The following is a 72,089-nucleotide window of genomic DNA, read 5'->3' as shown; positions in this document are numbered from 1 at the left end:
AATATATCACATCCTCCTGCCTCCGGGTATAATATTTTATTCATATAAGAGCTGTGTGGACCTTGATTTATGTGAACTTTCATTAACAGGCAAAATTCAATCACAAGGTTTTCTCTTTTCCCCTCTAGGCTTTCTGAAGTTCAGCACCCAAATGGTGATGGGCTCCTCCTCTCCCTAGTAACAGCACCACCACCACCCCCAAAAAGAAAAATTAGTAAAGGAAACCCAGCAAGTGAGAAAGGCATTCAGACATCACTCCCAGTCCCATGGAATATGTTTAGCTTTCCCTGGGGAGCCCACTGCAGCCTCTTCCCAGGTGGCCTTTGTCCCCTGGGCCCCTGCAGGTCAGAGCAAGTCACAGAGAAACCAGCAACCAGAGAGCTCAAGCATTTCCATCACAATTTCATGTACCTCCAAATTTGTAATTTATTTTCTCCATAAATTGTGAATACCACCCAGTTAGTCTCAAATATTGAACAAGCTCTAGTTGGCTCCCCAACGAAATGAGATTACAGACTTGTCCTTATTTTATTCTCAGATTGTTTAATTTCACTAGTTCAGAGCTTTCATACATTGTTTCCTATGGTTTTATTTACTCAGTTGAGGGACAGCAGCAGAATTGCAGGAAAGGTATAAAACCATACAGGGCTCCATAAACTGTCATTATTTTTAACTTTTATAAATGATTAAAATATAAATCAAGTGTATGAGTATGTCTGCCAAGAAAAGAACAGGTTTTGATACGTTTCCTGGCAGATGATGGATTCAAAGCCCAGGGCCTTACCCTGCCTATTCTCAGTCCTGTTCTTTTGGCTGATACTGGAAGACGCTTAGGAAGCCCTGGCTCACCCCAAAGGCAGCTCTGGGTTGGCGACAGCAGACAGGGGGGAAGGGGGGTGACAAGGGCAAAGCTTGCTCCCCCTGAAGCTGAGCTGTTCTCTTGCCACTCTCTGTCCCCAAACCCAGAAGGGTCAACTTTCCCTTATGCAACCTCAGAAATTCTCGTGGTCTTGACGTAGGAGGTGGGTCTAGACACGGAGTACCTGAGGTCGCTTCAACAGTAACAAAGGCATCTCTTGAGTGTGAGGAGTTATGATGGCCCTTGGCCCAGAGCAGTGATTTGAGAAAATCACCCATGGCAGCAATTAGGCAATAAGTCCTCATGGACTGCCAAGACTGCACTGAACATCGAGAGAGGATTTATACGCAATCCAGTTTAGAGCAACAGCAACAACATCAACAACTTAATGTTTCCCAGTTCTCCACAGGAGAAATTCAATCCAGGTCTGCAGAGAGCTGAAAGAACCATGCCCGGTTTGCCCACATGGTCTTGCACACATGGTCTGCATTCACGGACCGGGCGCCGGTCAGACGCGGGGGTCACCCTGGCTCTGTCACACCACGCATTGCCATGCAATTGAAGAGGAGGCATTTATCTCACACAGCATTAGTTTCCTCATCTGTAAAATGGAATACCTGCCTCTTAGGCTTTATGAGAATTCAATGAAAAAAGAATCTGCTAGAACATAATCAGCATAATAGTTGTTATTGTAATTGTCATTATCCTTCAGGTTGCTGTGATCTGGGGGAGCCCATAACCCAGTAGCAGACCTCTAAGGCAACCAAGTAGCCCAGTTACCCTCATAGATGCTCCACGGAGGAGTTCTTTGGTTTGGAGCTCAGAGGAGAGACCAGCAAGAGAGAATGCAAAGCCGCGACTTCCCCTGAGCCCTCTGAGACCGGCAAGGACCAGAAGCTTGGAGAAGGTTCAGCAAGGAGCAGACGGTGACAGCCATACAAAAATGAACCTTAGCAAGGAAGGAACAGTCTTTGTACCCCTACATCTATGACCAGAGGGACACAGATATTTGATGGGTGTTTCTTAACAGGATGCCGGTTTTCCAATGCAGATGTCCACGTTCACAAGAAGTGATGGAGAGGTTATGGCCAGCGGTCATGGAGCAAGAGGCGGGTGGGGACAGATGACAGGGCGCGTGTCCTCAGTCTGCCTCCACCCCCTCTGCTGCCAGACACCTACGGAACCACCTCCCCGAGGAGAGATGGGATCTGGGAGGAAGCAATTTTCCCAAATTCCTGGCCGTCACTTATTTCACATGGTTTATTTCGCTGGCAATGTGCTGGCTGTTTTAGAATACCTCCAGTCCCCACAGAGACCCTGAAGTGTAGGTATTATTGAACCGATTATATGCATGAAAAAATTGAAATTCAGAGAGAGTGGCTTGCCCAGCTCAGAAGGCAGGTAGGGAAAGGAGAGAGAGCAGAGGTAGTGAAACGTGTAGTGTTTTATTTGCCCTAAATTCATTCCTTTCCACAGGACTCTGAGTGTGAGGTGGGCAGGGGAGCTGCCAGTCAAGAAGTGTCAGCTGCTCACCACGAGGGTCTTCATGGGATCCAGGCCGAGAACCAGGTTGCCCTGCAGGGGACCCACGTGACTGGTGTAAGGGTGAGCATGTGACCTGGGTAGAGCCAGAGTCACATTTTGGAAAATAGGTAAGAAGTTGGGAAAAATCTCTTTTTGAAATTACTAATTCTAAAGAAGACAGAAGCCTGAGAATACCTAGAGCTCACTGTGTCACTCTGTGTCACCAAGTGGAGGAACGCAGTGGAGGAAGGGGACACGAGAGTGGCTTCCTGGTGACGTCACTGGGGTCTGGGCCCAGCAGTGCCTGGCCCTCTGGGTCAGTGGTCTTCCAAGTGAGGTCCCCATAACACCAGCATCAGCGCCTTGGGACCTTGTTGGGTCTGGGTGGCAAATTCTCGGCCACCCAGACCCACTGCGCTACAAACTCTGAACGTGAGCTCGGCAGCGCTTCTCTCAAGCCCTCCAAGAGTCTGATATACACTCAACCAGAAAGTCACTGTTTTAGATCAATCCCGGGAATTTTTAGTTTTATAAGCCAATATATTCCCCCCCCCTTTTTCTTGCCTAAGCTTTGATTCTGGTAAAAGAAAAAATGCCAACATAATTTTACATTTTTTCATAAAAAAATTAACAAAAGATTATTTTTTAAATCACAACCAAACTTAATATTTTGCAATTAAAAGCTCCTCAATACAGAAATTCCTCTGAAGCTTTTAGTTTTGTTGCGTGTTGGTTTTATTTTTTGTTTAGTTTTGTTGTGTGTTTAGTTTTGTTGTGTGTCGGTTTATATGAGAGGAAAGACAACCCCTGGATGCACGCAAAGAAGAGGCGGCTGGAAGCTAATTGGAGGAAGATTGCTGTCGGGCTGGCATGGAAGGGATGGCTGGACTTGTGGACACGTGTGTTGCCTGCATTCACACGTGAGAGCTAACTAGTTGGCTAGAAGAGTTTTGGCCACGGAGGAGCCAGCGGGGCCACAAGTGTGGACCAGGCCATCAGATCTGGGATAGGGTTAGCAATATGCAACTCTAGCAAAGAAGAGGAAGAGGTTGAAAATTAGATCTTTAAAGAAGGGTTTGCGAGATTGAAAATGAAATGCATCCTTACATTTGCTAAGTGAGTTGCGAAGAAGGTGCAGAAAGATGGTGCAGGGGACCAGAGGGTGAAGAGGGCTGTGACTGGGCCACGGCACCCACCTGCACACAGCCATCCTGCAGAGGCCCTGGGACCTGCCAGGCAGGGGCGAAGGGGCTTCCTCAGCACAGCCTGGAGTAGGGGCCACAGGGAAGCTGGGGGTGAACAGCAGATGCTACAGGTGATTGTCCTGGGGCGGTTGCATTCTTCTAGGAGAGGAAGTCTGCTGTGTGCTTACAAATGGGGTGCAGGAGAGAGGACAAAGGGATGGGAAATTCGGAGATACAGGGTCACCAGGGATTCCAGATCCCTGACAAAGCCTCTTGAGTATGGGGGATCACGTGACTAGGGGTACAGGTGGGCTGGAACCCCTAACCTCTGGGAAATGCCTGGGTTCTCTGCTCTCCCTACCCACGGGCCTGTGCTAGATGTCTCCAGATTCATCCGTCTTATCTCTCCAACAAATACTCAACAAGCACCTGCTCCGGGCAGGCCACACGGTGTGCACAGGCAGAGGACCTGGGAGTTAGCCTCAGTCATCATCAGGCAGCCCACATGTGCATTTAACAGGAGTCAGAAGGTTGTATCTGCTCTGAGATTCAATATCAGACCAGCCCCTCCCAGGAGCACCTCCCCCCGGGCTGCAGGGCCCACCCCCTGCCCAGACAGGAGAGGCTGCCAGGGTGGTTTAGGGACAAAGACACAGACTCCCACTGGAGAAGCTCCTTGTGAGGGGAAGGGGCGGACACCTGGCCACCATGACAGCACTGGGCTGGGCAGATGAGGCACAACTTCCACTGTGGGGCAGGGAGTGTCCCCAGAGGAAGCGGCAGAACAGTAGGGGACTGCGGTGGCCCCAAAAGTCACCAGATGCGCTGAGAGAAGCAGGGAGGCAAAAGGAGAAAAGGCTGTCCGTCCGCCTGGAGCAAGGGAGGACGACCTGGTCTGCGGGACTTGGGGCCAAGCCACTGTCTGTACTCGCTTCTAAAGGTCCCCTGGGGACATGCAGACAATTCTGTCCCCTGCAGGGGGAAGGAACCCAGTGCCACAAGCCTGGGTTGAAACGACACTCCAGAAAGAGCCAGCTGGGTCGGGGTGTCTCCAACAGGCAAGGACAGAGGAACAGATTCCAGACTAGAAACTACCGTGAGCTGGAAACGTGTGCAGATGCTGCATCACTGTGCAGACTGTCTTTTCTTCCTGGGAGAAGCTGTAATTCTCAAAGGTGTGTGCCCAGAGAACCTCATCCTCTCTGGAGGATGCCTGAGGGTCGGTGTCTCACTGGATAAGGAGGGTGGAAAGGAGAGCACCTTTCCTAGTCTCCTGACTTCTCCCAGACGGGGCCTCTCTCTCGGAGGGCATCTGAGGAGCTGGGCTCCGCGGGCGTGTGTGCGTTCACAGGCTGGCGCGTCCTTTAGCTGTGTTCTTTGCTCAGAGTGAAGCTGGTTCAGTTCAATCTAGGGAGACTCATCAGCTGCTGCTTCACTTTTTTGACCTTGGAGAATCCATGGTCTCAGCCAGACGCTGCTCCTTGGCACGTTGAGTATCTGATACACTCTGCTCTGCTCGGGTCAGGATTTCGGACCTCAACCCAGGAAATGAGCTACGGTCTTCCTCCAGGCAAGAACAGAACGCTGTCCTGACCCACAGTAGAAGGCCTATGACACAAATTCCAAAGGTAGCTGGCAGCAGACACAAAGAAATCAGGGAGAAGGAGAGAGGAAATCAAACCGTGCTTCCTCTCCTGAACAAAAAAGGGAGAGCTCTTTGCAAATTAAAAACAACAGCCTGCCAGCCAGAGGCAGTGTTTTTAAGCAGAGAAAGAGAAATACCACTGTGTGGGGAGGGGCTTGCTGGGGGCACCTCGGAAGCTGCTCACACAAAAGCACCTCTGTGCCTGCAGCAGGAACTCCTAGAAGTTTCCCAAGGTTTCATAACCTGAATGCCCCCGTTGTGATGTGGTTTGGAAATTAACCTTGCTTCTCTCCCCACTGCTGTTTTACATATTAATTAAAGTGTTTTCCTCCGATGGGGAATGCCTGCAGGCGGGCTTGGCTCTCTCCAGCGCCTCATTTCCTGCTGCTTCCCGCCCGCCCCAGCCAGCCTTGTACAGAGTTCAGTGATTAAAACTTCCCCAAGTCTGCGGCAGTCTCCTCTCCTTCTGTAACTGCTGCCTTATACAGAACACACACTTTACTGTGGCCTTTAAAAAGTAATCACTTTCCCCCGTAAAGAGAGGTTGTGCAGAGCTGATGTAGGGGGCCTGTCATGTAGAGGAAATCGTCCAGAGGCCGTCCGGGCCTTCTGCCTCGTCTCTGCTTTTAAACCACTCACCAGCTTCTCTCTATCCTTCTTTTTCCCAACAGTGCTTGGAAAAGATGTACAAACACTCACATACTACGAGTAAGTTCACTTGTTTACTTAATTCCTATATTTTTAGGGAATCACAGGCCTCATAGTTTGAAGGCCCCGAAAGGTCTGGCTCCCAAATGTGTCCAACAGCTTGTTTCACTTTCAGACTGTGTACCTCCATTTGAAACTTTCCATCTCACTTAAAGATGGAAGATTCATAGGGATGTTGAAGATATAAAAGTTATACAGGATTAATTCTCCAGTCAGCTGCCTACAGGCAAAGTGTCTCTGACTCAGATACAAGTTACTCCCTGAGACTGTGGATCCTGAAGTTCAATACACCCCCTTCAATTTCGAATTATGATTTGGCCTGTACCCATGGCCTCCTTCGATTATGTTAAATAAACATTTTTGTGTGATTACAAGGAACACTTTGTCCATTATAAAATCAAGTATTAAGTGATTTAAGCTATAAAATGCAAAATGTAGGGACAATTGGTAATCTGTAATGAAGACAAATCAAGTCCAAAGAGCAAATTATTCTAAAATTTATACTGAGTTTTACATGGGGAAGCAGATACCGGGATAGGTCGATCCAGCTGATTTGTTGAAAATAAAATAAAGCTACTCTATTTTCCTAGTTAGCATTTATTTGTAAGATCCCAAAGGTGTTAATAACGGCCTGGATTCGCCATTGCGCTGGTGCTGTGGGAAGGTGACCTCCATGCCTCCTGTCTGTAGCATCATAGGAAACTGTCACCACTGGCTCATGTTCTGGGGAGACGTCCCTAGTGTGTCTCTCTCACACACAGCGCGGTCCTCTAGGAAGCAGAACATCAGAATTACTAGTTTAATCAATAAGGAACCTTACTGGCTCCAGTGACCCTAAGCCCGGAGGTGGGGCCTGCTCCAAACCTGTGGGGTATGGGTTCTGTCCCCTCCCTGCATCCGGGAACAGCTCTCCTCACGCTGGTCCTCTCAGAACCCTAGGCTGACCACCAACAGCCATCAGTGCCCGAGAGCTTACTCCTGTCCACTGAGCTGCTTCCAGAGACTTCTCAACAGGGCTTCTCGCAGTCACCTGCGAGCCCTCCCTGCACCTCCCCCCTGGGAAGTCACTGCAGCCCCGAATAGCAAGGAGGGCCGGGCAGGGTGTCTCGGAGCTACAGGAGCTGTGGCCTCCCAGCATGGGTGTTAGTGTTCTCTGCGAGATGTCTGACCAGTTGAGCTCACCAAGTTCTCTAACAGAGGAGCAAAGTCACAAATCCCTGTCTCCAGAACAGCTCAAGGAGAGAAGTTTGATTGTCCCTCAGGAAGGGTATCCTGGGGTTCCCACACTGAGGAAGAAGGGGACTCCATCCATCTGACATCTCTTCCAACTTCAAGGTCCCCTCGTGTTGTCATCTTGGACAACAAGGGACTCAGCAGGTACATTGGGATTCCCTGCACGCTGGGCCTGTTCCCAGCAGGTACACCTATGGAGCAAGCCTGAAGTTCCCAAGCAGGTGAGCGTTCTGGTAAGAGAGTGAGACAATGAGTGAAGGAAATGAGAAGAATGGGCACTACTTTAACGAGTGACAGCTAAACAGCACAAGAGAGCATGAAATGCCGGGGGCACATTGGGAGTTTTCATTTTCAGTAAGCAGCCACAGAGTTGTTACTGAGCAGCCACCACACAGGTGATCACCCGCCCGAATGGCTCTGAAACCAGGCTCTGGGCTAAGATGGTTCAGGTCACCTGGGAGGTGAGTCCAGGAAGCTCGGTGGGGCAGCAGGGAGGTGAAACAAGGAAGGGACACTGTACCCAGGAGGTGTCCTTGAGCGCGTTACCCTAGGACACCCTCCAGGGGGGTACAGGAGCAGCTGAGGCTGGGACAGGAGGCGCCAGCCTGGGTACACATTGGTGCCCACAGTGTAGTCTGTGTCCACAGCGACCTTGTGGCTAGCAGATATTGGTGATCCTGGGCGGCTGTGGCAGCAGTTAGGGTGTGCAGGTGGTGAGCAAGGTCCAAGCGAGCTGGGGCTAGACCACAGAGGTTTCCAGGACACAGTTGTGATATTGAGACGCATTCAACCTATTTTTTGAATGGGATCACAGTGGCTTCCTGATACAGGATAAACTGCCAGGGGTCAGGGAGACAGGATGGCCAGACGGGAAGGAGGCCACTGCCAACGTCCAAGCCGGGTGACGGCATGTGCACAGGAGTTGTGAGGGGCCAGGTAGTGGGCGTGCAGAGCCATGGGACTCCCCGGGGGACTCCCACTCTGTTGCTGAGGCAACTGCCAGTCACTTCTTGAATTGCCATAAAGTACAGGTGGGATGGAGGGTGGGAACAGTAGGGGTGTTCCTGTCGGATGGGGGGCGGGGCTCAGTCTGGGCGAGGTTAGACTTTCGGGGCTTACACACCAGGCAGGTGGGGAGTGAAAGGAGGTGTCACGGGGAAGTCAGCTCCGAGGCAGCCTTTCAAGGTAGGGCAGGACGTGGTGGTTCAGTGGACAGACGGCAGCTGCATCTGAGGCAGGGTCCTGCGAGATGTGTGGTCAGGGAGGGAACAGGCAAAACAGAGGGAGAGAGTGGGAAGGAAAAGAAACAGAGATGGGGCTGTGCTCATCTCTAAACCCAGCACAGTCGTGCTTGGAAGGCGCCCTCTTTGCTGCCATTAGGCCAAGACTATGTTACCAAAACATGTGCATGGGGGGACGGGAGGATACTGTGATCTGAAATGAATCTTTCTGTCTGCTTGCTTGTGTGTTCACCTTTATGACACCAAAACAAGGTTCTGAACCTTAAATCTAAGAAGACACAGCTTCCACAGCCCCAGAGCGAGGAAATCCTTCGGTTTTGCTGTTGATGAAAGTGGTTAAGACCCTGAGCCTCAGGGCAGGAAAGCTGGATTCTGTTGCTCCTGAATCAAGCTTATTTTATTTCTTATGATATCTCCACACATTTTTAAAAAATGAACGTGCATATTATAGGTTTTAATATGATTTTTAGTGAATGAAGAGTTTAGGTAGAGAGTTTCTCATAATGCTAATGTCAATCAGTTAGCTCTTCTAAAGAAACACCTTTAATGAAATCCAAAAGGCAAAAAAGAAGAAAATATATACACTTGTGATACGTATGCCTGACTCACCCACACCCGCATCCTTCAAGCATAGACCTGACAAAACGCCCGCAGTGGGCTGTACCCGGGCCCCCCCAACTACCCGCAGAAATCATCATCAAAGCTCCGTTATTTCTTTCCAGAAATGACTTTGCAGACCAACTTACAATTCCACAAATGATTTCAAAGTCCTGAACACACACTTTGTTTGAGTGATCCAATAGTATTGGGGCCAAAATGCTCATCAGGGAGAGGTCAGCACTGCCCCGGGCGTCCACCTGCCAACTGCTGCGGTTTCTACTTTTCTGGAGTGTTTTTCACATTTTTAAAAACATTGACCCCGAGTTATATGACCATGTTCACCACTTTATACTTATAATCATAACTTACTACTTTTAGTTGATTTTCTAAATTCTGATTCACGAGAGGGAAGGTTCGCAGGAAGCTGGACACTCACTCATTCACCCTCAAAGAACAGCCGAGAAGATGAAACGAACCCCCAATTCAGAGACAGACCTGCGAGCAAACAAGGAAGTGCTCCGGTCCAGCCGCTTGTTGAAGGGGGTTGGGGCATCTCCATGGAAGAGGGAGGTGGAGAGAGACCTTCAAGGATGGGAAGCTTTTTACCAGGCAGAGTTTGGAGGAAAGAGAGAGAGTTAAGGGTGGCTCTTGGGAGAGGTCTTGATGCTTCCCCGCCCAGCCTGCACATCACACCGGCAGAGGCGAAGTTGCAGCATCGGGCAGAGGGGAGGCTGCGGAGGTGAGACTGCAGAGTCTGGAACCGGATATGCAAAGTGTGGATGGATTTTGTTTGGTGAAAATGGGGAACTATCACCGTTCCATGAGTCGGGACGTGAGATTATCCAAGCCGAGCCCTGGATAATTAATCTGGCAATGCCACAGAGGTGTGCTGAGTAGGAGATAAGCCGGAAGCAGGAAGGGGAGCCCAGCCGTGTCTGGGCCCAGGCAACACACAGAAAGTAAGAAGTGACGTGTTATCAGCGGGAACGTCAGGGAGGACGGATTCTGGGATAGCTGGGACAGGAACTGATTGGATGTGGGGAGGGCCCCCGGGGCTGTCAGAGAGAAGTGGTTCTCTCTCACTGTAACCCCAGTGACTCAGAGAAAATGTTCCAGAGGTGAAATTGGATATCTATGAAGCCACTGACCCACCCTGGATATGTTGGATGTAAGATGCTATTAGGAAAACCAAGTTGAGCCAGCCCAAGGCAGCATCCTGGCTTCTGGGGTTTGCAGGTCACTGCGTGGGGTGAGGACAGACACCACACAACAACATCACACAGACAGAAACGAGGCTTCAAAAGGTCATAGGTGGCAAACTGGGGCCCACGACACTGAGAGGGCAGAGGAGGGAAGAAGGGGTGTCCGGGCAGGAACTGAGGAAAGAGGAAAGTCCAGCTGCCAGCCTCCAGAAAGGAGTGGCCACAGTGCTGCACACAGGTCCGAGATGGCCAATCCTAGGGACGGGGTGAGGGTGGGGGCATTCTGCTGCCCCGGGTCCCAGGCAATGCACCTGCTTAGTCAGTGTCTCCTTGGATTCTGCACAAGAGTAGTTGAGAGGGTGGGATGAGATGTGAGGGTGTGGTGCAAGCTCTCGCCCACGATTAGCACCCAGACCTGAAACTTCAGCCTCTCCGGTAGGAGTGGGCGTTTGCCGGACCTGCTGTTTCCACACCAGAAGTTCTCTACGCAGCCCTTTCCTGGCTGGTGATGGCAGAGCCAGATTGCAAAGGGGGAGAAGGGAGTGACAGGGCAGGAGAGAGATGAACATTTTATTCCTTCCCTTCTCTGTCTGAGAAAAGTCATTTTCCTTCGCAGTTGGAGCTGACTTTTTCTCTCACACTTTCCTTGACTCTTCAAAAAAGAATGTGGCCTCCAACCTGGAGCCTCCCTGGGCCTTTGTCCTCTGTGTCCAGGCCCAGGGACAGACAGTTTCCCTGCTTCCTTTCTTACACGCTTCTTTTCACCAATCCCACTCCATTGGCCTGGGAGTGACCAAGTCAGGAGTGACCCACGTTAGAATCAAATGCTCAGGGAGCATCAGGCCGTCCCTGAGAGTGAAGCAGGATGGGGTGGGGGCACCTTGAGAAGGGAGGTAGTGAAGGAGGAGGCCTCCACTTCAGGACTCCCCTCCTGAGTATGAGGAGTTTTGTGGGTAAGGAGCCCAATGTCCAGTGCTCAGGCCAGAGGCAGGGACCAAAATGGCCCGTGTTCTGAGGGACCTGGTGTCAGCACAAGAGAAAGAAATGATGACACGGCAGTTAGAAATTGGGAACTTGACTGGTGGTGTCACCTGCACCCCCATATCAGGAATAGCCCAATGACGGGGTCATTGAAGGACAGGAATTTAAATGAATCTGGCCCCTTGACTCACTGCCTCCAGGTAAGTCAAAGGACCAGTGCACCTTCGAACCCCAACAGCAGATGCACCTTCTCCTTGGCTCAGATGTTGGAAGGTCAGCCGGTGACATCTCATTCTGCCGGACTTCCTGACACAGCTGGGATGGCAGACTGACTGGTGTCTGCCCTGTGTGGTCTCTTGTCGTCCAGCAGATTTGCCTGACTGGGCTTGCTCCTTGGGGACAAGGATTAGAACAGGCATCTGCCTTCCCTCCACGTTCTCCTGGCCCAGGCAACTGTGCCGCCAGCCAGAGTCAGGAGAGCTAAGAACAAGACTCTACTGCTTGGTGACAATAGTCAGAAAGGTAAGGTGGACACAGAGCAGGGCACAGAGTGGCATATCTGGGGCCATCGCTGCCATCACTCTGCCAGGGGACCCTGAGGAAGGGAAGGTGACTCCAAGGGGGTGCTGTGGTCAGGCGGGGCCCTCTGGAACTGGAGGCCCTGAGGTGGGTCTCTTTCGACTCCAGCAAGGTCTGGAGTGTGGCCCAGAGACACGTCTGTTGATGCTGTCACCTGTCCTGCACAATGTCCTTTAGTGAACTGGGTGAAGGGTTTTCAGGGCTTTTTGTATGACTTAGTCAAATGCTTGTCACTTATTATAAAATTAATAGAATAACTTTGTATTAATTTATAACAATTTATTTTAAAAAGAAATTTAAGAAGGACTGTGCCTGACGCAAGCTTGGTGATCGGTACGGATATTTGCAGAATGAAGGCAATCCAGTTGTGTACAAGATGATTCATGGATAAGAAGAAGGAGGCCCGCAGCGGCTGAGGGTAGCTCCATGCCCCAGGAGGAGGATCTTTTCCTGAATCCTCATCTTCCTAGCTCCCTTTCTCTTTTGTTAATTCCTTTTCTGTCAGTGACAAAGGGAAGAAGCAATGACTGAAGACAGTGACATGAAGTTGCATGAAGATTCTTCTTTACCCGCCTCCCCCGGAAGATACCACGGAGGCTGAGCTACGTGGCGTGATCACCTCGTAAGGTGAGGAATCCACTCCGGGCCAGCTACTCAACACCATGACTCGGGAACGTCATTCAGTTATTTTATCATAACCTTGATTTACTGCAGCCCAGGGTCTTCTCATGTCTAGGCATTCCACGTTTGCTCCAGCCCTCTCTTTAGCTGCCAGCACTAGAGAATGGCGTCAGGAGCAGAGGCCCCTCCGGTCTCCATGCTCCTCTGCTCTCAGCATTTCCCTGTGTCGGGAAGCCAAAGGGGCCTCTGCCCCTGATCTGTGTCTCCACACCAGGGAGGTGGGGTGTCCACAGCAGACAGGAGAGATGGGAGGAGGGAGCCCCCATCAGGCTCCAGATGAGCTGAGCTAGGGGAAGTGACCCCTGGACCAATGCCTGGGGCAGGGACACTACAGCTGCAGGCAGAAGGGATGGACGGGAGGGGGATTGTGCTGGAACCCAGTGCACAGGAGATCAGCCACAGAGGGGAGGAAGGCAGCACCGACTGTGACAGTCCACGTATCGGCTGTATTTAAAGTCTCGGGTCTGTGCTGACTCAGACATACGTGTGCAACTCAGATGACGAATTACCTAACAGCAGGTTAGTCCTCTCCCATTTTCAATTGCTCCTGTAGCTTCAAAACGTTTATGGGTGTGTCCGTGGTATTGACGTTACAGGACCGTATAGGTATGGGATCACAAGGGTCAGCCAGGGGACCCTGGAAGGAGGGGGGCTTTCTGCTCTGAGCGCGCTGAACGCCTCTCAGGAGAGCATACACGTGGAGCCTACATCTCCTGTCACTTGTGGAAAGGGTGAAAGGGAGGGGATGGGCGAGGCAGGAAGCCACTTGAGAGCCCAGGCCAGGAACGATGGAGGCCTGCACTCCAAGGGGATGGGGAGAAGGGCTGGGATTAAGGCCAGGACACACTTTGGGGTGAAGACCTAGGTGTAGTGAAGGACTGGGGGTGCTGTGACGTAGAGAGGAGCCCGAGGTGGCCCCCGGCCAGAGCACTTGGCTGGGTGGGGGCTACTTCCCGGAGAGGAGAGGGCTGGGTGAGGTGGGTCAGCATACTGGGGACACGGTCTTTGTTGATCGTGTCAATTTGGAGGCATGTGTTGGGCAAGCAGGTGGGGACACTGAGCAGACCCGAGAGCTGTCGGCTTGGGATGCCCGTTGGGGCCACATGAGATCATGCTCCCGGATGGTGTGCCCGGCATGGAGGGCATTGTGAGGGGCTACAGAGGATTCGTCCATAGTAGCCGGAGGGGGACCTGGGAGGAGGGCCAGGGCAGGAAGATGACCTTCTGGCTGGTGTGCTGAGCACCAAGTGTCTGCGGCAGGCAGGGCTGTGGGTGGTGTCGGTGGCAGCTGTTCAGATGAGGTGGAGACTTGTGAAGTCAGAGCTGAGGGCACAGATTTGGGGTTGAAGTAAGCAGGGGGATGAGGGCATCCTGGGAAGGAAGGCAAGGGACACATCTTAGAGACAGAGGGGTAGAAACGGGCAGATGAAAGACTCGGTGTCACATAAGCCCCAACCGAGAGGTAACAGGTGTCTCCCATCTGGCTTTGCTTCACTGCCCTTTCTCACCATGCACAGAATCCCGTCTGCCAGGCAGAACAGAAGTAAGTAAAGGGGTTAGATTCAGGGTCTCTTCCTAAGGCACCATCTGGTAATTAGCAGAGAGACAGGACAGTCATGGAGGGGCCACCATGTGTCGGACAGGGTCAGAGGATCACAATTTTTACACAACTTCTGGTCCTGTCTCTCCAGACCGCAGAAAGCACATCTTGCAGGGATTTCTGCCTGAGACATGTGATGGAGGAAGCGGGAGTGGGGGGCACGCCCCGTGAGGCTCCTCCTCCCTTTAGGGGTGATTTTAGGGACTCTTCCAACCCATGGGTCTGGGTCAAGCCCTCTCACAGAGGTCCCACAGGGCCAAGGCCCTCAGCACTTCCTCGGAGGAGGACAGACACCCAGAAAGCTGGGATCCTGGCTCACTGCTGCATCCGTGAGTCCACCTTCCTACCCTACCTGAAGTTGTGTTTTTTTGTTCTTTGTTTTTTTTGTTTTTTGAGACAGAATCTCACTATGTCACCCTCCGTAGAGTGCTGTGGCATCACAGTTCACAGCAGCCTCAAACTCCTGGGCTTAATCGATTCTCTTGTGTCAGCCTTCTAAGTAGCTGGGACGACAGGCACCTGCCACAACTCCTGGCTATTTTTTTGTTGTAGTTGCCATTGTTGTTTGTCAGGCCCCAACTGGGTTCAAACCCACCAGCCCTGGTGTATGCAGCAGGTGCCCTAGCTGCTGAGCTGTAGGCGCCGAGCCCCTGCCCCAGGTTCTTGAGTCCGTGATGTCCAGCTGGATGGGGCCAGGTGTGGGGAAGGATGAGGAAGGGCAGGGCACCGCCTCGGGAGCCTGTCCTCCTCCCCACATGCATCTTTCAGCCTGACCACCCCGAGGTGTGGTGGGAAGCATGGTCTCCAGCCTGCCCCGCCCCCATGCGCCCTCCCAGATCCTGCTGGAAGTGCTGGCTCTCGGGCTGCACTGACCTCCAGAGTCAGCACCTGCACTTTGGCAAAAGCTGAAAGAAATCTGTGGGCAAGTTACCATGGGAAAAACATTTGAAATGTCGCTTCACCTAAGGTTTTTCAAAGAAGCCAAACAAGCAACAACCCTCCCTCTCCATAAAGGCCTCACTGGAGTTGTTTCAGGTATTTGCCAAAGCAAAACGGCTGGGGGCTGAGGTTCCCATCGGCGACTGATGTGGCCTTGAGCTGTGCCACTGTGCCTTTCAGCGCTCACTGACACCACGGAAATCTGAGTCCTGATTCTGACACCTGCTGATGAGGGAGGACCTGAAAGTCGGCAATGAAGATAGTTTCCTTGGTGCCACGCGGGACATCTGTCCCTGGTGCCTGAAACCCTGCTGTCCTGTGCCATGTTCCAGAGGCGGGAAGGGAAGGCCCTGGCCCTTCTTGGTGGGCCACAGTTTTCCCTTTTATTTGTGTGGCCTCCGTTCAGCCACTGCCTTTTACTACTCACAAGTGGATTTTCACTTCACAATAAAAATTAGAAGTTAATAATATTCTATAAAAGACACAGTAGCTATTTCAACATGTATTTTAAATTTACTTACATTTTCACCCTGGAGCAGTTCAATATTAAAAGTGTCACCTGAGTATCTGACCTCCAGTGCTAAGGAAACATAATTAAAAGGGTTTTGTTGTCCCTTCCCTAAGATAGTAGTTTATCAGGCAGTTTCAAGAAACACTAAAAACTCCAGAATGGAAAGGGACAAGTATGAAACCCCCTTTCTGGTGTGAAGTTATTCTGGAACAACCAAAGGAAAGCGCAGCCAGCCTTTGCAAGATGCTAACCCTCCGTGCAGCTACGGTCTGTCTCAGGCATGTGGAGCCCTGCACCAGTTCTTTTGCTCTGCCGATGGCTGCCCCAAGGTGCAGGTATTTACTCCCTGGGTTGAGGACACCATCAGCCACACCTGGCTGCTTCCAGGAAATCAGGAGAAAACCGGTAGTGGGAGGGGAGCAGCTGAGTGCAGGACGCACAGGAAGCCTGAGTGGGAAGCGAGGGTGTCTCGTGGGGAGCACCCTGGCTGGACCATGCACCCGGTGTCCACACTGTGCACAAAGGCCTTGCTGCAAGGGCACTGCCTCGCCAGAACTCCTCACACTTCCCTGTGTGTGGAGTCTTGACAAGTAACCTAACTTTAGTAACTCACTGAGAGAAGTGATTAGAGAAGGGAGAGCCCATCTCCCCGGAGGCCCAGGCCTCACAAACAGACAGGTTTCTGGGGACATCTGAGCAGCCAAGGGCTGGCTGTGGCCTTGTGGCTGGATGCCGAGAGTTCAGCTGGAGCAGACAGAAGCAGAAAGTGACTCCTGCCGGTCAAGAGCTCAGCATCCACAAGGAGGTCCACAAGGTGGACCGGACAGAAGGAAGGAGTGTGTGGTGCCTTTGCTTAGAGAGCAATTAACACCATACCAGCCGCCCGCCAGGGAGGGGCCTGCTGACATCTCCAGCCAGGACACTCTCCAAAGCTCTCCAGCCGCTGATAAAGCTTCTGAGGCTGCCAGGGAGGCATCAGGGCCGAGGATGGGCATCGGCCTCAGCCATGGCCTGGAGGCTGCAGACCACCCCAGCGGCGGCATCCAGAGTACAGGGACAGACCAAGGGCAGAGAGGAAGGGCCCAAGAGTTTGAGGTTTGGTGATGAACCGTCCCCAGCTCTGCTGCTTCTGGGCATGGCGGTAGAGGAGAAGCAAAGCCAGGTGGTACGATCCCACCACCCGGGCTCACAGGCTGCACTGGGCAGGGACTTGCAAGCCCATGGTGGCACTGAAGTTAACGGATCCTGTAGGGAGTCTCTGCCGTTGGCCAGAGGCTCCCCCATCTTCCCAGAGGGGTGAGAGATGAGCGGACATACCTGCACCAAGAAGCGCGGTTTGCAGAGAGGAGCCCGGTGATGGTCTTCCATGCTTTTGGAGTTAGCCCATGTGTGCTGCTTTGCAGGGAGAAGCTGGTCATGCCCCGCACTACACAGCTACAAGCCACAAGGCCCTGAGGACCTGCAGGCTTCTGCGCACTCCCTGGCATCCAAGTGGAAGGACAGCTAGAGAGGGGTACACTTGTTAGCAGCCTTATCTTTGGTTATTATGGTAGGAATTGACAGTGTCTCTCCTGAGCCGGTCGCTAAGGGTTCATTACCACACGCAGAGGGGCCTGTCTTGGTTGATTTCTACTTTGGCCAGCAGGAACATTTTGGGCAGAGGTGACCCATAGGGATAATCAAGTCACAGTAATACAGCCAGCAATATTTACATCAGTAAATAAAATGCACAGCCTGGTAATATTTTATTACTTGTGTCCATAAAACTAAATATCTTCGACGTAGGGTGATGGGCACATCAGTCTCAATCTTGGCAGCAGGGAGCCCGACCCAACCAGTCATGGATTTCATCAGGGGTGTCCTGAGTGATCCCACAGCCCTGAGCTGGCTCGCCTGCCGTCTTCAGCACGGAGACCTACTGGGTCCCTGCAGGCTGCACCACACTCGTGCTTCAGAGGACAGCACCGTGCCCACGTGTAACAACAGCGCTCACTGTGCCCGGAACTTCCACTCCTACAAACTGTCCTTGACCATGTGGGGACAGTCACTCAGACCTCCAGCTGTGGTTTCAGCAGCAGCTCTGGGACACCAAGGAAACCAAGCACTCTGTCGCAACAGCAGAGCTGAGACGGTGTCCCCCTCAGGAACCTGGAAGTGAGAGCTCCTGCTGGGTCTTTGCCGTGCATGTGGGCATCACACACACATTCTGCTGGAAGCCACACTGCACACGTGTGCAGCCTACCTGCATCCTTTCTGATCCGGGAACATTTGAACCCCAAAGAAAACACCTGCAAGTCAAAGGGAAGCTTCTGTTTACTCCGCTCCATCCTTCTTCCCCCCTCACCCCTTCTCTGGATTAGGAGATAAAGCAAAGCTCTTAATGATCACACTTAAAGGCAAAACTTTGATAGATTATACATGGTTCTCACTTAAACAAGGGTATTCTAAACAGAGAACTGTGGAGAGTAGAATCGCAGGGCAGGAACTGAGTTGTCACCTCTTTCCTGTTTTCCACTTGCCCAGCAGGCTTCTTCTGCCCAAGGCGGCACACTCGAGACTGTCAGTGATGCCGTCCCATTCTGCGCCACACAGCGGAGATCAAGTGTTGCCTGCTCAGAGAGGCTTCCCTGACTGCTCTCTCCACCCATCCCTGTACTAGCTCTCTGCATATCAACTCCCTGCTTTGTGTCACCTCGTATTTAATATTTGTTTACTTATCCCTAGAAGAAAGCTCTGTAAGTGCGGGTACTCAGATTTCTTCACCACTCTTATCTCCAGTGCCCAGAAGAGAAATAGACAAGGATAATGCAATAACCATGTGTTGAAGAAATGAATAATGGAGAAAGGAAATGTTGTCAGTGAAGCCTTTTACATACGCAGCCTAGAAGATATAAGTGGAAGGCTCAGCCACCAGAGGTAAATATTTGTGCACTTTCCCCATTCTGTTCCACTGGAAAAACAAATGTGATGGCTGGAGCTGCTGGAGCCACATTGGGCTATGAGGTGATCTTGAAGACAAAAAGATATGCAGTGAAGAGGCCAAAGCTGAACTATGGTGAGAACTTGGATCCTGGGAAACTTGATGGAAACACCATGCCAGCTTTGGGATGCCCACATCTGTCTGGTTTTACATGAGAGAATAAACCATTACATATGTTTTTAAGCCATTGTTGTTTTGGCCTTTCCATTATATGTAGTTAGAAGTATCCCATACATGTAAGTTATCACAGGATAATTAGAATTCAACATTGGTTACTTAAGATAATTCAGAGAATGTACTATAATTTCATGAGTCATGTTATGCCTTCATAAAGCCAAAAAATAAGCCAAATATTGAAGAAATCATGCAAGTATACAGTATAATCATTCAAAGCAACCAATTCCCTCTGGCTGAGAGCTGTATAGTAGTATGCAAGACAAATGCATTAGTTCAAAATATTTAATAAATATTTGTTGAGTACCTACTACGTGACATGTATTGTATTAGGTTTACCTTCACAAATGGGAAAGAGAATTAAAGTAAGTGCTTTGACTTCTGACTCATTGCTTATTAGCTGTGACCTTTAGCAAGTTGTTCAGCTGCAGTTTTCTTACTAATACTTGGCTCAGGGAGGTTCATCCTGTGAATGAGGATGTAGACTAATGTCTCAGCAGTCGTTAGCAGTTACAGGGCTAGTTTTGTCAGCGTCTGTGTCTACAGCGTGACCTTCTCATCATGGCATCCTCACATTAGCTCTGCTAAGGTGACTTGAAAATAGGTCACACTGTAGTCAGTAGAACCATTCAGCAACTATTTCCAGTTTCCCTTTCTGGATACATGTTATAGTTGTTTCCCTAAAGATCACACCATGGGATCAGATCTGGCCAATGAGAACTCAGCAGACTCACTTCTCACTGCAGCTCTAAGAGGCAGCAGACGGTTTTCCCTGTTTCGTCTTTAAGCAACATGCTTGAAGGCTGTGTCAGCAGGCCGCATGGAGCAGGCTGTGCTCACCATCCACCTCCCCTTCAAAGTTAGGTCTTTCTTTCAGATCCTTACACATCACTTGAATCAAGCCCTTTAACTACAAAGTGAACTAAGTACAAGAACCACTCTAATTATTCTTTTTCATGACTAAATCGAATGCTAAATAGTTTCCTTGTCCTCAGAGAGGCCAAGACGAGGCACAGGGCAGATCTGGGGTTCTCGGCTGTCCCTGTACCACAGTGGGAGCAGCCTCTGGAGACCTGCGGTGGCCCCTGGTGGGAGGCCTGGGCAGCTCCCCGGCCACCTGCCACTCCCAACATGTCAGCAAAGATGGCGACAGAGTCCTGTCTTTTCAGGCGTTCAAGGAAGGAAATCTGAAGTTCTCAAAGTCAGTATTTAATAACCCGCATTATTATCAAATTGGTTTATGGGGGTTGAACATATTCTCTCACTGTATTCTAACCCTTTGTGTGGTTACCTCTTCTTCCGAGGTCAACTGCTGAACCTTTTCCTTACCGCAGCCTCTAATTTAATCAATGCTAAACCCATCACACTGGAGCTTTCTTTTTTTCACCCTAAAGAGTACCTGCTCTTTAATGTACCTTCAAAGGTCCAATTTCCAGTCCCTTGTGTCTTCACCTCTTATATAAGAGCTTCAGTTTTGTGCAGAATTCAATAAGAAATGGTACGTGAGGACCACAGTGGTAGAATTATATTGAGTCTTGAAGATAATAATCGTAAATACCATCCAACAACACCATCCTAGCTTTGATGCGTTTGCATTCTACTTGTACCCCATTATAAATCCCCCTTCTCAGAATCACTGTAGATGTGAAAGTATGTCAGAGGTGTGATTGGAAAGGGCTGTGAGCATCCTGCAATTTGGTGCTGCTGTAGCAGACACTGTCAGCTGCTACTAGAATGACACTGCCCTTTCTTATTCCTCGTTGCCAACACCCAATTCTTGTCAAACTATCTCCCCATGGGGTGCTGACTCCTCTCCAGCTGCAGAGGGTGCGTCTCTCTTAGTGCAAATCAACCAGTCTCCTTTTCTAGTGATCAATGTAGGAATGAGAGTGGGGCCCAACTCAGGATAATGGGAAGTGTGGCAGGGTCAGCCGGGGACCTTTTAAATCACTCTCAAAAAGTACCCAAGGAGGAGACGCTGTCTTCACTGGATTTTGTTCGGAGGGGATATGCTGTTTGGCTATGCAACAACCATATTATAAACACCAGGGGCCACGTCTGTAAAATAAAGACAAAGATCGTGAGGATGGCTAAGCAGGACAGAAAGATCCAGGGTCCCGGAAGAAATCACTTAGCTGCCTAGTGAACCAACCTGAACTCTGTTTTGTGAAATAATAAATCCCTTTGCTATTTAGCAGTTGTCAAAGTGTGGTCCGTGATCAGTATCAACATCACCTGGAAATTATGAAAAATGCCAACGTCTTGGGCTCCACCTCAGAACTGCTGAAAAGGAGTGTAGGAGTGAGGCCAAGAAAGCTGTCTGAACAAGCATTCCCCCTTCACCCATGTTTCTGATAAGCCCCAATGTCTGAGAACTAGTGGTTGAGCTTGCTATAGCTTGCTATAGTTGGAATGTTTGTGTCTCTCCACTTCCTATGCTAAAACTCTAATCCCCAAAGTGAGGGGGGGCATTTGGGAGGTGATTAGGTCATGAGGGTGGGGCTCTCATGAATGAGATTAGTGCCCTTGTAAGAGGGACCTCAGAGAACTGGCTCACACCTTCCAGCATACGAGGACACATGGAGAAGGTGCATCTGTGAACCAGAAAGCAGGCCTTCTGCAGACACCAGATATACCCAAATCTTGATCTTGGATTTCTCAGCCCCTGGAACTGTGAGGACAAAAGCTCTGTTTCTCATAAGCCACCCTGATACGGCATTTTGTTACAGCAGCCAGAACTAAGTCAGAGCCATTGAATTGCACTTTCCATTACCTGCAACTAACCACCTGCTGACTAGTGTTGTCTTCATCATGGTTTGTGTGTCTTCTCTAGAAAAATCTATCCCTCAGTATGAGGTTGTTATATGTGGCTGTCATCTGAGAACTGGTTATGTCATAGGTAGGAAGGTCAAAAGAGACAGGAGAATGTCCTATGTTCCCTAATGAGTGTCTGAGGCCACCCAGGTAGTCTGTGAAAAGTTGGGGTATGTTTCTTAAAGTGTAAGTAATTTTGATTAAAAAAAAAAAAAACCTTGTTGAGTTTTTAACAGAAATGAGGGGATTTTGAAATAAAGAAAAAGCAAACTTAGGGGGTAAAGACTCAGTTAAGCTCATCTGAATCAAATGCCCAAGATAGGCTGGGAGTTCCCACAGGCGGTGGAAAGGCCACCAGTCACCTCGGAGCACACAGGTGGATTCCTGAAAGCAGGGCCGGCGTGGAATGAAGAAGGTGCTCATGCAAAGCAGACGGGAAACCTCCAGCCTGCTACCCAGGGTCCTCTGGAGCTGTGGGAGGAAGAGACAAGCAGAGAGACCCAGGTGGAAGAGTCAGAATCTCAAAGGAGCCCCAGAAGGGGGCTAGCTGTCCCCTGCACAAGGCTGGTTATGTGACAGATGGATCATTGCCAGGACTACTCGGATGTAAAATTTCAAGGAATGCTACTGGGCCAAGGACGGGGAAGAGACACTACATATTCTTAAAGGAGAATCACCATCCCCTCTGTCCTTGAGCTGCTGGCATCAAGAGTTACCTTCATGAATGAGTAATGGTGCTTCACTCATGCACTGATGCACCCAGTCGGTTCCCAGTTAAACACACTGATACAGGAGGGACGGGTCTCATCTGTTAAGCTGCATGTAAGGTGGGCTTGAGGTGGGAGTAGCTCCTGCCTGCAGGTCAGCTTGAGGACCGGAATCCACATTGCCACAGCACCACGAGCTAAGGTGCACCTTCCGAGCTGTTGGAACCGTGAATGGGTCAGAATCAAACTCTGCAAAGTCAGTGCAGTGAGATCTGTGTATTTCATCTCACTCTGTCATGCAATGCTTTACCCTCTTTTGAAATTCTCTAAATTGGTTCTGAGTGAACACTTTCAGGATGTACAGACCCTTGAAACCTCTCCACCTCCGCGAACTTTATCTACAAGGGCTCTCTTGGGTAAAGCATTGCCCCTTTCAGTGATAGAAGAGCAAGCAGACTCGGGGCATCCCACCGCGCAGACCCGGCCTCCGACTCCTCCTCACTGACAGGCTCCATGAACAACTCAACAAACAGGTGGAGGCGGCCACGGCTTGCGTGTCACTGTCATAAGGCCCCAGACACTGTAGTGTGAGCCAGTCTTGTTGAGTTAAAAGTCATCATTTCAAAATCACTTTTGAAATGCTCTGATTTTATTTGTTCAAGTGATGACACACGTTAGTACATGACTATAATTTTAGGGCAAAGTGATGCATGGAAAAATACTGCAAACAACAGTCCTTGATAAACGTGAACAGGCATCAGTTTCATATTTTCTGCTTCCTAAACGGCATCTCCAGGATCTCACGACTTAGCTTCTCTGTACCCCTGATGCGCAACTTGGGATCCTCTCTGTGTGCACATCGGGAGCTCAGGGGGGAGCGCAGGCAGGTTCCGACTGCGCCTCAGGGTCTGATCCCTGGGTCTGCTGGCACCGACAGCATGCCCCTGGAAGTCTCATCACCTCTTTGCACCTCAGTCTTCTCATCTATAAAATGAGGATGGCAGTTCCAATTTCCAAAGGTTGTTCACGAGCTATGAAGAAATTAACATTGATAAAGCATTTGGGAGCTCCCAGCACATCGTAAGGACTCCACGTTTTGTGAAGTAAATAAAGTATTTCCTTTTGGTTTTCATAATACATTTATGTTTCACCAGTTTTCTGACGGAGAGGGGGGTATTTTCTGGTTTCTAGAAGTTTTAAAATGAAAAGGAACCAAAGTATTTTTTGGAGCCTAGTATTTACTCCTTTACTCCACAAAGTACATTGGCTTTATGTTAAATACAGAATCTATACAGAAAAAATTCTTCAAAGCTTTCTTCATTTCATAAATAATGTACTTTATTTTATTGCATATGGCTATCAAGGAGGGCGTCCATGACGGGTATAGACTACAAAGCACTACTCTAGTCCAGCTTATTCTCATCCCAGCAGCATGACATCAACCCCTATTTACAGCGTGTGCAGTGGAAGACAGCAAGATAAGTTACGTCTCTTGTCATATCACAATAGCAAGAAATATATTTAACATCTTGATATCCAGAAACAATGCGTACCCAAAAAGAAAACACTGTTTAATAACTGTTAAAGTTTATATAGCAAAAAATATTTTAAATTTAAGGTAAGTCAGGCAAAATGTACAAAGACCCAATATACATTGTGAAGTTTTAGCAAACATAACATTTATACATTTTGGTTCCATTCTGTAAACTAAATTAAAAATGTAAATATTGCATATGCCTTTTTCTTTTTTTCTGAAATGTACAGGATAGAAGAAAATTTCGCGTCTTACCGACTTTGTGTTTTGCTCGTTTTAAGTTGCAGTGTGGACATGAACCATGGGTGTAGTGTCACAACCGCTCTCAGTACCGAGGGCTCCCTGGGGACGCGTCAGCGCTGCACTCAGCAGGGCCCACACTCAGTCATGATGTACGGGGAGGTGGGGCGGGGGGTGCCACCCATCCGTTCCCATTCCCAAAACTCAGTAAAAACTTCAGGATGCTTTATACATCTCAATAAAGCCTACCATTCGCTGAAACTAACCTTGCAACTGACATCATGGGGCCTGTGCACTGCTGTGATGTGTGGTTTCAGGGAAGTAAGACCTTACACATGTTCGGGGGATCGCTTTACATTCAACTTTGTCTTGCAATACAATCCTCTGTTCTGAAGTTCAGCACGGAAGCAGGAAGACGTTTGCATTGCCATTAAATATAATTTTAAGACATTGAATTTTTTGGTCTTCCTCTAAAAAAAGCCTCATTAATGCATTATTCTATAATGATATATATATCTATATATTTATATATATTTTTCTCAAAAAAAAAAAAAACCCAACAACTCACATCTCAATGAATTAGCTAACCTCTCCACTGACTATCAGAGAAGACAGGCACTGGGGTGCCCCCACGGAGGGAGAGGCCAAAGCCCTCTGATGGCACGTCCAGGGAGCCGCAAGACGGCAGAGTGCTCTGCTGGCCGAGATCAGCAGGTAAGGTGACGTCTGTGATAACTGCCACAACACTGACATTTTCAGAACACTGAAAACATAAAACAAGAAGAGTGGTCTTGTCAGGGACTCTTTCTGACAAGCAACATAACATGTACTGCAAAGATTGGCTTTTCTTCTTTTTTTTCCATTAATAACATGAGGGCCTAAACACCTCTTTTTATCATTTTATTTCTTTTATTTTTCTTTGTTTTTTATTTTTTTGTTTTTGTCTTTTTTTGTTTGTTTGTTTTTTTAATTTTTGTTCAGGGCAGACTTGTTGGCCAACGTAATAGCTTTGTGTTAAAGATGATACATTTAAAAAAATTAAATCTGCCAAACCTGGACCATAGCATGCCTACGTGAATTTTTGGTTAAAGAAATGCAAGCCCAAGATTAAGGACAGCAGAGACATTTGAGCTTGTAAATAGGATAAAAGGCTTTTGCGTATGTGAAGTGCCTACATTAACATCCACAGAGGAGATCAAACAAGTCTGTCAAAGGTAAAAAGAGATATTCACCCCTTCCCAAACCCCTTCCCTCCCCCCACCCCCACTACCCAATACAGTTGATGATTCTCAAAAGTAGGTCGCTTCAGTTACATTTAATAATAATTATTATTAATCCATCTTCAAAGTCCAATCCCAAATTTCACTTCCATTGAGAAACGTCAGTCCTGCACTGGGCCGGCTCTGTGTGTAAGTAAACGTTGCAGGTACCTGGGCTAGAATCCGACAAGTAGCCGTCCACTCTAGCTCTACTTTTTTGGAAGCAGAGCTATTATAGGTTCATGGTCAGTTCGATAAGGCCGATGACTGCACGTCAGCCATGGAGCAGGAGCGCAGCGGTCCTGCCGAGCCCCCGCCACGCCCATCCGGCTTTACCTTGAACTGAGGTAGCACTGTGGTAATTTTGAGTGTAAGCCAGTAAATACCAGATTTTACCACTTTCACGGGGATTGGTGGAATCTCCAAGCATGCCGAGGGGCACATTTGTTTTGCCAAAACCAAAGTGAGAAGAGATTAAGACACTGCCCACAATGTAAGGAGGCCAAGAAAACGTCCAAATGTCTTGGGCATAACTTCTTCAGCTAATTTCGTTAGAAAAACATAACAGAACAGAACAAACACAAACAGCACAAATGATGAGCCCGGCACGGAAGGAGCAGGGGAGGCAGGTGGCCTGCCCGGCGGCTCCATGTCTGACAACGGCCCATGGAGGTCTCACAACACAGGAATCGCTCAGATCCAAAAGCAACCATGAGCAGCTTCAGTGAAAAAAGACACCGAGCCTCTTCCTTTAATGACATCTCCGATGTGCGACGTCATGGTTGTGCAGCGCGACCCATCTTCACTCTGCAAGAGAAAGGAGGGCCGTCAGCAGAGCGCTCGAGAGCAGCAATCAGGGGCCCCGCGCCCACGGCTGTGCCGTTCCCAGATGCAGACACATGTTCTTTCTGTTTTCTAGAACAAGCTCCACCCTGGTGTTTTTTGGAAGCAGAGCTATTATAGGTTCATGGTCAGTTGTCCAGAGCGAGGTTCACACTTTGGGGTTAGGAAAAGTACCAGCACGCACCTCGGAGGACCATTCTGTTGCATGAAAGTGAGGCTGAACTCACACGGAGGGTGATGTCAGCCTCCAAATCGGGCACCTGTACCACCTGGGAGCCACACCTCTCATTGGTGGGTCCCGGCACGGCCCCTGCCTGGGTGCCAAAAAGATGACAAATATTCTCTGTCAGTCACGTTCATTCCATGACACGATTTATACAATGAGTGAGGGAGCTGCCCAGTCCACAGCTCTGCCCTCAAAACACCTTCCCTTGACCGTCTGTCCTGTTTTTAAAAGCACTTAGGTAGTAAGAGCTCCTGCAGGGCTGCACCCGATGTCACACCACACTGAACATCATCACTACCCATCTGCCCAGGTCCTCACCCTGCAGCTCTGAGCTGTGCTCAGAGGGGACAGGGAGGCCGGTCCTCAACTGGATTTAATGCTTCCTCCCCTCCCAGCCCAAGGATCCTACAGCTCAAGATGCTTCGACCTTTTCTCAGTTTTTAACCTTCTAAGCAGCTATTTACTTGCTATGTTCTTTCCTCAAGAGATAGGGCAAGTCGGAAGATTCTGACATTTCATAGCATGTTGCTATTTTTTTTTTCTTTTAAGCTTCTTGACTTTTTAAGCAAAATGGCATGTTAATTTCTGTCTCTAACCACCGTGATCACTCACCGCCGTGGTCACACATGAGCACTGGGTGCTCACAGCCTGTCTTTAAAAAATTTCTCCCTTTGTGGTTATTGCCAACTGCATTTCTGGACACTCTTCTAAAATCTTGCAGAATTCTGATCCCTGACTCCTCCCTGGCTTCCTCTTCGTGATCCTAATTTTTTTCTCTCCGTCTCAGGTTTAGAGGACTGATCCCAGCAAGTCAGAAGCCTCCAGCATGTCCCAGAGCTGAGTGCCCCACTGTACGAGTGAGGCACTGCATCCTACAGACAGAAAATCAAAAATGCTGATGGGCACTTGTCAGGTACAGGGAAAATAGGTCTCTTCAAGCCTCGCTTAAAAGTCCTTACAAGGTGACATTCTGAGGTGTGCTACCTTGCTTTGTTATTTTTTAAACAGCTTTATGTTGCTTAAAAAATTAACAGGTAAACAATGTTTTGCCAATAACCCTTAACAGAAATAAGGGTCCCAATGTCCTACTAAGGAAGGAGCTGCCCTCCACCTATTTCATTCATTAACATTGTGATGTTTGGTCCCAAGAAAAATCTAATTTTTTGTATCCCTTAAAAAGGGGGATTTGCTACAATCCACCAAAGACTTGTGTTTCACCCCAAAATGAGCTTGTATGTTGTCAGTTAGGCCCTGATTATAAGATGATCCCCACAAGGACCTCAGAGCAGGTGACCAAGCCCCTCTGAATCCACTTACAGAAAGATTTCTTTTTTTTTTTCTTTTTTTTTATAGAGACAGAGTCTCACTTTATGGCCCTCGGTAGAGTGCCGTGGCCTCACACAGCTCACAGCAACCTCCAACTCCTGGGCTTAAGCGATTCTCTTGCCTCAGCCTCCGGAGTAGCTGGGACTACATAAAGATTTCTTTTTTTTTTTTTTTTTTTTTTTTTTTTGGCCGGGGCTGGGTTTGAACCCGCCACCTCCAGCATATGGGACCGGCACCCTACTCCTTGAGCCACAGGTGCCGCCCTACATAAAGATTTCTTATCAAGCTTATTTTTACACTGACAATTAACTAAATTGTCTTATGTTAAACCTAAGTCCATTATCTTAAAAACAGCTAAGCCAGAAAGTTCTTCAATTCCTTAAACTTAGACACTTGTCCTAGAAATGGTGGGTCAATTCTGGCTGAAAAAAAACTTTCCCTTTTCATTTACAAATTCATGGGGCCACTGACCTGTTCATTGTTTCTAAGGATGCCTATTGCTGTGAAACTCAACTCTTCTCATTAGATCTCTGTGAGCTCTAATTAAATCAAACATGTAATTTTTTTGTACAATATAGTTATCAAAACCTTAATTTCGAAGCATGAACGTTATGTAAAAATAGAAGTTATAAACAGCAAGGAAATAATTCATCCATGCATTTATTCATGCAATGACCTTTCTTCAATTTTCTTTTTTAAATTCTACTCTGGTGTGGGGCCTCACTGATGACTTGGGGGAAGATACCCAACCAAAGAGGGGGGGAAAGTGTTTATTACAGGAAAATTAACCTGTTCATGGCACATCCAAAGGATGCAAGAAGGCCTAGGTAAGGAGGCCCAGACAGAAGAAAACCACCAGCTCAGAGGCTGTGGTGCCTCAAACACATTTACATGTACACATGTGCACCACAGCAAACACTGGTATGTGGGCATCAGCTGTGTAGTGTTTCAAACACTTTTGTACATACACATGTGCACCAGAGCAAACACACACAGATGTAACTTATCTCCTGCTAGGTCAAAAAAAAAAAAAAAACCCTGCTTTCTACAGAAACCTCCTAGACCACAGGATTTTGGCTCACACTACTCAGCAGCCTGCCACCCATGCACCTGCTGCATGGCCACTGGCTGACTTAAGAGACCCTCTCCTAAGCGGCTGCAGCCAATTTGGGGTGACAGGTGGGGATGCCTGGCAGTACCCTCACAAAGACAAATAGGATGTTCAGCCACCTTAGCTGAGGTACAAAAGAAAGGAAGCTAGAAAAAGACTGAACCCCTCGAATTGGAGCCAGATGGCTCTGCTTGCCTGGCTGCAGCAAAGAATTTGGAGAAAATGGAGACGTAGGGAAGACAAGTACTCCCGGCTAAGAGTGCACATAGGAAGAAAGGGGTCTGCTTTAACAGCTGGACTGTAACTATTTCATTTCTAATAAAAAGAAGGCCTAAAACAGAAGCTGAGCTGTACGCCTTGGATGACGTCTAAGACGCCTTTTCTCAACATGAGCCAGAGGTGAGTGGTGCTGCTGGTAAGGGCCCCAGCTACCCTGGGAAGGAGGCGATGGATGGACCGTGGGAAAGACAAAAGGGCCCACAGGTGCAGGCACTCGCAAGGGCGCTATGCAATGCACACACAGATTCCAACGCCAAATACTAGGAACAGGTGCCCAGGCGGACAGCAGCCACAGACAACCATGCCCCCCCCACCCCCACCTAGACCCCTTCAGCACCACCCCCTGCCCCAGGAAGAAGGCAGAGGGGCAGGGGAGGGAAAACGCATGTGCAAATTTGAACCTGGGATGAGAGAGCATGTTTAGCCTTCTTATTTACTTTTAAAGTAAGTTAAGCTATCCCTCCCCTAAAAATTAGTCTGCTTTGTCCAGACTAGGAAAAAGAAAATATTTGCAAGACTATTAATTAGATATTCTCAACCTTTTATGCCCTCTAAAGACGACATTCCAGCAAAAATTTGTTATCCATGTTAATCTTATGAGAAGCAAAAAACAAATTATTAATTTTATGGCTGCTCTACTCTGAATATTCATTAAGAAGAGAGAGAGAGTCTTTGAATTCATCAGGTACAACCACAAAACAAAAATGAAGACACTAAGAACCACACCCTTCTCCCCAACACACTTCTCCCCTGCCTGCAGAGAGGCCGCACGTCCAGCACGGAGCCTGCTGATGCCCACTGACTGCCAGACAGCTACCCACCGTACCACTCTGCCCCGCAGATGGCACTTTGCAAAGAAATCCACTCACAGAAGCATCCATCTAGAGCTGCTTCAGTAAAACATAAAAAAGAAAACAAAAAACCCCAAAACCAACCAAAAACCTTTTGCAAAGAGTTGAAAGTTGTCCCATATGACATGTCATTCAGCCTACCCATTTCTCATCTCTCTGCTGTGACTTGTGACAGATGACAGTCATATGTGGAATATAGTCCTGTGTGCCAGTAATCCTAACTCCCTGCAGACTAGCTGGGACCCTGACCCTTTCCTCTCCCACTTAAAAGAGCAATCAGGATGCTGATGAGCAGGACAGCTGTCAGCCCTGGCCCCACCTCCAATCTGCTCTGCTCAGCCCAGAAAGGGGCAGGGGGAGGGGTGGTGGAGGCGAAGGGTGGGGGAAAATAAAACTAAGTTAACTCTGTTAATAAAACAGGCAGGAAAGCTTCCTTGTAATGTAGAGAAGGTCAAACCCAGACCCTTCACACCACCAGGGAGCTGGGGTCCGTGATTACAATTCCATTAAAGAAGATAAAGTGACTACTGACCCTGGAATGTGTTAGAAATGAGGGAGGTACACCAAATAAAACCAGGCAGCAGCGCTTCACTCATCCTGCCTCACCCGACCTTCCCTCTGTGATTTCTCAAGAGAATTTGGGTTTGGTGTGGTTTGACCCAAGGTCCTATTTCAGTGTTCAGAGTCCAGCAGCTCCACCTGGGTCAAGGCAGCTCTGCCCACACACGCCCTGCCCCCCAGAGAGGGCCCCCGGACCCCACTCAGAGCATGGCTGAAGGCCACTGGGCCTCACAGCCCTTCAGTGAGCAACAGGGCATCACCCAGAGGGCACATTCATCCAGTAGGTAAAAATGCTTTGTCATTTTCAGCCATAACTCAATTAAGAATGTTAGGAATATTGATTTGCATGACAACATGAAACCGTAAGTTTCATAATTCCACTAGTAAATACCATTAAGAAAGAAGGGAACCCTCTGGTGAGTTCACAAATATCTCTCAGCCACATCTCAGCAGCACCCACTTTAAACCTTTTACGTTACACATAGAATTACAAGGGAAAATAAACTTTTCAGTTGCAGGACAAATTCCTAGAAGAATAAAGCTGATAACTTAGTATCTCTTTACTTGACTAAAAGCAAAACACTCTAAGACTGTGGGAAAAAAATAAGGTTGGGTGTGATAACAAGCCAGAGATTCTAAGAAAAAGTTGCTTGAACTTTTAAGTTGAAAAAAAAAAAAGTCACTTATTAGGAAAATACTATTAGGAATAACTTCCCTATGACAAAGACGGCTTTCCAACCCTACTTGAGAAAGACTTGGAACTTTCTTTTATATGAGCTCATCACTTGTACTCATCAAGATCATTTCATTTTGAATACTTGTTATTAAAGAAATTTCCTCACATCAAGTTGTAACTTGATGTTAATGACACAATAGGGTACGGCATGAGACAATCTGCTAGTCTCCCAGGCTGGGTGAGTGAAAGGCATCTTACCGCCTTTAACTCCTGTTTAATCCTTCACACAAGAGCTCATCTTAATCACCCAGAGACCCGCAGTCGGGCCTCCCAGACTTTTAAGCACCGCACGCCAACATCCTCTACACGTTCCAAGTTCTACAGGCAGGAACCTGAGCTAATTCTATAGCGTGTGGCCTCAGCAGGTGTCACAGCATAGCTTCTAGGGCAAGAATTTCCTACCAAACGCAGGTCACTATGCAAGTTTTGAGCCAGACTGAGGTTTGGGCCGTTATTTCCCCTGTAAGAAACAGCAGAGAGCTTCCTTTCTGATTCACCTCTGCAGGTCTCAGCCTGCTTGGCTTACGGGTGTTGCTGGGAGGGCTCCATTTGTTTCTGTCCACGAATTTTAAATTTTTTGATTTTCATGTATCTTAAAACTTCTGTAATGATCCCGTACCTGAGGCGGCAGCACAGGCAAGAGACAGTATCTGTTCTCCAGCACCCACACCCGGGAGACAAGATTGTCCTCTGAATTGCCAGCAGGCCATTTCTCTTAAATTATGAAATGTTCCATCTTTTCTAGTTAAAAACCCGATGAGGCTGCATACGTGACTTCCTGAACACCTCCTTGCTGGCCAGTGGAAGAGCAAAGGCCTCTAATTCTCCTGGAAAACCTTCCTCTCTGCTCCCTTGGCCACAATGAGGTGGTAGCAATGGGCAGTGGGGAGCCCACACCTGTCTGTCGTTTGGGCCCAGAGTGCAAATGCTCACACTGTACCCCAGGGCCTTAAGTACCATGCTGGCTTTTAATGCTCGTTCACAAATGATCCTAGACAGTGTCTCTAGGCCTCCGGGATCTGTCCCTCTTGCCAAATGACTTACCCCCTGCACTATGACGGCTAGGTCCTAAAAAAGGACTGTTGAATTAAGTCGTACTAAATAAAAACCCCATGTGCTTTATGCCATTTCTCAGAAACAAAAAAGCTAAGTCAAATTTTCTAAAGGAAAAGAAAGCATTAGGACTGTGTACCCAGAAGCAAAGAAACCCTGTACCAGCTCACAGGAGGGTGTTCTAAAGCTGAGCTTCTTGAAAGACTGCAAATCTGGCCTCCTGCCTGTCTCTGCCAGTAAAGTTTTATTAGGACCCAGCCTTGCACACTCATTTCCACAGGGCCACTTTTGCTCCACTGGCAGCGTGACCTGGCTGTGACACAGCCTACAGGGCCACAAGGCCCAAACTGTTTACACCTGACTCTACACAATGCCGAGCCAGTCGTCCTGGAGACCACTAACACAGCAGTCTTCACTGAGGAAGATGATGGACAGACAGGTGGGAAAACTGCTCAGAATAACTGCTCAGTATGTTACCCCCAAAAACTAACCAACACCCCTTTGAAAATTATCTGCAAGCTTACGTACTTTAGAAATGCAATCCTATCTACTAAGACCCATGCCGTCCAGTTACAGACCCTACTGAAAACGAGGACTCAAGTCAAGAAATCGTTAATGAAGCCGGAACAATGTTCACATGAACTTCTCTCAGCCATGGCTCTTCCGCTCGGCTTTTCGTGTACTGAACACGATGTACTGAACAGATCTAATTCTCACTAATTACAATCCACATCAGTGTTCTCAACTTTAACAGAGGTGAAGATCAGTTACACACATTAGATCTGCAATTCATAGAGGCTCCCAATCTCTTCTCTGCCTGGAATCATTTGAGAATGTGCGTGTTAAGTCTCATGCGTCCGCCCTCGTAAGAACACTCTGGCTAAGTGATATTACTCGCATTAAAACTGCAAATACGGGGCGGTGCCTATGGCTCAAGGAGTAGGGTGCCGGTCCCATATGCCAGAGGTGGCGGGTTCAAACCCAGCACCGGCCCAAAAAAAAAAAAAAAACCCACAATAAAACTGCAAATACCCAATGAACAATATAATTCTTTTCTCAGATAAAACATAATTGTGTACATAGGATCTTTTCATTGATGTAAAAAATCTATTTTATGTACACTATAGAAATGTTTATATTGTTTATATCTGAAGTTATAAAACCTAATTATTATACTACTCCTATCAAATGAAGGGAACATGGAGTAACTATTCAAAATACATCCATCTCCAAAGAACCTGTTGTTACATGTGTATCATTGCAACTGAACCTTTTTTTTCCCCGCTTGAAATAACTAAGTAACTATAGGTAAATTCTCCCCCAGTCTATAATAACTATATAATTTGGGAATTCAGCTTTGTCTGTTTAGGGGAAGAATGTATCTATGTAAAAAGCCTTTAACTATGAAAGGCCCACTTGTAAAGTCAAGGTGGAGGATGAAACCCACTGAGGAACCAGGGCCCAGGTTGTCTCTCCACAGGTTGGAGTTTCCGTTCCCCATAATTAACCATCTCAACCACAGGCTGCTGTTCCCCGTGAGCTTAGGGAAGGCGCCACTCTCTGCCTCAAAGCCACAGGCCACTCCCACAGCTCAAGGTGACGTAGAAGGCGCAGTGGCCGCACCAGGGTCAGGGTTCTGGTGATGGTGTCCCAGAGCCGCCCCTGGCCAGCCCTGCTGGTTCTTAAGCACATGCAGACATTGTCTCTCCTGTCCTCCACTCCCCAGCGTGATCACAGTGAAACTACCAAACGAGCCTGTAGGTACAGAATGTATAATTAACACCAAGTATATATGTGCAGTTATTTTCATTCACAAGGAGGCACATGCCGCTGGGATGACTCATGTTTCGTGGCTGGCCTGCCCTTGCTTCCTTTGTGCGTCTTCCAATAATGGAGACGTGTAAGCACTTGCTGTGTTTTGAACTACAGACTTCTTAAGAGCAGGCAGCCCCGAGCTCCAGGGAGGGACGACTCCTCCCACCTCCCCGCCCTGGCTCGCTCAGCGTGTCCATGGATGACATCACGGACAACTGCAACTCGAGGCACCAGATAAACAACTGATGAATACACAGAAGCAACAGCCAGCAGCTCTCAGAAGAAAATGAATAAACTGGTTTTAATTGGCTAGCAGCAGAACAGAAGTAGGATTGTTTATCTGGGGGTAACTCTAGGCCACTGAAAGCTAATAGTTCTCACACGCTGCACAGGGCGCCTTCTCCATGCCCCGTGGATGGGACGAAACGCCCAGAAAGGGGCTGCCCAGCAGGAAATGCACAGACCTTTCTGCATGTCATAGGAGCCCAGCGACCACAAGTGAGTCACCCACCAACAAGTGGTGCTCTGGTGAGTCCAGGCCAGGGGAGACAGCATTCCTTTCTCTCTGGTTTATATGAAAAGGTACACTGAAATGTAGGTTGGCATTTAAATTCCTCTGCACAGAACACAGAGGTTCACACCTAGATGAAGCGCTATTTACAGAGAAAAGTGAACGGCCACCCCACCAAGTATATAAAGTTCATTTACTGAAAAATAAAATAAAATAGCTACATGGGGACCAGAAATCCACCTCTGTGTGTCCCCCTGCCCCCACCTTGGCTCTGCCTGCCAAAGTCAGGTGACCAGTGGGCCTTCCCACAGTACACAAGTCAGATCAGGTTACCACACATGCCCTTTCAGCCCAAATGCCAAAGTGTCTATAATGTTACTCACTGAACTGGAGTCCAAGCAGAGTAAACTTTCTGAAGAACAAGTTCTTTAGCCTTGGCAGAACTTAAATGGCAAGGATCTTGAAGACATTTTCAAATGCTTAAAGGCTGACCAGAGTTTCACACAAGGGCTACCCAGACCACAGGACGCCTGGGTCGGGACTTGGCCTTGGGACATTGCAAAGACTCTTTGGGAGACTGAGATGAGCAGCCAGGCTGGAAAGCATGGACCCCATCCCCAGCTGTGGGGTCCAATGGGGTATAATGACTTGTCCAGGACCCCCAGGTAGGTCCAGAGCAAGAACAAGCCCCGTGCTCCTGCCTCTCAGGCCAAGGACAGAGGCCAAAAACCCTGCAGGGCTGAGTGTCCACCGGGAACAGGGGGAGACACCTTCACAGTCACATCTCCCACCTGGCCTCCTCACCAAGCGAGAAGAAAGCCCTGGGAAGAAACAAGTACCCACGACTTGAAAGATACAATTTCCCAAGCTGCTGACCACCGACTTGAGAAGGTGATGACAAGTTGTCAATAACTGATAAAGAGAACATTTCCACATTAAAAGCAAGTGGTTCTGTGAGAGAGGATTTAAAGCTTTTAAAGCTGTGAGTGTTTTAGGACTTTTAAGAATGGATCTAAGAGAGATGTACCTTTCTAACCACCTCGGTAGTAATCAAAGTGACAAAACACAGGATCCAGCAGACGGACACTTAATATACAGTAATTACATCCTATATATCACATGCTTAATAAATCCTCTTCCAGGAGAGTATCATGCAATGAGCCTCCATCCCAGGAAATCAACCTGACCATTTAAAAGTTGTCAATTGTATAATTTTGTCATCCTCAGCACCTATGAATTCATTATAAAATAACCGTGATTTCCCAATTTTCCTTAGAGAACAGCAGGCCATTTTACAACTTCTACAAAGAAGGAATAACTACCAAGGCAGTTAAAACAAACAGTTAAAGAATGAAATCCTCACTCCTGTCCTACCAAAATGGATAAGCTTCTTTAAGACTTTTCATATACTCCATTATTTTTTTATGTTTTTAAGAAAGACTAAATCAAACTGGGCCTCAATTCTAAAGACAGACCAAAACACTCCAGTTTTCAAATTATGCAAGCTACAAAGAACTGCACACTTGGCTGCCATCCATTCATTAAATGTGCATTTTTCTCCCTACCAGCCTAAGAAGACACCAGGGTCCTCTGATGCTGGGGCCCTGGCAGCTCAGGTTTTGACACCTTGGGTTCAAAATTCCCTCCATTAGCACTTCCCTGTTAAGCCACATCTCTATGCACCATATGGAATAAATGATCTGTAAATTTGCTACTTTCTACCATTTTAGTTTCCAGATTAGCTGAAGAATCAAATGGATTTCTTTTATAAGCCTGCACCTCACAGTGCCTACAGGGAAGCAAACTGCATGGGCGCCCAGCCTCCAGGGGGAGATCAGAATAGGCAGGTTCAGCTTATGCTTGGTCAGGGGGAGGGAGAGTTCTTTTTTTATAATGAAGGCATGAAGCTTTGTGCTGCCTGGAAGATACAGTATCAGGTGGTGACAGGAGCTCTTCCTCTCACTGTAGACTGGGGAAAGTTCCTCCAGCAGCGAGGGCCAGGCCAGGGGCTGGGCAGCACAATGCTTAGTGTCTCTGGATCTCAAGGATTTTTTTTTGTCAAAATAAATACATACATACATATATAAGGATAACAATGAGAACCTACCCTATAAGGACAGACTCTTTTTAAATGTTTTATAAATGATAACGTACTATACAAATACAAGTTATTAGAATAAAGCATGTCATTCCACAACATCTGTGCTTTTATTTTGTGGTTTGTCTCTTAAACACGTCCCCGTGGTGTCTCTGGCTGCAATGACATCTTAGTGTCCTCGCTCCAGTAGAAAACTTTTAGTTCTTTTCAAATTCTATACACTCTTTTGAGGAAGAACTTCAAGAACTGACATATGCCTTACCAAGCAGAAAATATCACCCAAGGAAACCACAAACATTAGGACAGAATTAGATGGCTCTGGTATAAAAGTTTGTTAAGTGTTCCCAAGAGACTGTATTTCTCTTGCAGACTGTTCAATGTGAATTAAAGTTCCCAAGACAGCTGGCCAGTCATGACCTCTTTCCTCCTCCTGTGTTCACCTTAACCTGTCTCTGTCAGCCGAGCTCCTCAGGCTGGAACACCCCAGGCAGTCCCTGCCCCAGGGCCTTTGCACAGCTGTTCATCCCATTGCTTATTTGGATTCTCCCCCAAATATCTAGGAGACTCCCTCCCTACCACTCTCAGGCTGCCTGACAAAGCCAACTCTCCCTGTCTCATCTTCCAGGAGGGCATCTATCCTCACCTGCCATGTTTTTGTCCTTTAGATGTCCTGAAGGCACAAAAAAACAGAAGGGCACACAATTCAGTTTACTGCCTGTATTTCAATAGCAGAAAGCTAATGACAACTTCCACCTTCTCTTTTTAGCTTGAAAAACCAAACCTATGTCCCTCTAGACTGTCTCTTAATATTGTTCAGAAGGAAGAAATATTTCTAAAGGATTCCAACAGGAATAATTGTCTTTGTAAAAAAAAAAAAAAAAAGTTGAAATTCAACAATTGGCTAAATTTGAAAATTAAAGGGAGATGTCATCCTTTCTTCCACCACTTCTTCTGCCCCTTGACCTTCTACCTTTTCCAAGCAGCCTGTAAGTGAAGTTCCTGTCGTTTTTGTTTTATTTATTTATTTATTTATTTTTGGAAGGAACAGTAAAAGGTAGCAAAGGTAATTACGACAGGAAACTCACCTGCAAGACTCCCACCTCAGCCTGATGGGCTGGTGACACAGAGCTACCCAGCCGAGTGGCGTGTCCCTCCTCCAGCTGCCCTGGCCACCGCAGCAGCCAGCAAGGGGCCCAGGAGCAGAGCTGTTCTCAGCGTGGGAGGCTGCGCTGTGAGCACCAGGAGGGGCTGGTGGCAGGGGAGCCTCCTCTGCTCGGGAAGGGAAGGGGACTTTCCTGGATAGGTCATGGATGTCTGCAAAAAGGATGGGACAAACGGTTTTACAAAAGGCTTCTGATAAGCCTACATGTAGCATACCCATTACAGGTATGTCAGGGGACGTCACTGCCTTCTCTGGAAGCTCCTAGGATAATGACAGTTCTAAAGCAATTCAAAGCATAAAATTTAAAAAGAAGTTTGATTACATGAAGTATTAGTGAATAATTCACCAAAAAATATTGAACAGCAGGTAGATGTTTATGTTTTTACAGAACGGAACGATTGCACACAGGTAGCAGGATCGAACACCCTCTGGACGGCGACTTTCTTATAGGTGTTTCAGGAAGGCAGAGGGAGAAGTCGGGAAAGGAGGACTTCAAAGAAATGATTCCTATCCCCCTCATTAAATAGGGGGTATTCTTGTTAAGCAACAGTTGACAGTAAGCAGAGAAGAATCAGGAGGAGCTGGAAAAAGAGAAAACCTAACAACTGGGAAGTTTCTGGAAGTCAACCACACGCAGCAAAGACTGAGCGCAGAAGAAAGGGCGGGAGAGCAGAGCCAAGCTGCCGGGAGCGCAGAGCATGCCCATGTCTCAGAGCTGTGCGCGCAGCACAGTCAAAGCTGGGGTCTTCAGAGAAGAAAGCTTTTTCAAAAACACCGCCTCATCTGCTGCTCCCCAAGTGGGGGAGAGAAGAGGAGTAAACATTTGAAGGGCTCCATCAGAATTCTCCAGCAAGGAACAGCCCATTTTTTGTCTTTGGTCAAGAATGCTGGAAGGGTGGGCACCCATTGAAAGGATTAGCAGCTGCCCCCAAACAGCCATTGGCAGATTGATGCCCACAGTGACTGCAGAGCAATGAGAGAACAGAGACGTTTCACACCCCTCTGCCTCGCTCAGGACACCGGCACTGTGTCGGCGCAGACCAAACTCTCAGGACATGGATCCGCTTAAAATCCGACCGTGTTCTGCCTTTCTTGGAAATGGCTGAAGACTGGTGAATCTTAACACTCCAACTGAACTGGAGGAGCTCAAGAGCCACAGAGAAGAACACTCATCACCCGAGTTGTTCTACGGACTTAATTAATTGCTCCATGCCAAGAAAACTGGGATATTTTATGGCAGTGGTTATTTCATCTGGAACAAGGACCACTAATAAACCAACACTACTGATAAACTACGCCACAGATAATCATAAGAAGGAAAACTAAACCAAGGCGAGTGGATTCTCCTGCACACTTACAATTTTAATCTGACCTTAAATACCAAAATGTCATTATATGTGGAAGCTTACACAACCATTAAGAGAAATTCCCACTTAAAAAACAGGTCAAAATAAAACCTTAAAGCTTGCAAATTCACATTTATAATAGTTTTGGGCGCTTTTCATACCTGGTATTTCCACAAGGTCCGTTATTAAAGTTTTAATTTTTTTTTTTTTTTACTTTCTCAATCAGCTAAACTGAAATTAGTTCCTAAAATTGAAATTAAAATAAATTTACATTCCTGGATTTATAATACTCTAAAAGAAAAAGATTTTGAATTTTTTCAATAAGTACATTTTGCTAAATCATACGTAAATATACTTTGAATTGAACTGCACATTTCTTAGATGTGTACCTGACAACAAAAGTTCTTCCTAAAGTTTTACCACACTCATTTAACAAATATAACTGGAGATGGTCTAGGTAGCTTATGGATTTGTTTTCTGTTTCAGGTACATATTTAACGTGTTATTTTTAAACACTTTTATACAGGAAGTGTCACTTTTATACAGGAAGAAAGTAAGAACGATTATGAACTATCATATAAAAATAGAGGAGGAGCAAATCACTTGGGTAACTTGTTGGTTTTTTAAAAAATGCATCCATGGTGTGGTGTGGGAGACTGACCACTACGCTCTCCTCTTCCAGGAGCTTCCATCATCTAGCAAGAGCAGCAGCTGGACAGTGGCCCAGGCACACAGGAGCCTCGTCCCTGCATCTCTCACCTCCTCACACACTAACAAGCTGCTCGACACGCTGGAACCCGAGACTCGTTCCACACTGCTTGCTACCCAGAGTTTCTAAAGCATTACCTGCATGGTTTTTAAATTTAGTGCGGATACTCTGGCCTGCTTCCAAAACCTTTCTCCTAGCTTCGTAAGTCTTCTCATCGGCCCATCTACTGGGGGCACCTTGAGTCCTGAACCAAGAAAGGACAGCAGGAGAGTCCCACCCAGCCAGAGCTGGGCCCTGGCAGGGTGGTGAAACTCACGCGGTGGGACCCCAGTTGGCTTCTCCCACACAGCTGGGAGTTCCTGGGATCAGGCTGTCCAGGCTTCAGTCCTTATTCGCAGTGGCTTCATAGCCCTGGGCAATACAGGCAAATGAGCACTCCCTCAAGTCTTCAGTGGAAGGAAAAGTGCCCAGAAGGGTCCAAACCTCACTCGGGTCTATGTATGAGGACTCCCTGCCAGCACATCAGAATCATTATTCATCTCAGTTTTCCCAATGAGCTTGATAAGTGCTCAACAAACCCATTACCACAAGGCAGGGCATTCAGAACTGGACTTTCTCCTGAACCTGAAAGAAAGTTTCATCCCTAATCCCAGCACTCTCTGAGGCAGAGGCTGGTGGATGGCTTGAGCTCAACAGTTCAAGAACAGCCTGAGTAAAAGCGAGACCCCATCTCTACTCAGAATAGAAAAATTAGCCAGGTGTGGTGATGGGCGCCTATAGTCCCAGCTACCTGGGAGGCTGATTCAAGAGGATCTCTTGAACTCAAGAGTTTGAAGCTGCTGTGAGCTATGACACCACGGCACTCTACCTGGGGTGAGAGAGTGAGGCTCTGCCTCAAAACAAACAATAGAAAGAAAGAAAAGTTTCAACCCTGATAGAAGAACCATTTCCTGCTCTGTGCGTCCTGTCCTGTCTGCTGGCCTGTGTGCACATGTGCAGGGTGTCAGGCCACGGCCCTGGGGCAGCCATCTGTGAGGAAGGAACGGCTGGCAGCCCACGCAGAGAAAACACCAGGGCAGAGGCTGCACGCTCACCTGCTCCCTCCCCGCTGAAGGATCTATTATGATCTGAAAGTGAGGTTACAGTCACTTCATTAGAGACCTGGCACCTTCTGTCAAATTAAATTTGTATGAAAACTACTGCTGTTCAAATAAAAATCTAGTTATATGTCTTTTTTTTTTCTTTTAAAAAGGATCTCGAAAGCAAAGGCACTGGTGAAATACTCAGTGCACCAGAAGAGAACCACCTGCCATCAACTGATCAGTTACTTATTGGTCCTTAGACGAATTCTAAATTGATTAGTTTTCAAGTAAACTCATCATTAAATAGGTTAATGACTCATTTCTTAGGAAACTCTTAATGCCCTTATTCATAGTGGGGAGTATATGGTATTTCATTTATAGAATAAATGCATCTTAAAGACTCTTAAAACAGTAGCTGAAAACAGCCTCATAATTACGGGGTCACCAGCTCAGGTTGACCCTACCTACAGAGAGCAAGGGCTTACATTCTGCCAGAGCATGTAGGTCTTCAGACTTGAGTCATCCCAAGAATTTCCTTTTTTTGTCTTTACCAAGTAAGTGCATGATCTTAAATATCTGCTGCCTCTGAGGACACACAGCTGACGTGGTTGTGAACAGCCACATCCTCTCACTACAACATGCCTCCCTTCTCCCTACTTAGGGATTCTGAATTCCCTGTTTCTTGTTTCCAGGGTACCCTTCAGTCTGTGTACGAAGCAAATTACTAAAGTGTTCCGATATGAGAAGACCAACATGGCTCCATAAAGACTAAGTTGTTCTAAAGGACTGATCTGTCCCTGGAGACTCTCTACTTACTCACATGGACAGAGCCATCAAGACACGTCACTGCTTACTTCACATTCTCCTATTCTTTCTTGATAATATTTACAAACAATTAAATCTGTGACCTTGACTAAGAAGCCTGACTACTCTCAGACTGTTTTTACAACCTTAAAATAAACAAGTTACTTTATATCAACAGTTTCTAACTCTTTACCCTCAAAACACCCTTGCATTTTTTTTTCTTGATTACCACATGGAGTTGAAAGAGTTCTAACAATGTATTTGGTGTTGGTGGTGGAGAGGTACCTTATCAAGTATAACACACAGTTTGCTTTACTAAAACATATTCAAAACAGCTGCAGGGAGGTAAGTTCCCCACTCTGTAGAACACTGGACTGGAAACCACAGTTACCAGGTGAGCCAGCGACAAGGTAACCGTCAACTCTAAAACTCACTGATGACAGGAGAGCCTGGAAAATAGTATCAACCCTAAGCTCGTCAAATGGGCAGGTCTAAAATCCGATAAAACAAAAATAAACACACACGCAAAGGAAACAAAACAACAGAGGGCTCTCTCCCCATGTCCAGCCTTCCTCCTTAAGTGGGCCCAGTTTACACTGAATTAATACCATGTGGAAGAAAACAGGAAGGAAATTAAGTCACTACCTCCCAAGTAAACCAACAACCCAAACGTTAACATGAAAGTTGCCTGCAGCAGGGTCCGCAGTGGAACCCACGGCACCTACGGTACATGAGTCCCACACAGACTGCAGGAGGCGAGTGCAGACACAGGGACAGAGGGGAGCAGCCAGGTCAAGCCCGCACTCCTCCTCTGGGCTGGTGAGCTTGGGCAAGTCATCTGGCCACTCTAAGTTACAGCTTCTTTATTCTAGAAAATGGGGTTCCTGGGGGTTCTGCCTACATCATAAATTTTTTTGGAATACTGCATACATTAGATACCGTATGCATGAAAGCATCTTCACACTGTCAAGTAAAAAGAAACGCCCTTTGAATTTTACACAGTTCTTTTGACCCAAAGAGGGCGGGGGTAGCCAATTACCTTTCACTACTGATCAGAACGAGGGCTACATTTTCATTATATCCAACTTCAGCAGCACTGTTTCAAAATCATTAATTGTTCACCAAGCTGTGGGACTGGTAGTTACATGCTGGAGATGAACGATGGAGTGACTGAAGTCGATGAAATGCACAGAGAAAGTGTCCTACCTCCCTCACCAACGTGGAAGACTGCGAGATGATGCGTTAACATTACACAAGAGGGCGAGGCGTTCTGAATATAAATGTATTGTCCATGGAATGCACAGAGAAAGTGAGAATATAAATCTATGGATTTTAACGTAATTACTAAAATCACCTAATATACTATAATACTGTTACACACACTGAAAAAAATTGAAATTTAATAGTACTCCACAGTAATTCACTCAAACATCTGCACCAATTCCACATGGATAATGTTAATAGTAACACTAAAATTATGCTTAAGGTTATAAAATCTCAACATGAACAGAGATCACATCATTAGTGTTTGAGTTTCAATTATGAAAAATAAATTTACATCAGGCCTCCTGGAGCATGACTGGATGAAATATTATGGAACTATATGCACACACCCATTCATACAGGAATATCAGTCCCAAATATTTACTTCTGGAAAACGTGATACTCTTTAAAAGTATTTACAATGTGGAATTCATGTGATCACTCATTTTTTTTTTTTTTGTAGAGACAGAGTCTCACTGTACCGCCCTCGGGTAGCGTGCCGTGGCGTCACACGGCTCACAGCAATCTCTTAATTCTTGGGCTTACACGATTCTCTTGCCTCAGCCTCCAGAGCAGCTGGGACTACAGGCGCCCGCCACAACGCCCGGCTATTTTTTTTGTTGCAGTTTGGCCAGGGCTGGGTTTGAACCCACCACCCTTGGCATATGGGGCCGGCACCCTACTCACTGAGCCACAGGTGCCACTCGATCACTTATTTTTAAAGCATAAGGTGGGTCAAAATATTTGACTCAATTTCAAATTCAGTAAAAGCACATTAAGAAATACTATATAGATCTTGTTTGCATACAAACCATATGTGGCACAAGAAAATGGGCAAACCTCAAAGACACATTTATCTGTTTAAGTTTTACAGTGTCTTTGGAGATATAAAAGGAACTATAAGCACATTCAGTATTTTTCTAGTCCAATGAAAGAGAAATCAGAACCACTAAGTTGACTATTTTGTCATCTGTAAACATGTAGCCTGTAAGTTTTAACCCAATCCCATTTAGCTCTCGAATGTAATGAATTCAATTAAGTGCTAAGACCACTGAGCACAGAAGGATCCTGTGCTGTTTGTACCCACAGAACACAATGCTGGCACACAACATAAACTCCATCTCTCTACTCAAACGTCCATCTATGTATTTTATTTTAGTGCACAGTTAATGTAACTCTCTGCACCTATCTTGAAAAAACTGGTCAACTACCTTGGCATTTCCTCCATCTTGAATGATAACTTTAGTTTTCTTTAGTCAAAAAACCAACCTATCTTTCAACTCTGTCCACAAGTATCTACCTTAAATAAGTCAAAATAACCACTACAATCTTGGAAGAACCCAGTCAAACCAAGTACTGAGTCCCGTCTGAACTCACACAGAACCCATGACCTGACAAACAGCATTATACGTACAACTGATCATTTTGGAGATTCAGAAACGTTTATTTTATTTATTAAGATGCCTTGACCATCTTGTATAGAAATGTACAAGCTGCCTCAAAAGTCACCCTTAAATTCACCATCCATAGGAGAAATGGGAAATCACAGCTAAGTGTACCTTTATTTAAAAATATGCATTACAAAATGTTATAAAGAGGTGGCCAACACCTAGAGGATATTTTGTAAGTATTTTGTAAAATTTTGCAAAGAACATTTTGTAAATAATGGTACATTTAGCTACAATTTCCCATTTCCCAACATATGGCGATTTTAGGACAGCCTGTCCATTCTGCTCAGATCTGTGCTGGAGAAATTTCCACAGAGAACCCACCCCTACTGGGGCAGTCCAGGTGGAGAAGCGGCTGGGCCGGGGGTGGAGCACAGCCCTTTGCTTCCCAGGTTCTTGCTTCCTCACTCTACTTGGCAATGCAGATAAAAGAGTCAAGTTACATATCATCCTTTGTATTTTTCAGGTGAAAAATGGAACACATAAGCCTGTGCTCTCATCAGTACCCCAAACCCAACCCCTCCAAAACAAACCCAGAATAAAACAAAACCACACACACACCAGCTCTTGGAACTGTGCTTCTCAAGAAAACACATTAGTGGCAATTTTAACAGAAAACCTAATATACCTATGGTGGTACTAATGCTTTTGCAAATTCTCTTCAGAAAAGGAGCCTCTAATACTTCTAAAAAAACACAAAATGAATTGTTGACTTAAATTCCTTTCTGGGGATAAAGACAACAAAAGAGCCAAACATTTTCCTATTCTATTCGACAACCAACCAGTGTGGTGCTACAAAAAAAATCAACCCCAAAGAATGAAAACCCAGACTAAACAAGGGTTAAACAACTGGAAGTGTAGAGGGTTCTGTCTGCTCTTAATGTAGCCGTCGTCGTTAAGAGTCAATTTTTAAAAATGCATATTCTAATAATACACTTCCCTCCTGTCAACATCTCTGAACATAAACAGTCATAAAAGGTAATCAACAGACTTCATAGTCTCAGGACTAGGATGCTGTTCTCCCTAATTGTTATTTTACTACGTAATTCAAGGCACTACTTTGTTACAACTGATAATTACCTATGAACAAAACTTAAATAAAGAGGAGAAAAACCAGCGGTTCTCAGACAACGTCATGAAACTAAAGATGAAGGCGGCAGGGTGAGCATCCCTTAGGAAGGTATGGACTCCATTTCCAGACTACTTCTGAGCTGTTGTTTTTTTTTCAGTTTAAGAGTAGCTGTTTACAAAAATCTCTTTCCATTTTATATTTACACTTTCAAAATTATAAATACTCTCAGAATCACTGTATTCATCGGCCCATTCCTTTAGAAGAGCTTAAAACACTCTTGATGTTTACAATCTCATTTACCTCCCAGTGGTCGTGTGACCCCAACAGGACAGGATTATGATCACCCCCATTTTACAGACAGAGAAGGTGAGAAGGGGGATTAAGTGACTTGTCCGTAGTCACACAATGACTCATTAAGATCAGCAACTAGAAACCTGCTTTCCTGGTTCCTAGTTTAGCGTTCCACATACTATGCTTCCTCCTATGAAGTACTATTTTTGTAAAGGTTTCTCTTTCAATAAAGGAAATAGAACAAGTCACGTGACTTTCATTCACGAAAGCCTGTGTGTTTTCATTAGCACCTTGCTTGTCTGTCCCCGTGAACAGCGCAGAGCAGGGCACAGAATCGTCTCCTTATGCCACAAGCCAAGGAAAGCAAACAGCACGATGACAGCAGAAACAAGGCTCTGTGGCCATCAAGTGATCGCAGGGGATTTCCAAAAACATGCCCATTCTCTGCTTTAAGATGTCAAAAGGCAATGTTTTTAAACATAAATTATGATTTGATTGTTCCTTTAGAAACATCTGTCTCGTATTCCTTCTTTGGGGAAAGAAAGAAGGCGCTTTCTGTGGTAATTCTTATCTAAGCTGCTCTAGACACAGTATAAAAAGCGATTTTAGAATGAAAATCCCAATAAAGAGGAACACTAAAATGGCATATTTTATGGTACACACCTATAAATCCTAACACAAAAATACATGAAGTTAATTTTAAAAATCAGGTTTAGAGCATAACATACTTCCAGTCCCCAAAACAACAACAAAACCCTGATGGACTAGCTAGATTTTTCTACGCGTACACAAACACACACACAAAACCTCCACATAACAAGTGATTCTCTTGCCCCCAAATAAGATGCATAATTTAGAGTTTATTCCGGACCAACAAAATATATCCATCCAAGGTGAGCTTTTACATTGGCCCTTGCCTGTAAGCTCAACCCCCATTCCCATTCTACTGTAAACAACTTCCACATTGCTGGAACTTCACTGCTGGGCTGCCACTTATGCAAATACTAAACATCACCCCAGTAACCCCAAATTGCTCAGCTTCAGCATCACTAATGAGGTTTTCCCATGCGGAACATGAGGAGCTTGGTGTGGACACACAGGCCACTTCTAAGAGCCAGGCAGAGCTGCTGTCCGCCCACTGCCCAGAAAGTTCTCTACTCAGCCTTCAAAGGAATGCTTTGGGAGCAACTTCTATAGATCATTCTCCCGGAGGACACTTAGCTACTGTGAACTCTTCCTTTATGAGCACCACAAACATATCCCTCCATGCCTGTGTGATGTTCCCTTGGAGTTTCTAAATGTTCTCTTTCTGTTTCAGCAGACCACAACTCTCATCCTGCGTGAACTAAGATGGCCCTAGGCTCTCCATCCTGCTGTTGTGCGACCCACTCAGTTTACTAGAAATCCAATTTGGCAGATATTTCTTTTCTTTTAAATGTGGTGTTGGCACAAGGGACTGACTACAGCCATCTATTTTGCTTTAAAATTGTTCTTACAATAGAACAGCAGCAACCAACCTACCTCATCTTAGTTCATGCAAAGAAAGATGTTTGTTCACAGAACACAAAGTTTGTTCATAGAACACAAACTGTTTGGATTTCAGAGTCAGGAATCCTATAGGCTGAAGCAATTTTACACGGGGGAGAAAATGGTAAACAAAAGCTGAATTAGGTCTCCAAATAAACTTATCTTTTGCAGTTCAAAATTTCCACTAGTCTGAGAAGCTTATAATCTCATATATGAATCCTGTTTCTAAATGTACCTGGTTGATCAGAAAGGCCTCGATCCCCTAAAGCTGTGGCTATCTACCCCAGAACCAGCTCCGGGAGCCCCACCCCGATCCTGGTCAGGTCTGCAGTGTCTGCTTCACTGAAAGCAGAAAGAGGTGTTATGTTCTCAGGTTATTTTTCCGAGGAGAATTAGATTTGGGCAAAATGCATTACTTTGATGTTCACTGTGGTACATTCACATCTGGGAATACCAAATAAATTCACGCGTGTGCCTGTGTATTTTCCCACACATCTACACCTCTGCTGCCATGTTCATGTGACCCTTCAACTCTCTGTCAGGCCAGCAACCGTGTCTAATGTAACTCCAAGCAAAGTGGCCTTCAGCTGAGAGCCCCTGTTCACAGGATACATTCTGACGGCTGCAATTGATTTAATTAGATGCTGAGCACCACCCTTCTATGATTCCCTGTGATTCCTTTCATCATTTTTAATAGAAAAGGAAATAGCTTTTACTCTATTACCCCAGGATAGAAGGGTATTCACCCTATAGCTCCAATTTCAAATCCCGGAGACCAACAGTCTCATATATATTAAGAAGCAGACTGGATGTACAGAGCATCAGACTGGTCTGTTTATCTTAAGAACAAAAGGCCCATGAATCTCCAAGCCACCTCCATCATCACCTTGAACCACTGCAGGCTGTGTCCGCCTTCAGCCAGCCTCTAGCACAGCACCCAGACAACACTATTGCTGCTATACATTTTGTGGTCCCAGCACAGCCTCTAGTCTGCTGGCACCCGTGCAAAGAAATAGCTATGAAATTAAAGAAGCTCTCTTAAACTGAACATTCAATCTTCTTTTGCCTCCCCTCCTTCTGACCCCTCCTATACACCCTATGCAAAGTTTACATGGCAAGGAAACACCATCAGCTGCTCCTCACAGGTATCTGATGAGGGTGGGAAGAACAATGCCCACACCCTCATACCTGACTGTTCCTCCAAAGGCCGAGTTTCCATACTTCACTTATTTTCTCTACAGCACTGACTTCAAATATTGGCTGCATATTAAGACCATGAAGGCTCTGAAACACACTGGTCCAGGCCTCGGCCCACCTGATGTTTTGCTTGACTGTGTCTAGGGTTAAGGCCCATACCTTACGTCTCAAACTTCCCAGGAGATTCCCACCTGGGACGGGTGCACCAGGTGGGTTTTCCCAACCAGCAGCATCTACAATACAAGGGGGTTCACCAGAAACACTTAGTCTGAACCACACCCCACACCCATAGCGTGGGGAAGGGTGGGATCAACCCAGGCCAGAGAGCCATGTTGCAGCCAAGGCCCCGGTGGCTGGCATGTCCCCACAAGCCCACCACTGCTTGTGGCCTGTGTTTGAGCAGTGCTACCCTCCCACCTTTTAAGACAGAAGGAAAGCTCCAGTTGTTTACGCATAAAACTGAAACAGTTAACTGTTCTCTTTAGCTACTACCAAAATGGGTGCTCACTTCTTAAATGACTTACAGGCCTGTTTCTATAAATCTGGAGGCTTGGCAAGAAATCAGTGGGGATCCTGCTAGGAAACACCCAGAGAAGGCTGAGGTCTGTGGCTCAGGGCTGGGTCCCATCCTCCCGAGAAGGATGCCCCCCAAAATCCCATCTCTACCACCAGCTCCTAAGGCTGCAGGCTGCGGCACTGGTGAGAGAAGTGGGCTGGGCCTAAACAAACTCCAAGTCCATTCAAATCAAAGACTATTTGACTGTTCTTGGCAGGTTCTTTGGAGGAAGAGGAGAACATGGCAGCCAAGAGTAAAACAAACCAACAGGCCTGAGCCAAACAAGTCGGTGTCCAGTCCAGGAGCCAAACAACGGGAGAGGAGGGAAACCCCACCACGCCCCCCTACTTCCTTCCCACCAGACTGCCATCCGGGCGCCTCTCACCTTTCACCACGGTGGCCTCGGTCAAGTGATGGGGCAAGAAGTCAATGCTGGCGTAGGTACTGGTGGAGGGCAGGGCGCCAGGGCCCGGGCCCCCACACCCGCCGCCGCCCACGGTGCTGATGAGACCCCCAAGGCTGCGGGTCCGGCCCCAGGAACTCTTGTCTGCAGGCTGTGGCTGGGCCAGTCCCGACTCGTCTCTCACGTCGATGGCGATGTAATTGAGACCATTCTGGAAGCCGGCAGAAGTCTCTCTGCGCATTGGAGAACCACTGCCCCCTGGGCAGCCCACCAAGCCCCCTGGCTGGCCTGGGGCCCACGGCCGGGCCTGCGGTGGGAGAGAGGGCGCCTGGACCGAAGGCTGCAGCTGTCTTGGGGACGTGGGCGGTTCGTCGCCCCCACCCGGACCCCCACCAAGGACGCCACTGCTGCCCTCACTGCTTTTCCTGAGAGACACGTTTTCCACAGAGGCCGAGTTGTGGCGCTTGGGGTTGTGGGCGAAGGATGGGGACACTGGGGTGACGGTTGTAGTCGAAGAGAAGGTCTCCGAGCTGTGGCGGCGGCGACCGCCCTGTGGGTCCGCGCGGATGACCTTGGCGCCCCGGTGTGGGTCTGGAGGCTGGCCGGCCTGCAGGAAGGCCTCGACCCCCGACACCTGGTCCATAAGACTCAGCCTCTTCAGGCCAGAAGTCGGGCTGGTCACTCGGTTACCTTCCAGCTTTGGGGGGGCTGCGATGGGTTGTGGCGGGGTGGCAGCCACGCCAAAGGCCATCTCGGTGTAGTCACCATTGTCCCCAGTCTCAGAGGACGACAACGACGACGCAGCGCGGGGACCCTGGGCAACGGCCGCTGCCGAAGCTGCGGGCAGGCGGTACAGCTCCCCCGGGGGCGGCGGGGGTGGCGGCTGCTGTAGTGAGGACGGTGAGGCTGCAGGGCGCGGAGGCAGCGGCGGGTAAGGCGAGGAGGCCTCGGGGGAGAGGAGGGCGTCCAAAGAGCCCACGGGGTCTGCGCTCCGGGTGCCCGGCTTGGGGGACTTAGGCGAGCTGAAGTCGAGGTTCATGTAGTCGGAGAGCGGGGAGCGCTGCCGGCTGTCGCTGCTGGTGCCAGGCGTGCCCGAGCCCAGGGACGAGGCCGGGCTGCTGGCGGACAACAGCGAGCAGGACGAGGCTGCGGATGTCAGCAGCGGAGGGGCAGGCGGCGACAGGCGGGCTCCCACCTCGCCAAAGTCAATGTTGATGTACTCTCCCGGGCTCTTGGGCTCTGGTGGCAGGGGGTATTCGTGCATGCTGGGCAGGGTCTGCAGCCCCTCCAGGGACAGCCGCGTGGGCCGCACGGCCCGACAGCGCTGGCTCAGGAAGCCGTCTGGGCGGCCACTGCCGCCGGGCCTCGCGGGCGAAGGCACTACCGGGTGATGCGGTGGAGCATGGCTGCTCCCACTGGCCCCGAAGGTGCCGGCCGCCTGAGCGGTCCCTGGGGTGGCCGGCGGCTCCACCCTCTCCTCTTCCAAGATCCGCCCCACAGGGGCGCTCATGAGCACATACTGGTCGCTGCCCCCTCCGCAGGCGTAAGGGGCCTTGTAGGAGCGGGGCAGGGAGCTGTAGCAGTAGCCGGGCACACCTTTGAGCGAGTCTGCCCCGCCGTGCAAGGCTGCGGAGAAGAAGTCAGGCGGGGTCCCGGAGGTGCCTGCGTCGCTGGGGGACATGTTGAGGTAGTCCCCGTTGGGGAGCAGCTTGCTGTCAGCATTCTCCATGGACAGTTTGGAGCCGCACCACATCCGCATGTACCCACTGTCCTCGGGGGAGCTCTCCGCGGGTGAACTGGTCTTATAGCTGCCCCCATTCCCAGGAAAGGTCCTGTTGGCCGCAGAGGTGGGCGCAGGCACCATGGTTCCCGAGGGGGGCAAGGCGGCCGTGGCGGCCCTTGGCTGCAGGATCTGCTTTGGGGCGGACACGCTGGTGGGGCTCATGGGCATGTAATCGTCACTCTTGCAGCTGCCTCCACCACTACCCATGAGGGCCACGCCGGGGGTCATGGGCATGTAGCCATCGTCGGCCCCCAGATTACTGCTGGAGCTCCTGTGGGACCCGATCTCAATGTCGCCGTAATCCTCGGGGTAGGGGTGGTAAGTCACTTTGGGAGAAGACGCGGGGCACGCCGGGCACAGGCGACCGGAGCTGCCCGAGAAGGTGGCCCGCATCAGGGTGTATTCGTCCAGGGAGGCCGAAGAGGGCTGGGGCACCGGCCGCTGCCGGGCAGGTGTGGTCAGCGAGTAAGTCCTTTTCCTCAGCCCTCTGTCCAAGTCCTGGGCCGCGTCCCCAGAGACCCTGCGGTAGGGGCGGCCACAGTGGCTTGGGGGCCTGTCCATGGTCATGTAGCCGCACAGCGCGCCCCCGCTGCCGTCTCGGGCCGGGGGGGTCTCCGCGATGGACTCGGGCGTGTCGCTCCTGTGGCTACAGAAGGCTCTGAGGTCGCCAGGGCTGGAGCCGTACTCGTCCAGGGACATGAAGCCCGGGTCGCTGGGGGAGCCGGAGGCTGAGGCGCTGCCGCTGGAGGGCCGCTGGCTCGCGGGGTGGTGCAGGGGGTGCGGCAGGTGCGGGTGGGCGCCCGGAGGCGGAGGGTAGGAGCCCGAGCCATGCCCGCTGCTGGAAGACAGGCTGCCGGGGCTGGTGGCGGCGGGCGGCGAGTGCGCCACGGGCATGGACATGGAGCGGCTGTGTTGCAGGGCGCCCCCTGCCGGCAGCAGCGTCACCTTGCTCCCGCGCCCGCCGCAGCCGCCGCTCAGGGTGTGCGAGCGGCTCAGGGGCGCGCGCACCGGCCCGGGGCTCAGGGGACTCCCAGCCACCGACACCGGCCTGCCGCCCGCAGCCCCGGCCCCCGCCGCCGCCGCGCCGCCGTCGCCCTCGCTGGCTGTGCGCACTCGGCATGAGCTACACTTGGCGGCCGGGGGGGTGGCGGCCAGACTGTCGGTGCGCGAGCGGCGTACCAGGCCCGTCTGACTGGGGGGGAGGTTGACCAGGTGGTGGTGGCGGCGCGCGCCGGGGACACTGATGGGGTGCGTGGCCGACGACCCCGACGACTGGCTCTTGCTGCGCGGCCGGAACTCGAAGAGCTCCTTGAGCGCCTTCATGGCCTCCAGGATGGTCTCGTGAATGTTCTGCGCCACCACCGAGTCGTCCGCCTGCATCCACAGCTCTCCGGGGCCGGTGACAGCCGAGCGGCCCACCTCGATGAAAAAGAAGCTGTCCGAGTGGCCGCAGCGGCGGATGTTCATGAGCTGCAGCGTCACCGACGGCTGCTCGCAGTTGAGCTTCACGAAGCCGATGGTGCGCGCCGACAGGCACAGGCGGTACACGCCCGTCAGGTTCTTGCTCTGGCCCAGACCCTTGGGCTTCAGGTTCACCTGCCACACCTCGCGGTAGGCGGCCGTGGCGGGTGCCACCAGCCCGTAGCTGTCATCGGCCCCGGCCGCGCCGGCCGAGCCGCCCAGGGCGCCCGGCAGGGAGGCGCTGCAGGACCCAGAGGTGGCCGAGGCGGCGGGGGGCGCGTCGCCGGCGCCGGCGCGGCCCTCGCTGACCAGGTCGGTGAGCGCGCGGTACCAGCCCTCCTGTTCCTGCTCGCTCTCCGCCGCCACCGCGAAGTACTCGTCCTTGGTGTAGAGGGCGATCAGGTACTTGTGCTTGGCGTCGGCGCGCTTGTTGATGTTGAGGCAGCAGTCGAGCGCGATCACCCGCTTCGGGGCGCCCGCCTTGCTCCGCCACTTCTTCTCGCTCTCGTAGTATTCGAGCCGCGGCGGCTGCGGAGCCGACCCCCCGCCCGCCGTCGCTGTCGCCTCGTCGCTGCCCGCGCCGGGCCCGCGCAGCACGAAGAAGCGCTTGTGGCCGTGCTTCTGCTTGCGCAGGTAGCCGCACTTGCGCACGCTGTGGTTGTTGTTGTTGTTGTTGTTGAGATTGGGGCCGTCTCCGCTCGCCGGCCCGGGGGGCCCGTGCAGCGGCGGGCTGGCCATCGCCGGAGCTTCAGGCCGCGCCGCCCCGGCCCGGCGTGGAAGGGCTGAGGCGTGGGGCGGAGGGGGCGCGGGCGGGGGCGGCTCCCTCCCACCCTTTCGCCCGGCCGCCCGCCCGAGCACGCGTCCCTCGGGCCCAGGAGGTGGGGAAGGTCCGCGGAGGCCCGCGGGGGCCAGCACCGTTCGGTGGCGCAGAGCCCTCCGCGCTCCGGGGTTCCCGAGGATGCCCGGCGCTGGCGGTGGCCGCCCCCCGGCCCGGCTGCCCGCGGCCGCTGTCTCTCGGGGCTCTCGGGCGGCGCCTGGGGACCCGCTGGCTGGGCCGAGAGTCGGGGTCTTGGAGCCGCGGGGCCGAGCCTAAAGCGCGCGCGGCCGCACCGGCGCCGTTGCGTTGCCGCGCTCCGGGGAACCGGGGTGCGCCCGAGCTTTCAGGGTCCGCGATGCCGCCGGGTCTGCTGCTGCTACTGCTGCCAACGGCGACCCGGGCTCGTCGCGGTCCCCGCCGCACAGTGAGTAACACATCGCGCACCGAGTGACTGAACTAAGAAGAGCAAAACAACATGTGACTCGGCGTTACGCAGGCACACACGGCGCGGCTGCCCCGCCCCGCCGCCTGCATTGGCGCCGCGCCCCCGGACGGACGGTGCTGACAGCCAATAGACGCGGGGATGGGGGGGCGGGCCGCGCGCCCCCGCCCCGCCCCCCTTTCTCCCGGGGCCGTGTTTCCCGCCGTCCCCTCCCCCTCCCTCAGAGGCCCGGGCTGGGGCCCGGGCCGGGTGGGGGCCGGGCCGAGCCTCATTAATCAGAGGCTCGTTGTGGATGCCGGCGGAGGAGATGCCACCCAGGGCGGGAAAAGGGGCGCGGAGGAGGGGCGGGGGCGGGCTGCGGCGCGCAGGGCCTTCCTCCCGCCTTTGACTCAATTAATTGGGCTCTGAGCTTCCGCCGGGGAGGGGGCGCAGGCAGGGACACGGCCGGAGGCGGGGCCGGCGGCGATCGCGACGGAGACGGCGGCAGGGGCTGGGCGCGGAGGAGTGGGAGGCAGCGCCCCTCCCGGACCCCGCAGCGTCCTCGCCGCCGCCCGGCTCGCGGCGGCCTTGCGGGGCCAGGCCGGGCATTGAACTTGGCTGTCCCCTCGTCCCACCCTCACTGCCCCATTCCGGCGGGCGGATCCGGCTCCCGAGCGCTGGGTGGGCGCGCGCCCGCCCCCCGCGGCTCGTTGGCGCCTGGGTGGTTCCCGGGTGCCCGGCCCGCCGGTTGTTTACGAGCATCACGTTAGTCACCAGTGAGCTCCGGATCGATAACAGCTTGGTGCCCTTTCTCGGAAGGACAGGCGCGGGGCGAGGGGCGCGCGGGCGGGGCGCCCCGGAACCGGAGCCGCGCGGGCCGTGGTGGCTCCCCGGGCTCCCCCCGTTCGGGGGCGCCCTTCCCCCGCACCTCGCGGCCGCCGCGGGCTCTTTCCGGGGCGTCACGAGCGCCATTCACTTGTCAGGTTCTCGGGAAGTTGAAATCGTGTTTGGGATGTAATAGGAGAAAGGGAAGGACGAGCAGGCGTGGAAAAACGCGGTTTCCATAGCGCCAGGCGGAGGGCGCGCCGCGGCCGGGAGGCAGCCGGGCGCTGGGGTCTCCGCGCGCAGCGGCCCTGGGCTGGACCCTGCGGACGGCGGGTGACCGCCCCTGTCCCTGCGGACGCGCACCGGGCGGGGGCCGCTGCGTTGACGATGTCGGTGAAGGGCCGCTTCGAGTTGTTGTATCTGGGTGGCTTTTGTGACTTTCAAAGTCGGCGACAAATAAGCACCCGCACAATTGCATCCCCAAACCACCGAGTGAGGGTGGGGATTCCTAGAGCTCCGGATCCTGCAGAGTGAGGAGGCTGAACAAAACAAACCCTTGCCTGTTCTTAAAAACATAGTGTGTTTTCATGAAATAATTTGCAATAGTATATCTTAACCATAATTTTGGCTTTTTAAAAATTAAGTTCAGGGCGTTTATCTTTGTTCTCTATAAAAGTCTTTATTTTACATGTAAGGAAATCTCAAATCTAAACAAAAATTTAAATCTGTAAATTTTGAAAGGGTGATACGTATCTATATTTTATTGTATTTATGTAAAATTATGTTAATTTTGTGTGCAGAGAGCCCTGACTAGTACAAAGATCATAGCATTTTTATTTTTAGCATGTATAGTAGTTACGATAATTGACGAGTGGCATAAATTCGGAAAGAACAATCAGTGTGGCGAATATCGTCATAAAATTTGCCTCAGTGAGGCCTAAAGTTGATTTTCCATCTTTAGATTGTGCCTTAACATCACAGGGTAAGAAATGCCGGTTGCCGCGTGCGCGCCTCCGAGAGTGCGCGTGCCCGCCTGCATGTTGGGGGTACCACCTTTATGAAGGTTGTGCTTTGGTTTTCTGTTGTTTTTAGATCTTGTTGCTTTTTTTTATGTTCAATTTTGCCTAGCAAAATGTCTACCTAGAGAGGAAAGATGAAGGGATTCTTGGAGCTTGAAAAACATGTGGCCCCACTCTACTGGCTTTGTGATCATTTACGTCCCACTGGAGGAGGCGGTCAGTGGGCCTGGGTGTGCCCAGCCCTCAGAAGCCCAGGACCCCAGGGCTTCCTCTTTTCAGCGTCGTGTAATGGCTTCTTCTGAAAAGGTATCTTTTGCCATTGTTTGATTCCTTTTTGATTTTTACTTCTAAAACAGATTAGATGTTGATATACGGATTGACTCTTTCCTTGCTGTGCCGGTCAGATGTTAGCAAGGGTGGTCTTTGTTTTTTCTTAGGGTCCTGTTAGCATGAAATGACAGTATTTTTAAGATAATGTATCAGAAGCTCTAAGTTGGCAGTTAATGCTCTCCTCCTTCCTCAGATACTGAGCTGTGGCAGAGAGAAGGGCAAATAAATGATCACCTGTTTCAGTGGCGTTCTTGTATCATCCAAATGACCCATGTGTAGCAAACTGCATACTGTTGTTCTGTCGCTAGCACCTCCTGGAAATACAAATGTGGGCGGTCCAATTTCAGTCCTCATTAAGAATCAGCCCGTGAAACAAACCAGCGCTAAGATACTCTGTAATTAGAAGAATCCCAGCCTTTTTTCTCAGCCAAGGAACTCGTTTTCTTTCCTCCTTTAAATTGCCAGTTAAGCTATTTATTTATTTAAAGCTTGTTCTACACCTTGTGATTTTCCAACTGTTCTTCCATACTTCATCAGCGGAGGTCAGCTTACCACATCTGCCGGCGCTCTGTACTCGGGGCTGGGTGCTGCTGGTGTGGCCCACCGCCAGCCCGCAGTCGGGGCGAAATTGTTTCTCGTGGTCCAAGACCTTACAGTGGAAGCTTCCTTTCCTTTCTCAGATAGCAAGTGGCCATATCTTTTCACAAGGAGGCTTTTTTGTTTTATTTTTAACACAGAGTCGTCTACAATAATGATTCTTTTATTAAAAGAAAAAATCCTTTCTGAAATAATTCAATTACTTTTCATAAAGGAATCAATTATATAAAAGTGTAGAAATTAAAAATGTGTTGTAAGTGCACCATACTGGTAACAAGCATCATTCATTTCTTCTATATTTTCCTTCTAGAAAGGGAGATAACATTTTAATGCGTGTGAGATTTTCTTGCTCTTTTTAATTCTTAACTCTGTAGATGTTTGCCAGTGTTTTGTATTTAGGTGAACTGGATCTAAAAACTGACTCAGCAGATTGTTAAGTAGAATGCTATGTAATCAGCTAGAATGACTTTAATTTAAAATGTATACCTCTTAGGACGTATAGATTTTAACTTCACAGGATTATGTCAGAGAATATATTTAATCTTTAAAAAGAGTGGCAAGATTTCATCGTATTTCACTTTATTAGGTAATGTTGTTCAGTAACCCATTTAATACATTTCTATTTCTCTCATTAATGTACCATGTACATTTATAAGGGGACTTCCTTTCCAGCATGTTTTTCTGCACAACCTTATTTGCTAATACGTTTCAACTGAAGTTTCACAAGAATTTTGTAACATGCTAACTCTGTGTACAGTGCAACAGAATAATTTACAGGATAGAATGTGACTGTTATTTGGACCATTTACTATGTATGGTATTACAAGCACTTAAAGAACCAGAATTTGTTAATGAAATGTATCAATTGCTTGGAAATTGTGAAGATTTTCTTAGCTTGGTATTTATTCTGCTCATTGAAAGTATTAGTCTCTTTCCTAAATGTTCATTTGAGGAGGATTTCTAAAATGAACGATTATATACTGTGCGTATATGGTTGAGTTAACTACTGTAACTTTTTAAATAAGAATTCTTTTGAAAAGCGTATGAATTGAATTAATACTGTTTAGAAAAATACGTAGTAGGTGCAAATGCAGTTAATCCAATCAATATTTGAACTACTTTTATTTTAAATATAATTACGTTAAAGGAATATAAACATGTAAATGCCCAATTAAAAACTGACTGCAGCTACGAACTTAAAATTCATATTAATGCATTTTGGATGTTGTTGTGTTTGGATTTTGATAATGTATTTCTACATTAAAACAAAAACTTGTTTTCCTAAAAAGCTTTCACTTATTGAGATGAAAATTACACATTAATGGCTGTGTGACATTGCTAAATATAAAGATGTATAAGAGCCCCTTCTTAGACCACCACTTTTCCTTGGACTGTTTGCCCTGTAATAAAATAACACCAATATTTTTATTGACTACATTGAATCCCTGTGTACTGCTAGCTGTTGATGTTCTAGCTGCCAGATAAAACTTTTTTTGTTCCTGCCAGAGCAGAACAGAATTGTCTGCTCAATCTGTACATCATAAGCAGATGACATTAAAAATGTCTCCAAAATGACACAGCTATATTTGCTGGGAGAGGGAGGGGATTGCTCAGTGAAGACAACTGGGAGTGTCCTTGTACCCAATAAAACCTCATGAAGGTGGATAGATCAGCCTGTGTTCATGGATTGCCCTGTTGATTCTAGGACTGAGTTTCACCCTGATTTTGTACACTGCTCAGGAGATAAATTGCAGGACGAGAGCAGCTGGCTTTTTGCTGGGTGCTCTACTGTTTTGTAGACTGTCTTATGGTCAGAGACCTTCTCTTCTGCAGTTGTTCACCTGCTGTTTCTAGACCTGCCTTCAGAGTCTGCTTTGTGGAGTTATTGTGAAATTCAGCCTAAAGATAATAGAGGAAATATGACCCTCTCTTGTGAATGCTGCCACCAACTGGCAATGTTTCTTCCAAAGGCAGATCTGGTGACCAGTCACTGCTAAGGATGTGGTCGTTTTTATAGACAAGTTGCTTATAACTTAACTTAAATACACTTTGCGTGGATATTGATGAAAATTAATAGAAATAATTTGAGATGAAACAAAGATGATGAGTGACTAAGAATAATATCACAGGACAAGTGAGGAATGTGTATGTTTGTAAGGAGGAGGACTGTTTTTTTTTTTTAAATAAATGAGTAAGAACTAGATGAATGTGTCCACATTTTCTGATGCTTTTAAATTCCGTTTGTATATTTACTTAGCAAGAAAGTTGAATAGAAAATGTGTATCAATGTTCATTTAAGATTATAGAAAACTATTTAGCCAGCAAAATAAAAAGGAAACAAGAATTTGAATTCAGTATTATTTTAGAATGTTTACTAGATCAAATGTGAGTTACAATCAAGAGTTGCTGGCTGGGCACCGTGGCTCATGCCTATAATCCTAGCACTCTCAGAGGCTGAAGCGAGTGGATTTGCTTGAGCTCAGGAGTTCAAGACCAGCCTGAGCAAAATCAAGACCCTGTCTCTACTAAAAATAGAAAAACTGAGGCAAGAGGATTGCTTGAACACAAGTTGGAGATTGCGGTGACCTATGACGCCACGGCACTCTTCCCAGGGTGACAGCTTGAGACTCTGTCTCAAAAAAAAAAAAAAAAAAAAGATTTGCTTGTCTTCAAGCAAAGTTTTTGTCACATCCCCCCCCCCCCCACCATGGAACTTTAAATCTGAAATTCTTTTTAAAATAAACCAAAGTCATCTTAAAAGATACTGACAAATTTTGCAAAACTATGGATGGGAAAGTAAACATACTCTGAAAACTATAAGTAATAAAAATATGTCTTAGAAACTACAACGAATGGCAATTAATAAGTGTCAAATATTTTTGATTGAGTAAAACTACTTAAACTTACATACCTCACTACTAATTTGTCAATTGTACAAATTGCATCTTCTGTCTTAATTGCTTCGGTCTCAATCTTTAAGCAACACAAGCAGAAGATCTTTGCGTTGGTGAATGCGTTTAGAGCGATCAGTCGATAGAGCAAAAGCAGCAGAAGTCGTGATTAATTTGCTACCAAACATGTCTTTGAAGTACCTTTATCTATGAATGAATTAAAAAGGCTGTTATATAAAATAGTGGTAACACTAATGATAACTAGCAAGAGGACTTTGTCAGAGAACTTACGTATATTGCAACATTTGATTCTTATCAGTGTGTGCAGCAAATAAAACATTATTCTCCTGCAATGCAGATATTATTATACATATCACAGAAACTCCTACACTGACCACCTTCTTAAACTAACCTAGTTTTCATAGACTGGACATGCACCACGTGTAGGTTTTGGTACAGCAGGCCTAGTTCCTTATGGTGACCACCTCTGTATGTTGACCGGTTGTGAGTGTTACAGTCCCTTGGGTGGTCAACTTACAGAGGTTCTACTGTATGTGACTATAACACAGCTGGGAATTGAATAGAGAGCTTTTAATTCTCCTACTGTGTAATCTTTACCAATATGTCCTATGGGTCCACACGTATATACTGTGTTTAAGAAGGACAATTAGCTATTTAGTTGTGTGTTATACGTTTTTCCTTGTGTAGAACTCTTACAAGACAAATGTTATTGTAACAAGTACATTGAAGGCATATGGATTAGTGAGGTTCACAAGAAAATAAAGCAACAACTTTTGGAATTGATACAGATGCCATTTATTACCATTTCCCACTGACTGTTACATGGAGATTTCAGTTCAGATAAACACATTCCAAGAATTACTACTAGAAGGGTAGGGTGGGCATCAGCCTGCATTGTGATGTCTGCTAGTTCTTTACTGAAGTTTAGGTGTCAGCGTGAGGGGGTCTTCTAAAAGAGAAAAAAGAATTGTATATTGAAAATATCTTAAAATTATATTTTATTCTGCAAGAATGTCTTCTGAAGGTAGTAAAATTGAGAATTAAAAGACCATCAATCCCACTGCTATTAAAAACGGACAGAAAATGAAATAGAATATTTTGAGACTTGCTATTTTTCTGTTTTATGTTAGTGAACTTACACCTAATTTGGAAGCTTCTTCAAGCTAAAAGTACCTCACGATTTCAGAATAGTACCCACATTTATTTAAATTTATAAGGAAGCATAAATTTAAAAGAAAACATGTACAGATAATTTTTTAGCTTCAGTAGTATGGTATTTTTTAGTTATAGATAAATGGAAAATGGGTTTATTCTTTATTATGAAGGTACATTTATGGCTTTTTCTATTCAAAATATAAAAATCAGCAAACATTAAATTACTAAATATATGTTAAATATTTGTTATGTCTCAAACATATTCTTAGGAGAATTACCTAGAACTTAGGTCTTTGCCCCTTCATCATTCTATCCAAAAACAAGGCACTATTTTCCCTAAATGTTTGAGGAATTCTTTTCTTTCTTTTACCCTTTGTTACAACACTGTCACATATAATTTGAAAACAAACTGTCCTATGTGTGTGTGATAACCATCATCTGGTGTGTTCCTTAGCGTTCATAATGTGTAACTTTAATTTCAAATGCTGCTATATTTGCCTCTTACTAAAGAGTTTCTTACTTTTGCAATTTTCATGGATGTCCAAAGTCATTGCTTTTTACTATAATGGTAGAGAAAGCAATTTTCATCTTTGAGCCTAGGAAGTTTTACAAAGTATCAAATATCTCATTAGGTTACATATTCAGGAAAATTCCAGGAAAAGATGATATAAAGTAAGAAAACAGGAAATGAACTCCTTCTCGGTTATATAGATTTATCTTCAGAGTAAAATTATGGTGTACTTAGAAAGAAAGGGGGCAAATGAGAGCAAGCCGAAGGTAAACCGAGGCAATGTTAAAATTAGTCTTTTTATACAGGGTGTCCCTGAGTTTGTGCGCAGTTTTAAATCACACACTCTTTTGAATTGCACACCCACTCTATGGCCACTCTATCTTTGTAAGTTATTGGTGGTAAGTCTTGAGCAGTTAACGTTTAGACTGACAGAGAAGTGACCCAGAGAGCTGTCTTCAGTGAAACCTGTGTGACACGCCTCGCAGAGAGCCTCCTGCGGCCCTGCTTTCACACGCCCCATCTTTAACGGCATCACATGCCCTGTCATTCATTTCCGAGTTAAATTACTCATATAAACTATTCTCTGTTTGTCTCACTACTATTTTCTATTTGTTCTTTTTCCTTCAATTTCTGAAGCAAGTTTGCTTTTCTTGTTTCTAAATGGAGTTTGCAGTCTCTAGCTATCTCCATGTTATGGAGGGGGAGCTTTTTATATCCTCAGGTCTGCTTTCTGCATGACCTTCCTCGTCATGATTGGATTACAATTTCGAGCCTAATTACGCATAACTAAAATATCTGAGTGATGATGACCAAGCGCCCATGGATCCCAGAGGGATTGAGGGTGGTCAATCTCAGCGCTGGCTGTCCAGGTGGGCAAGCTGAGGGGTCATCGGAAGTGAAGATAGTAAAAGGCTCTAAATCATATCATGGAAGCTGGTTATACGGAGTCAAATGTTAGTAATTTAGTTTATTTTTAGGTGATGTTTTAAAATGCTGGTGCTGCTTAGGTGAGCATTACAAGGAACCATCTGTTTAGTAAGAATAATTTTGAATAGATGCTTCCTGGTTATGTGGCTGTAAATTCATACTAACCCATTGAAATATTTGTTTGTCAAATTTATCAGCATGTCTCAAGCATCTACTTTGTGCCAGACACTCTGATTCTGTGGACCTCGAAATGCAAACCTGCGACAGTCCCTGGGCTTGGCTTGTAGGGAAGTGTAATAGGCCTGGGAGCCCAGCAGCCTCCTCGGGAAGCTCGCAGTCCAGTGGAGAGCTTACATGCAGGCAGTCAAATAAAGGCGAATTGTGCTAAGTACAAAAATAAACCCAATCACATAGGCAAAGTAGTGTATTATAAAGCCGACCTTTTATGGCACTGGAGGACAATTTTAATTATTCAATACATGTGATAGGTGAGCCAGAAAATATATTTGAAGAAACATCAAAGTTGTTTTCTTTCACTGAAGTGTCAGGTGAATCAAAGATTTAGATACTAAAACATGAAATTATAAGACTTGTGAGGGAAAGAAAAATATTTACAAATGTGACATTCTAAAGTAGCCTTCTGTAGGGGAAGCAGTCAAAATGAAGTTAAAGTACAAACGGCAGGCTGGGAAACAGTCACAGCCCATGCCCAACCCAGGACTCATTGTTTAATACAGGAGAGCTCCTGTAAGATACAATAAAGGGACCAAAACATACTTTAGACATGGGTGGATGGTCTGAACACACAGTTCACAATAATGAAATCAATGCAAGAAAGTCTTCAACTTAGGAAAGCTTGCTGAACGTTTCTTCTAATAGACCGATGTAAATTGAAACCACAGTGTGGTAAGATAGTTCACCTATCAGATCGGCACAGATAGAGACGTTTGATAACACTGTGCGTTTGCCAGAAGGTTGGGAAATGGGTTCCCACCCAAGGCTTCTAGGGGTATAGACTGAACCAGCATTTCTGCCGGCCATTTGGCTGCATCTATCAAAATGACAAATGTCTATGTTCTTTGACCTGTAATTTAACTTCTAGGAACAACTTGTGCATACGTGAAGTGATTTCTTTACAAGGATATTGGTTGCAATACTGTTTAGAATAGAAACCTACGCGTGTTCATTGCATTTGTTATCTGGACTAGGGCAAGCGTGGCACGAAGGAGGCGGCTCTGTTTACACTGACCCAGAATAAAATTTGCATATGTGGTGCTAAGTGGGGAAGTTACAGAAGAAAGAGCATGTATGGCCTAGTCCCGCCGTCCTCTTGTGAGGAAGAAGTGTGTGGGTACAGGCGCGGGCACTCGCTGGATGTGAACTCACAAATCTGGGTTCTCTGGGGAGGAGGGTGCAGGGGAAGGGTTCACATTTCACTATATTATTTTCTGGACTTTATGAATTTTGTAACACCATATGTATTAAATGTTCAATAGTCTAAAAATAAAAGTCTTTTTAAAGTCTCAAGAGATTTTAAAAGTCTTTTTAAAGACTCAAGAGATTTTGGTGATGGTTGAATGTGGGGGGCAGAAGGGAGGAATTACGGGTGACGGCTGTGTCTTGCAAAGTCACCAGGGGTGACAGTGTCTTTGCCTGAGGTAGGGGAGGAGAAGTTGAGAGATTTATTTTGGACAGGTGAGGATTGATGTAACTTTCAGAAATCCGAGCAAAAATGTAGGATAGGATGTCAGAGAGGCTTGGACTCGGGGTATTGGTTTGGGAGTCTCCAGCATCTGGCCATGTTTAAATCCATGGGATTTGCTAGAAATACAGTGAAAGGGGCAAGTCCCAAAGCAGCCCTGGGATCAAGTGCAAACCCCTCTAACACAGAGGCATTAGGTACAGAAGGAGAAGATGCCGGAGAAAACTCAGTGAAATGGGGGAAACCGGGAGGCTGAGGAATCGTGAGTATGAACACAGGACTGTGTCACAGGAGAGGACAGCCGGCCCTGGGCATGAAGGCGGAAGGTCCAGCGGGTCCCCCAGGGGAGCCCCCTTGGGTCTGGCAACACAGACGCCAGTGGATCCAGATGGAGTAGCTTCCTGGTGGAAGGAGGGTGGGTGGGTTGGAATACTGGAAGGAGAGAGAGAATCATGTGAGCCCCATTTCCTGATGCACACGAGACTCCACAGCAGCCGGACGTGGGGCCGCAGGGCAGCAAGTCAGCTTCTCCAGTGGGGCTGGGTGACCAGTTTCCTGAACAGGGTTCAGAAGGCACCACTGGGTTCTGACCGCTTCTCCTTATCCCCCACTGTCACCCCAAGATAGCTGAAGCTGTTCCCGTAACTTTTCTGGCTACTTGTGATTATTAGAGCACTCACAGTCTCATGCACTGCAAGTTCCCCTCCAATATAAATTAAACCTTTATCTTTGTTTCTTGTTGAAAACATCTCTTCTTCCAGGTCAGGGATTCCCTGCAATTCCAGGCACCAGCCATGAGAAAGGGGGGCCGATCTGGCCTCTGGCAGTTTCAGCCTGTGCTCTTGCTATGCTGGCCTTTCCAGGAGATGAGAGAAAAGCCCTCCTTAGATGTGTGTTTATAAGTCAGTTATTTATTCCTTCTGTCTGGCAAGTTTAGATGGTGACTGTTTCCCTATATTTCTGGATTTATCAGGAGCCCCACTCTCAGCAGCGTCTCCTCTCTGCCATGTTACGTTCCCCTCAGCCTTCTTGAGAGAAGACCTTGAACCTGGCTCCAACCCCACTCACAGCATCTACCAGGTCAACGGGAACCTTGGCACCATCCCCTCCTCCCCCCTTGGCCATTTCCCTCACTGCTTCCGTCTCTCTCCTGTCACTGTGGACCACTCACACTTTCTGCTGCCCTGCCTCTTCAGGTGACAGCAGCCTCGGGTTCAGATGCACCCACTAACACATGAGCACACACACCCCTTCTGGGAGCTCCTGGACAGGGCTGCCTCAGCCCAGGAAGGTCTGGTGAGATTTGGCAGCTCAGGAAGTCTCATCTGCTTTAAAGTACACCCCACTTTGCTTACTGGTTGGTGCACAGAACAAATGCCAGAAACTCCAAACTGGACTCGTTACGCTGTCCAGGGAGAGCCCCCTCCATGGACAGCCGCCCTGCACCCCCTCTGCTTTCCTGCTGGCCACTGGTGGGGGATGGGTGGAGAAGCTCACTCGTGGCTTCGGCCACTTTTTGCAAGTCCTATGGTTTGCAGTGAGGACTTGGACAGCAGTGAGGGTAAACCTGCTCCCCGGAAGCCTCGGCTGGAGGAAGGCGTGCTGAAAACGTCATTCCGGGGATCTCAGCCGAGGTGGGAGGCCTGTCTGGCACCTCCTGTAGCTCATTCATTTCTCAGGCCTCAGTTGCTTCTTTTTATAGAAGCTCTTTCTCCCCAGGAAGGCCCCTGTAAGCGCCAGGCTTTTCACTGCCCTGTCTCAGTTCCCTGCCAGCCACTAGGAATTCTGCTGGGCTTATACAGAGGTTCCCGAATATTCTCTTCCTCTGCTCCTTGGCAACAAGTGAACACTTGAGTAAACAAGTCAACACAGGGTCCATGCCCGGCCTCCTCCTGGCTACTGGCCGGTAGTTTTTACCTTTGCTGATAATCATGCCACTTCCTCTGTGCACACGGATGGGCTTGCATCTGTCTCTAAGGATGCGTGGGACGTAGAGAGGTCAGCTGTATCCAGTGCTCAAAAAGACAACGCAAGCCCTCAAAGAAAGAGGAATGAGTTTCCACCAGCTTGAAGAGAGTGAAAAGAAAATAGGACTGCAAAATAACACAGTGAACAAAGGTGGGCACTCTGAAGTGTGGCGAAGCCCACACATTTGCGATGGCTACCGGGGCAGTACATTGAACAACATGCACCAGCCTCCCGGAGGCCCCCACGTGCATCCTCATCTACTCCCCAGGCTCCGCTATCCCCAAAGTAAGCGCGGTCCGAACTTTCACTTCCTTGTGGGTTTTTATTGCCGCACTTAGAAGTAATGTATTTTAAAATCTGCTCTTCTCCCATCCCGTGATTTTTCTTGCAGTTCATCAGTTGAAGAATGTGAGCCCCTTGTCCTGTGGTGTCCCCTGCAGACTGTATCTTCTAGTTGCTAACTACGTACGGCAGTCGTCCATGTCACCTTCCCTCTGTGCTGCTGGCTTCAGCAGGACTACGGGGGGCTTCAGGCTCTGTCGTCAGAAGACACACAGTGTCTGATTTTTCTCTTCCTTGATGATAACAGTCATCGTTGCTCAATGCCCGGATGCATAGGTTAGCCAGGAACTAGAAAATACTTAAATTCTAATTCAATAATTTTGTTTTTATTTATTATCTGAAATAATCTTATAAAGAAACCCTCATCTAATCATGCAAACTTAGTATAAGCAGAAAAAGTGCTGGGTGCTTCTTTTCATTTGCTAATATCTTGGGATGGTGAACTCATTACTTACCTTCTTCAGAAAGTAGCAATATAAAAATGTATTATAACGAATGCAAGGACTTAGACTATATGTCAATTTACACCTGCTTGGACCTGGTGCAGAGCTCACTTTCACTCTGGGCTCTCCTCAGAGCTGACAGTTTTGAGAGTCCGTGATGATGGGGGTCAGACTGGTTTTCTAGGTGAGGTGTGTGCTGCCTCGAAAACCCCAACAGAGCCACCAGCAGCTGTGCCACCATCTTGGGGGCAGGAAGCACGAGGTACAATCCTACTCTTTAGAGTGGACATTTAGTGGCATGCCTTAGATAGTTGGGCAGGAAACATTTCATGGATATGTGATTTCTCTGAGTCTTTTTAAGTGATATCTGACACACATTTCCAGGGTACCACTTGGGTCACATTTTGGCAAGTCCGGGGGGCATGGTACCATCCATGTGGTGGGCCAGCATGATGGTCTGCAGGTTGTACATCATAACAAAAACATAAATGTTGATGTAGCCTTTCGACATCACAGTGAACACACCACTATGATTCCATCATCAAAGCAAAATGCTTTTGATCCTCCCGATGGGGAATTCAAGGAACTCATTTGCTGCATCAATAGCTGCATACCTTACCTGTGCAGAAGCTTTTAAGCTTGATCAGGTCCAATTTATTTATTTTTGTTGCTGCTGTGATTGCCAGTGGGGTCTTCTACATACCTAAGGACACAGTCAACAAAGCAACTAGACAACCATCAGAATGGGAAAAGACATTTGCATATTCTGACTCCAACAAAGGGCTAATAACCAGAATCTACAGAAAACTCAAGCAAATCAGCAAGAAAAGAGCAAACACCACCATTAGTCACTGGGCAAGAGGCATGAACAGAACCTGATCCTGAGCAGACGAAAGAATGGACAAGAGACACGTGAAAAAAATGCCCCTGGATCATCAGAGAAGAGCAAATCAAAACCACCCTGAGATAGCAGGTAACCCGGGGCCCACATCACCGAGTCCCAGGGCTGCTGATGCTGGGGGGGGCGCGCAGACAAGCAAACACTTTCATCACACTGTGGATGGGACTGCAAACTAGTACAGCCTCTTTGAAAAGAAGTATGGAGAATCCTCAAAGACCTGAATGTGAGCTTTCCGTTAGATTTCCCCATCTCATTACTAGGTATCTAGCCAGAAGAAAAAAAATTATTTTACCATAAGGTCATTTATACTTGAATGTTTATAGCAGCTCAATTCAGAATCACAAAGATGTGGAAACAACCCAAATGCCCATCAACCCGTGAATGTGCCGTAGAATATGTGTAGCGTGGCATGCTGTTCAGTCATCAAAACGGGGGAGACTTTACGTCTTTTGTGTTCCCCTGGATGGAGCTGAAGCACACCCTTCTTCATACGGTATCTTGAGCATGGAAAAGCAAAAGGCTCGTGTACTCAATACTAACTTGAAACCAGTAGGTGGACATCTGCAAGCCCACATGAGAGGAAAACACGAATAAATTCAAGAAGAGAGGGTAAGGGAAGGGGGGTCAGGAAGCCCCCACCTAACAGGTGCAATGTCCGTGTGCATGGCACACTTCCTGGGCGAAGGACCACAATGTAACTGCAACTTTCCGTAACAAATGCAAACAGTGTAATGCAGTTGCATGTACCCTTATATGAATCCAAAATAAAAAAAAAAATTAAAAAACTGCATACCAAGTGTCCCTGAGCAGAGACCACACCCATTACAGGGGACGTGACCACGTGCACCTGTGGGTGTAGCTCCAGCAAGCCTTTCTGGTCCCTCACAAAGCGTATGTTTTCTTGCTCCTTTGAGATTCAGAACTTACTTTTCACATGGTGATTCTGTGGCTGGTCGCATGCTGTCTTAACTCATTGCCTGCTCACTTTTTACTCACACTGTACGTGTCCTCAGAGACCGTGTAGGTGAATACCCCCAGCACTGTCCTCGCTCACATCATACCCAAGGTGCTCAGACAGCAGTGGCTGCTGGTGGCGGGAGAGCCAAGTGCTAGGCAGAGCGGGGGCTGGCGGCACAGGGCTCCTGCCTTCCTTCCACTCCACAGTCCTGAGGCTATGTTTAAATATTCCTTCAAACACACAAAGCAAATGATGCTATTTGCTGCCTTCTTCAGACCACAGAATTCACGTTGGAATCAAGAAAATGATCATGGAAGGGTTGGTCAAAGCTAGGAATGAGCCAGGTGCCATGGGCTCCCTAGCAGGGCAGATAACTAGGAGTTGCCTGCAGCAGAGTCATCTCCACAGGGAACAGTCCTCGGGGTCATAATAAACAGGTGCTTCACAAGGAGGCACCAGAGGCCGTCACTGATGACAACTGAAGGGCAAGGCGGATGTGGCCCAGCCCTGCCCAGGACGGTCCCCTGGGGGTAGAAACCCCACTGGTGACCTCCCTGGCTGAGCAGCCTCAGGCCTCACTTCGCTCAGCCACAAAAAGGACGCTGACTCCAGAGGTGCGGAGCCGGGGCCCCTCCCAGCCCTCAGTGGCAGCAGTGTCCTTGGGGGTCGGGGAAGAGGAAGGGGCTCAGGGTACTGGGCTCGCAACTCCAGCCACCTGTCAGGAGCTCCATACCGGTTCTTTCAGGGAGGCAAACTTGGTCTATAAAGGGTCAGGTAGTAATTACGGTAGGGTTTGTGGACCACACAGCTCTTGTCAGAGCCACTCACTGCACAGGGGACTGCAGCCAGGATTCCATCTCGGCTCTGACTCTCTGTCCCTGAGCTTTGCCCTGTGGCTCCCGTGATGAAACACTCATCACTTACACTTCCTACGCTGCCAGACATTGTTGTGAACACTCTTCAAAAAAATCAACCCGTGTGATCCTCAGACATTAGGCATTTAACTTGCTTGCTTCTATCTATGAGATAGGAACGTCTTCTATCTCTGTTATTTTAGGAATGAGGAAACCAAGGCTCAGAGCATCTGAGTGGCTTGTCTGGGGGCTCAGCTGACTGCGGTGGTGCTGGGTCTGGGACCTGGGCAGACTGCCCCGCAGGTCTGGGCTCCTGCCGTGATGCCCGGACACAGATGAGCTGAGTGTCTGCAATAAGACCCTGGTTAATGCTCACCTGTGTGATGAGGCTGCAGTGACCTCAGAGCTGGGGGAAGGGCCATGTGCCACAGAGTGGTCAGAATGTCCCTCGAGGGAGAGGAGAATAGGTGTGGGAGCAGAGGGTGGACCCCGTCGGGGTGTAAGAGAGGACAGTCACCCTGATGCCATTTGCTCCAGACACTTTCCGCCTAACCCATGACCAAAAAATTTATGGAGCTCTTACACCGTGCCTCACTCTCATTCCCCTGAAAGACAAATTAATCTGTTTTACTACACAGATGATCAAAGGACATTAAGGCTAAGCAGAGTTTTAAAAATCGCCTCTAGGTTTCCCGCAGCCATCTGAAGAAATGCCAGTCGGCAGTCGAGATCAGCTGGGCTGTGGCTCTGCACTGCTGTTGGGGGGAGGCCCGTCAGCACAGGCAGCAGGTGGCCCAGCTCCAACCACCCTAAATCAAGATTTACTGGCCACAGGCAGAAAGGTCTGGCCGTGAGCTCAGTGCATTTCTGTATGGCCAGAGCATGGCTGGCCGGCATCTTACTCTCTCCATTCCTCACCGGCACCCCAGCCTCACAGAGACGGGGGGGTCAAAAGAATCTGAGGGGGCGAGGAGGAGGGACAGGGCGAGTGGGGACCCAGCATGTGGCCGGGCGTTAGAATGTACAATGCCAGTAATGTTTCACTTTTTAATAAGATATAAAACACAAAAATTCTAAACATATAACTTCATGGATTTTTCACTTTTACGTATGAATACCTGTGTACCTGAGCTCAATCCAGAACCTGGGAGGATCTTTGATAACGTCTCATAGTTAGCACATCTTTAATACCGGAGAACAGTCTTTCCTGCCTGTGTCTTTGTATAAACGGCATCCTACAGTCCACTCCTTTTCACTCCATGTAGGGTTGTGAGATTGACTGACACTGTCTGCTGTGGCAGTGGCTTGTTCTTTTTCATTTCTGCGTAGTGCTGCATCGCATGAACGTACCCTGATGGATGATCCGTTCCACCCTGTTTGTATATTTAGCTTGTTTCCATCCTTGGTACTGTTAAAATAGCTGTCAGGAGCTTTCTCGTACATGGCCTTTGGTAAAAACAAGTGCTCACTGCTGTGGGCTATTTACCCATACCCACAGAAGAACTTCCATAATGACAAAGGTACGAATAACCAAGTGTATCAAAATATCACTTACAATTTAAAGAAGGAATCAACATAGATCAGCAGGGAAAAGGTAGCTCATGGGATACGCAATCTTGGGAAGTAGTGTTTATATGTAGAAGAAAATCGGTTTTGATTTTTATTCAAACCATTTACCAAAATGAAAACTTTAAATAAATAAAACTATAAATGATAAGAAAACATAAGCAATAATTATGCCTTGACAAAGAAGGAATTTTTCTTTTCTTTTCTTTTCTTTTTTTTTGAAACAGAGTCTTACTCTGTTGTGGTGTCACAGCTCACAGCAACATCCAACTCTTGGGCTTAAGCGATTCTCTTGCCTCAGCCTCTCAAGTAGCTGGGACTACAGGTGCCTGCCACAACACCTGGCTATTTTTTGGTTGCAGTTGTCATTGTTGCTTAGCAGGCCCGGGCCAGGTTCGAGCCCGCCACCCTTGGTGTATGTGGCCAGTGCTGCCTGAGCTATGGGCACCACCCAGAGAAGGAATTTCTAAGCATGAAAATTCATTGAACAATCCACAGTGAAAAATGTAGAGAAATTTTGAGTACATAGCAAATTTAAACTTTTGCTGGTTAAGAAACATAATTAATGAAATTAGAATTTTCCACATAATTTGGAAAAATATACCTAACACATAAATCAGAAAGGATTGGTAACCTCACTATAATAAAAGTTCATGTAAATGGGTGAGAAAAACATCCACCTAAGAAAAGAGTTGGCAGAACTGTAGAGGTGGATTTACACTGTGTTTAATAAACATGGAAACACTTCAACCTTATTACCAGTGAGGGAAGAGCAGATTAACTCAAGGGACATCATTTTTCAAGCATCACAAGGTACACACATTTCACCCTGTTAGCAATGAGAGCTGGAGAGAATGGGAGGAGAGAGGCCTTCTTAGGGGCTAGTGGGACAGCGTCTCAGGGAGACAATTCAGTAATATACACATGACACTTAAAAACATTCAGAGCCTTTGAGCTAATATCTCTACATTCAGGAATCTGTCCCTTAGGAATAATGCAAAATATAAATAGAAGTGAAATTACAGTAGAGTCATTAAAATATTATTTATCATAGCAAAGAAATGAGAAAAAAAGTGATATCTAATATTAGGAAGACAGAAAAAATGACTTTTTGAGCTTATTATGCAGTATG

The 72,089-nt window shown here is 47.9% G+C and overlaps 1 protein-coding gene across 1 annotated transcript; it reads right to left on the bottom strand.

Moving 5' to 3' along the window:
• Positions 1-23,478: 23,478 nt before the first annotated feature.
• Positions 23,479-53,512, bottom strand: IRS2 (insulin receptor substrate 2). Its single transcript, XM_053563706.1, has 2 exons — positions 49,448-53,512; positions 23,479-26,002 (listed from the first exon to the last, which is right to left on the bottom strand). Exons 1-2 carry the CDS (start codon positions 53,445-53,447, stop codon positions 25,998-26,000), a joined length of 4,005 nt encoding a protein of 1,334 aa, XP_053419681.1. The 5' UTR covers positions 53,448-53,512; the 3' UTR covers positions 23,479-25,997.
• Positions 53,513-72,089: the final 18,577 nt, after the last annotated feature.

The sequence above is a fragment of the Nycticebus coucang genome, chromosome 15 (assembly GCF_027406575.1).
Source record: "Nycticebus coucang isolate mNycCou1 chromosome 15, mNycCou1.pri, whole genome shotgun sequence".
In the NCBI taxonomy this organism is placed as follows: Eukaryota; Metazoa; Chordata; class Mammalia; order Primates; family Lorisidae; genus Nycticebus; species Nycticebus coucang.
Note: the sequence above shows the minus strand (reverse complement) of the source record. Positions and strands in the feature narration are given on the sequence as shown.

Bases quoted from the DNA above. Each gene is read 5' to 3' on its own strand.
- IRS2 (XM_053563706.1), bottom strand. From the start codon at position 53,447: ATGGCCAGCCCGCCGCTGCACGGGCCCCCCGGGCCGGCGAGCGGAGAC.